Here is a 72,089-nt window from a genome sequence, read left to right as displayed (position 1 = left end):
GGAGCCACAAACAGAAAATGGACCATCCCGCCCGGCCCCCGGCATCACAGAGGTAGCAAATCCCGTTTCGAACATAGCAGTTACACAATAATCAGACAGTCAGAATCCCGTCTAGCCCTCGCTCCCACAGACACCACCCGTCAGAGCCAAAAGAAAACATAGGAAAGTCAGCCCTGGCCCCGACGATCAATTACGCAGACCCCATCAAATACTATCAGGCCGCTGCAAGTCTTCATGCAAGCCCTGACCATTCGAACCGCCATCACAACAAGAGCATCCAAAGACAGAAACGGATCAAAGACACCACAGAAGGAGTGATACCAGGAGAAACACTGACAAAGTTCAAAAGTCAAACCAGGTCCACTGCCCAACAACGATAAGTCAGCACAGCGTTTTTGAGCATTCTCTGAAAGAGGCAAGGTATAAATCCGATAGTCTGTGGAGAAGACAAACTGAAGTATAGAAATAGTCACATCCATTCCTGGCGGCATCGATAGAGGGCCAAACACACAGCCAGTACTTTCGGGCTCGTTCACCGCCATCTTAGGGTCGCGAGAAATTTCCAAGTCCGACAGCCGCCCAGGGTCCTCGGCAGCAATCGAAGCTTGCGCCGCGGGTAAGGCATCCCGGCTCATAACCAACAAAGGATCAGAGTCCGGTCTCCGGCAGATGTGATCGACCGTTACGATCATCCTCTGGAAGGTGGCGGTGACTCGTTTGTGGAGCTCCCCAATGGCGGCCATTACATTGTGCAGCGACGGTGTAATTGCGGCCCGCTCCATCGCCCCTCAGTGAGCGACCGGGCGGGTATCAGAGCCCCGGAGGTCGACTTCTCCGGGGCACAAGGCAGAAGCAATGCAGATGACAACTGTGGGTGCTACCAAGCACGATCGCAGCACCGTCGCCGCCAACGAGGAACCAAGCCCATCAACCCCGGGAGCTCAACGGGGCTTCCGGGCGGCGGATCCCCGGTCCAAGCAGCCGATATGGAAAGCCGCCGTAGTTGCAAAAGAAAGCTGCCACCAGGTCACCATCCGAAGCGAAAAGGAAAGATGTCACTTCAGGAGACCGGAACCACCCACGTCCCGCGACCGATGTTGTTCAACTCCAACCCGGCCGGGTTAGAACTCGAGGCCCCGGCTTCAACTCTGAGTTAGGCCAAGAATGGCACACGACGTATCTTCACAATCCGAGCAGCTAGAGATTCCGGGATTGCACCTGTAGAGTCAGGCGCACTTCAGCTGCACGGGAGTCCGGTGGGAAATCAGGATGGGAGTCAGGATTCATGAGCCTCCGGCGGAGGTCGGCGGAGCCGGGAGCTTATGCGGCCATCTTGGTTGCTAGCGTAGCTCCTCCCCCGTTGCCAGACACTTTAGGGGGAAGTCCTCCACAAACATGCAGAACACAAAGGTCAAATGTTGGCATATCGGTTTAAGATTGGGGGTATCGCCTACACAATTGGGTCCTTGTATAGCCCTAATGACCAGCAGGAACGCTTCTTGCACTCAGTGCTTGTGGACATTACTGCTTTGCAGGATAGGCACATTATCATAGGAGGAGACTTTAATATGGTCTTTGACTCGGCCATGGATAGATCAGCGCAACGCTCCCCGCAGGTCGGGGAGTTCTCAACTGGGTGTAAGGCACAGTTGGCAGAGGTAGACCTACATGACCTCTGGCGCCATATGCATCCCACTGAAAGGGGGTATTCGTATTACTCCCATGCCCACAAGACGTATGCGAGGCTTGACCATCTCCTGGTCACGACTCCGGCATGGGCTTTGGTCTCTGCGTCAGAGCTGGGAGTGCTGTCTCTATCGGACCATGCCCCGGTCTCCGCTACTTTGTCTCTGCCGCCGGTGGTTAATCCTCCCAGAACATGGCGCCTCCGCGACACTCTGCTACACAGGAAAGTAGTGGTTGACCGAATCGAGGGAGCGATCCGGGAGTACCTGTCCCACAACGATAACCCTGACACCACCCTAGCGACGCAATGGGCGGCCTTGAAAGCAGTCCTTAGGGGGGAATTTCTGGCGATTTCCTCTGCTGAAAATAGGGAACGTCAGACCAAGAGGGATGAACTTACCCAATGGGTTGGTGAGCTCGAACAGATACACCGCAGGACAGGAGCCCCCCGAATATGGAGGCAGCTTAAGGAGGCGAGGAAACTCCTGTCGGCCCTAGATTTGGACCGCGCGGAGTACGCTGCGCTGCGCCTACGCCATGCATACTACACCGGGGGGGACCGCTGTGGCAGACTGCTGGCTAATAGGCTTCGGGTGGCGCATCAGAGTCAGCAAGTGAAAGGGATCTCTGACTACTCAGGGACGGTTGTAACGGAAGACGCCCACATAGCGGAAACGTTCCGCAGATTCTACGCGGATCTATATGCAGGAGATCCGCAGGATGACCTGGCAATGACAACATATTTGGACTCTGTCACCCTGCCCTCCCTAGACTCCTCACAGGCGGAGCACCTGGATAGGACAATTAGAATAGAGGAAGTCATCTCCGCCATCGCCAGACTCAAACATGGCAAGGCACCGGGTCCGGACGGGTACACCTCGTTTTTTTATAAAACGTTCTGCACGACATTGGCCCCAATCCTCACCTGCCTTTTTAATTCGTTCGCTGCTCCCGGGGCCATTCCACCTGACCTCCTGCGGGCCTCGGTCACGGTTATCCCCAAACCTGGGAAGGATCGGATGCACTGTGGCTCATACAGGTCGATATCCCTCTTGAATGTGGATCTTAAATTGTACACAGGGATCCTTGCAGCACGTCTAGCCCCCCATCTACCGGGACATATAGATCCGGACCAGGCGGGGTTTGTCCCGGGGAGGCAGACGGTGGACAACACCAAGAGGATCGTTCACCTCTTGGAGAAGGCCTCCCGGATCCCTGGGGAGAGGATGATGCTGGCAGTGGACGCCGAGAAGGCGTTTGCCGAGTGCATTGGCCTTATCTCGAACAGGTACTAATGAAGGCGGGCATAGGTGATAAGTTCCGCTCCATGATCCTTAATTGCTACAGATTACCGACTGCGGTGGTGCGAGTGAATGGTTACAATTCTGGGAGCTTCAACATCGAGAGAGGTACCAGGCAGGGATGCCCGCTCTCGCCACTGCTATTCGCCCTATATATGGAACCATTCGCCCAACGGGTGCGTACCAATCCGGCGGTGACTGGGGTGCGGTACGGGGGCTTTACTCACGCTGTAAGCCTCTACGCGGATGACGTTATACTTTCGCTAGACGAGCCCCGGACGGCCCTTCCGGCATGCATTACGGAGCTGGACTCCTTTGCAGTGGTCGCAGGTTTTAAAATGAATATGGAGAAATCGATGGCTCTAGACATCTCCCTTACCCCAGCCACTAAATCTTATCTGCAGGGCCGATACCCCATGCTCTGGAGGTCGGAGCTGGTGCCTTATCTGGGGATACAACTAGCACCTACCTTACCGGCCATGGTGACGGCTAATTACGCTGCACTGGGCACGAAGATCCGGGAGGAACTAGGGCGATGGAACCGCAGCACTCTGTCTTGGTTAGGCAGAATTGCTGCTGTCAAAATGACGGTCCTACCCCAGGTTTCGTACCTGTTTCGGGCCTTACCGCTCCAGCCACCGGTCGGGTGGATCCCACAGTTACAGGCAGATCTCTCGCGCTTTATTTGGCAAGGCAAGAAGCCCAGGATGCGCAGATCTCTCTCCATGCTAGCCCCGGAGGCGGGTGGATTGGGAATACCGGACCTACGCAAGTACTTCCAAGCAGCACAGCTGCGTTATCTGGTTGAATGGAGCAGGTGGGAATCAGATAAGCACTGGCTCTTCCAGGATCAGGCGGTGGCGGGCCGACCCCTACAGGACGTCCCGTTTCTACGCCGGCCTCACCGGCCCGCAAATTTGTATGCCTCCTTCGTCACCAGAGTGCCCCTTCGGGTCTGGGACGCCACCAACCTTGCCCATAACCTTACTACGTTCCCGGCACCACTCACACCGTTGGTGGATAACCCGGATTTTACTCCAGGGATGGAAAAAGGGGCCTTTACTCACTGGCGAGAGGCCGGATGTCGAGCCCTGTGTCATATGTATAGCCGAGAAGGAATCATCCCCTTCCAGCACTTTCGACAGGAGTTTTCACTCCCTGAATCTGAGAGACTCCGCTATATGCAGGCTCGTCATTGGGCATTACACCCGCAGGTACGGGAATCGTCCGATAGACGACTACTCCCATATGAGAAATGGCTTATGACACGTACATCAGACACGAAATTGATCACAGATCTCTACCAGCTGCTGCAACCACTCTCTTCGCATCTATACAACCCAGGGAGGGAGCGCTGGGAGCGAGAATTAGGCAGGGCACTGAGCCACAAAGAATGGGAGCAGATATCCTACAGGGCGAGACACTCGGCATACCACATGGGCCTCACTGAAATGATGACTAAGGTCTCCACCTACTGGTACTATACGCCGGAGCGGCTCAATGAAATGGACCGTAGCAGGGACGACACCTGTTGGAGGGGGTGCGGACACCGGGGCACACTGACACACATTCTATGGGACTGCCCGCTCCTAGGACCCTACTGGAAGGAAGTGCTAGATGACATTGATTCACACTTTGACACAGAACTACCACGCTTCCCCGCATATACCCTGTTAGGGCTTCCAAATGGGTTGATGTATCCCCTCAGATCACGCAGGGGCAGACAAATAGCCATTGCATTGGGTTCGGCAGTTCAGAACATATTGTCACACTGGCGCACTACCACACTACCCTCTCTCACGGGCTGCCTACATAGATTATGGCATGTACTGGGCATGGAGAAGTTGTCGCTCACAGCAGCGGGGGATACGGAGCAATTTAACGATCTTTGGCAACCGTTCCACTCTTTACTGCTCACTGAATTCAAGGAACTCACCTGTCCTAAATACCTTCGCCTCTTGAGGTTCACGAGTCCTGCAGCACCGACCTCCTGAGCAAATACGGGACTCTCCTTCCTCGCTAAGGGTGAACAAGGTAGACAGCCTGGAGATGACCTGCGCACTGGACGAAAGGAGGTGGGAAAGGGGGGGTAGGGGTGTTGGGGATCCGGGATTTGGGGTTGGGGGGGAGTTTGAGGAGGGGAGGTTCCTTTATCATTGCAACGATGACTATCATTCAGTGCTGAAGCGGACTGGCACATGATCGAACTGTCCTTTGCAGATATACCGCTAGAGGCATGGCCTGGTCTGCACTAACGTGATACCTCCTACATTTTGTATGTTTGTCCCTTTATGTTGCACCGAATAAAAACTAAACCTCGAAGAATGGGTCAACATGATAAATAAATATGACATCCCCATGTTCCAGGAGACCTGGGCAACCAAAGAGTTATATCTCGAAGTATACGAGTGTTTCAATATTATACCTCCTCATCCTAAGTATGGCAGACCCTCAGGTGGCCTATCAATATGAGTTAGTATTGCATCGGGTTGTAGAGTAAAATCAATTCTCACCAAAAACACCAATTTCCAAGCATTGATGTATGCATGGGGGGTTTCTATTTGTTTTATCAATTTTTATAACAATGATTTCTTAACTATACCTAATGTTAATTTTGTTAACCTTTTCAACTTTTTTTCAGATATAGACAATTTGCTGGGAAAGTATAAACCGGTAAGGATATGCTTGGGGGGCGATTTCAATGCGAAGATTGCAGGGGGTAATACTGTGAGCCCCACCGAGCATATCTCAGTCATTCCATGCAAGAGAGGACATGAATTAATAGACCACCTATCAAATAGTAGCCTTTTAAATGTCATGGATATCGCAGCTGTAAATAATGAGGATAATCCAACACCTACTTACAGAGGTTTCGGACGAGCCTCAACTATAGATTATGTTTTTATATCAGCATTATTGGAAGACCACCTAGTTCTGGCAGAGGTTAGGGCATCTACTTTTGGGGACCATAACCCAATCTTAGTCTCTTTTAGGGCAGCTCTGAGGCCCAATATTAGAAAGGAACCAGGGGCTAGTAACATGGAACCCTCCACTGACAACCTAAGAGTTAAATGGAAGGGCATGGACTGCCCAAAGGTGTTTCAAAAGATGGTAAAAACCTACTCATCGCTTTGTGAGACGTGTCTCACATTGGCCCACCCTAACACAGAGACAGTCTCTGCTTTTGTTTTATTATGTGCAGGAATTGGAGAATTAATTTCTAGACCTGTAGTGACACCTAAACCTGACCCCAGGTGGTTTGATAATATTTGTTCTAAGGCAAACAGGGAACTCAAAGCCGCGTTAATAGCTTTTCCCAGAGATCTCAACCTTATTAGAGTGTTAAGGCACACTTATAAGAGTCAAGTAAAGCATAGGAAAGATGTGGTTTTAAAAGAGCATTGGAGTAACCTGGCCTGCGCCGCTAAGCTTAATAATACAAATGGTTTTTGGTTAGCCACTAAGTCACTGAAAGCGTTTGGCAATACATCCACCGTGTTAAGCTGCAATGTAACAAGTGAAGCGTGGGTAGCTCATTTTTCAAAAATGTATGCTTCCATGTCTCAATGCGAAGATATTTTCGGAAATCTTACCCTCGTTCAAATTCAAATATCTCTGTCAGAAGTCGAGGATGCAATAAATCAGAGCCTTGGAAATAAAGCCCCAGGCCCGGATGGGCTACCCATCGACCTTATAAAATCTAGGCCAGAGTTTTGGGCTCCCCTGCTACTGAATGTTTTTAACAATTTAACAATACCTAAAATTCCATATATGTGGTCCACATTCGTAATCATCCCCATTTTTAAAAAAGGAAGATAGATCTAATCCGAGCTGCTACAGACTAATCTCCCTAATTGATAACACTCTTATGATACTGGGGAGGATCCTATTTAACAAAATCAGAACTTGGGCAGAGGATGGAAATATATTAAATAAATGCCAGTTAGGTTTCCAAACCAATCTTGGAATGGTGGAACAGTGTCTGAACCTTAATTTAATTGTAGGGAAATATACCATCGCCCGACACAGTCCTCTCTACCTGCCATTTATGGATCTTACATCTGCTTTTGATTTTGATGATAGATCCAGGCTTTGGCATTGCCTTTTAGATTACGGGTTGGATAAAGACTTGGTGCAGTATCTACATAGGGACCTAAGGGCTCGGGTGAGAATAAGCATGGATGGAGCAGTTTCAGGGGAAATTGTAGTTGGTAGAGGCGTCAGAGAAGGGTGCGTTCTTGCCCCACTTTTATTTATTTTATATGTCAATGAGCTACATAATGTATTGTTCAACTAAACTACAGATGTCCCAATAATTAATGGTAACAAACTACCCGCCCTACTATACGCAGATGATTCTGTTTTAATGGGGCGAACACCCAATGCTCTTCGAATTTTAGTTAGGGGTTTTGTAGCTTTAATAAATAGTCTGAATCTTTGCACAAATTAAAAAAAATCCTTTTTAATGTGTTGCGGCCCTAAAAAATGTCTCATTAACACTATTACTGGCTCAGACTCTGCTCGGCACTCGCACTTTCCCGTATTTGGGTCTACAATTCTCAGATAGTGGGTCCTGGACACCGCATCTGGCTTATGGATGGACCACATTTTTTAAAGCAATTAATTCAGTAATAAGTCTCCCTCAACCAAAAAGAATTGAGGTAGTACTGTCTCTACTTAAAATCTATAGGACACAATGTGTACCAATTATGACTTATGGGACTGAAATTTGGGGTTTCATAAGCCTGAAAAGTGTCCAGGCCGAAGAAAACAGATTCTGCAGGAGAATTTTAGGTCTGCCAATTTCATCTTCTACTTTTATCTGTCATAATGAATTAAGACTACCTTATTTGGAGGATTATATTAGGTCTCGACCCGCCTTGTTCTGGCTAAAGGTATGGCAAAACCCGGCGGCCTCATTAACAAGGGATATCTTGGCTGATTGTCTAAAATGTGACAGGGGTGGCGACATACCGTGGCTTGCGGAAGTACGGGCAAATCTGACAGCCGTTAACCTTGGCCATATCTTTTATAAACCTGATCAATTAGACGGAATTGATAGAAATATCATCCGTAAAGTTTTATATAAACATTATGGGGATATAAGACATGCACAGGAGTCTATTAAAGTATCCGAAGGACAGTATATATTAATGGCAGAAGAAGGTGGACCTCCATCCAGTCTACCTGTTAGTTATCTTTTAAGAGACATTACTCGTTGGGAGCGAAGTCTCCTTCTTCGCCTTAGATCGGGTACAATGAAATATCTGCTGTGGTTCCCCCTGGGTTATCAACCCAATATTGAGGATTTGGCCTGTCCTTGTGGCAATTTAGGATAACAGTCTATGCTGCATTTCCTGTTTTTCTGCACTTTTTATCAAAAATATAGTATGCAGAGATTGATACCGTTTATTAGGACAAAGGGAATAACAGATTTTAGGGTTGCATACAAAATTATTCTCCAGCTTAAGGATGATGATTTAATATATCGAGTTTGTACTTTTTTTAAAATGGTTATCCGCTCGCGTTCCTCTATGAACTCCTGAACGTGGATTAGAATGCACTATATGCACTTTAGGATTCTATATCTTATTAGTGTAACATGAATAATATGCTGGCGTATAGAGCCCTACGATTGGAATCTAATGAGTTTCTGTTGTGTCCCTGGTCTTCACTCGCACTTTGCATATTGGCACTTTTATATGATGCTGCTATTTGTAACTCTAATGTGATTTAATAATCAGTCCATCTTTGCTGCTATTCCCTGTAATATTTGGACTTTGCACTTTAATATTGAAGCTGCTATTTGAATATGTGTGGACATTTTGCAATACCTTCATTGACTAGATCCACAGTTAATTCTGTTTAAAAAAAAACAAAAAAAAACTTTTTAATGAAGATGACTTATGTAAATGATTATGAGAAATGTTTGTACCTTTATGGATAATGCATATCCGAATAAAGACCAATGAAACTGAAACTGAAACAAGCCTTGGTTGCTGCAAGTGCTCCGGTACCCAGTGTATTGGTGCAGGGATTTCCTTGAGGGTCTAGCATCTCAACTCAGTAAAAAGATGGGGCTGACCTCCTGGAACCAAGAAAACCTCTTCCATGCGTGATGCTTCCTTGGTGGGATCGATGGCTAGCCAAACAAGCTAGTGAACAAGTGTGGTCAGTGCCTGCAGATGCAGGGGGATGGCTCCTTCACTCCAAGGGAGGTGCTAAGTTGTTACTGAAGTGCTGGCATTCCTCCAAGTGTTGGGGAAGATGCACAGCTTTTGGACTAATCCGGTCTTTGCAACTGTTGAGGAACCAGCAGCCAGACAAGGTTTTGGGCCAAGTTCATTGTAGGTCCGCAGTTCTCACGGTCTTTGCCCTTCTTCTGTTCCCAGGTAGACAAGATGCTGGTCTGGTGTTGGTGGGGGGGCTAAATACTCTAATTAGGGGTGTTTCGGGTAGTAGCCAATGTGCTACCTATCACTGGGGTGACAACAGCCCCTATATGACCACTTCCTGTGGGGAGGGGGCATAACCCAGACTCAGAATTCTCTATTTTCACCAAAAGCAGCAGGGGTTTCTGAACAAGGGTGTCAGGGTTCCACCCCCTTTTCTTTCACCCCCAGTCTATCATTGCAAAAGAGGTAAAAAACAAAGTATTTAATATCTGTGCATATAAAATGTGCAAACCCTTATCAATAACGGCCCAACAACACTCGATCCACGCAGAACCCGGTGGGAGGGATGGCTGGGCCACCTGGAGGAGGAGGACTGACGTGACGCCCTTATGGCCCCAAAACCATCACAACCTGAGCCAGACTCTGCCTAATCCAACTATACTACCTGCACACCGCCTACCTCACCCCAGAGTGCTTGTATAGGGCGGGTTTACGTCCCTCTCCAGACTGCACGCGCAGCAGACAGGAAGCGGCCGATTTTTATCACATGATCTGGACCTGCCCCAGCTATGTTCCGTACTGGGTAGCAATAGAATCTGAACTCACACACGTCCTGGGCTGGCAGGTTCCCCATGACCCCGTAAGTCCGTAGGCCTAGATAGACCCCGAGCTGACAAACTGTTCCTTGGGACAGCTATTGCGGTAGCCAAGCGTGATATCACTGCTGCTTGGGCACATTCTAAACCCTCAAGTATAAACAAATGGCGCCAGGGCATAGACTGGTGTGCCGCACAGGAAAATCCCTTATTTGAGGCCCGGGTTGCCCAACCAAACATAAGAAGGTTTGGGGCAAATGGACGAAACAGCTAGATTAATTAGAACTAATGTCTACCTGTGTACACAATTGCAATGTTTATGCGCTGTGGTTGAGAATTGATACTTTGATTTGTAAGCAATCTAATCTGAGGAGTCAAGGTTCAGGGTCACCCCTAAATACTAACTTTAGGGGCGTTAATGCAGTGTGCAGGTTGGGACCAACGGGTCCCTTCCATGGGGTGGGTACACCCCCTAGCATGCCACACTCCGATGGGAGGAGGCATGAGCCTCTTCCTACTTGCCCGAGTCCTCTCATCTTCAAGATGGAGGGGACTGAGATGTATGCTTCACCTCGCCTCCCCACCAGAGGGGTGGGGTTGGCAAAGGTGAAGACACCTCTCTTCCTAGCTTGGGTTTCCTGACGATTCTCCCGCCTAAAGTGGAGGCTAGAACCGGTGGGAACCAATTGCTGGGGGTAGCAAAAGGCATAGACAGCATCCAAAGGTGGCAGGCCTTTGAAGATTCTGCTTTCGTGGACCCAGCCCATCCTGGGGGAGGAGACATGACACCTCTGCCCAGGATAGGCTTTGTTTCTGAACCCAGAGAGCCGAGGCGGTCTATCCAGGTGTCCAGAAACCTGTCTGGTGGTGGCAAATGACGGGCTGACATTCAGAAACCTAACCAGGGCTGGTCGATTTTCAGGGGGCATCTCTAAGATGCCCTTGAGTGCTTTCTACATTAAATAACACACTGGCATTAGTGTGAGTTTAATGTGCTGAGACGTTTGTTACCAAACTTCCCAAATTTTATTGAAAGCCATTCTGGAGCTGTGGAGTACGTAATGACCAATATACTCTTTATGGCTTTACTACACTTACAATGTCTAAGAATCAACCTAGACACTGTAGGGGTACAGTGCTCAAAGACCCTGCTAGAGGGGCGACTTTCCTAGGTCTTAGGCAGTGGATTGCAGGCATGGCACACAGGGATGTGTACCATGTCGACTCTTCACTTTTTCTCTGCACCAAAACATGCAGCCTGCAGTGGCAGTGTGTGTGTTTTAAGGTGCAGGGCCTCTAAGGGTGGCACAATAGGTGCTGCACCTCTTAGAAGCCTTCCCTGGTCACATTGCCCTTGGTACCCATTGTACCTTTTACAAGGGGCTTACCTGTAGCCAAGGATGAGCCAGTTGTGGGTACAATAGTTCAGTCTTGGGAAAGAACACATGCCCTGGGAACCTGGTTGGCAGGGGACCAGGGCACATCAAGTCAGGTTGCATCAGATGTCAGGCAACAAGAGTGAGGTAACCATGTAAAAAGGGTCACCTTCCTACATATCTTTCTTGGGGGCAGTTTTTTTTTTGCTGTGATTAGTCTCAGAGAGACTCTCATGATAGTGAAACACTGCCTGCCAGCGAGCAACGTTTCCTAAATCTGCTGATGGTGGGTGGGACCAGAGCCTAATGTATTTGCAAGGCTGATGCGCTCACAGCCCTGAGACTTGTGAGGTCATCAGCTTGGCAAAGACATAGCCTAAAGAACAAGTCTCCACCCCCTGATGACGTGGGGGTAAAATTAGCCACGGACGTTTTAGACTTAAGCCCTGTAGCACTAGAGTTTCGCATCAGTCAAGGAGTGAAGAGGATGGTCAACCCACCCTTTCCCAACTCGTCACATGGGGGTGGGTACCTCCCTGTGCCGAGTGAGGGAAAGGTGGGGTAAAGGCTGTAGGCAGGTGGGCAGCAAGAAATCACATACAACACAGACTCAAGTTGTCTGTTTCCTGTCCTGCTGATAACTGCAGGACCAAGTGGAAGCCATTATTAGAGCGCCAGCTCTGAGTGGTGTCTGTGTTTCCCACTAGGCCTGCAGTGGCTGCCAAGAGCGGAGGAGCAGTGACAGTCCAGATGGTTCCCTAGTGCAGTCCCCAACCCTGTTAGTGGACCACGGCATGGCGGTAAGGAAAACAAAACAAGGAAGTATCCAGGCACTGACAAGCCAAATTCAACTGTAGTGTAAAGAAAGCAAATACACTTCAGAATAAATCACAAGAACTTTGACTCTGTTAAACAAAACTAGAGTGCATACTGAAAGATAGTTGGTACACAAAGTGTTTGTTTTAATCAGCTTCTCAGTAAAAGAAAAGACCGTGGAGCGGAGGGCAGATGAGCTAAATACCCCATGTGGCCTCTCGCAGACCTCACATTCAGGCCTAATTAGGGTGAGGGTGCCTATTTTCTATGTTGTCGACTGAAGTAACTGGCTGCGTTTGGCTCCAGAGCTTGCTGGCTGCTTATCCTCAGAAGAGGCAGCAGTATGCCCAGCACTCCCTGGACAGATGACAAAGTTGGCAGTGTTCTGATGCCCCTTACACTGGCATGCCCTCCAAGATCAAGCTATAGCTGATAGATAGCATGTGATAACACACCTTGGAACAGCCCAAGATGGGTGAGTGGCATGACATGTTGTATACATGCCGGGACAGTCAACAGCATTTACTCATCATGCACCTAGGCACCTAGCTAAGGTTTGATTTGTGCACAAAGTGAAGGGGCGAGAAGGCGGTGCAGCTTTCATTCTCATTAAGAGCCAGGGCAGGAGGGAGGGATTCAATGCTCTTCATCTATGTTTAAAACTTTCTATGCACAACATTTAAAAGGCACCACATTACAGGCGCAGGTCATTTATAAAAAGAGCTGCCCACTTTAGAACTGGGGATCCAGGTTCAAATACCAGAATTTGTGCTGTATCCTGTGGTTCTGGGCAAATCTTTTAACTTTCAAGTGCAGGTAAAAAATTAATAGTACTTGTGCAATCTAATTAGTGCTCCTGTAAAGCATGCTTTACACAGCCTTCTGGTTGAGTCCGAGCCATATAAAATTGTAAAATAAAATGCTGCCAAGCGTCTGACAACATTTTATCGTGCACACGTTCCGTTACTGGTAAGAGACACAGGACTAAGTGGAGTCAGCTTCTGCAGCTGCCCTTTAAGTCACCTCTTATTTGCAGGCCCTGGCACACAGAATAAGTGCTTAAAATATTTCCATGTTCAAAGGACCAAGACAATTGAAGGAGCCTGCCATTTGCATTTCAATAATCAACTACAATTTCCCTGTCCTTCAGACCTACCACCCACATTGTCAAACAGAAACTGCTATCAATAGGGGAGCAGACGTTTCTAACCTCACCTCTGCTGTGAATAGAAGGGCTGCTGGCAAGGAGCAGGCTAAGATCTTCATCAGAAGAGCACATGGGTTGGAGAGTGAGGGGGTTTACTTAAGGGCAATGACCTGTGAGAGGCACACAATAAGAAAACATTTGGATTCACCAGTTGAGTTATCAAAGTCAAAAAGTAAGTTTATTTAGATCGTAATCTTTAAACAAATACATAGCACTTGATTAAGATAAAATGATTTCCATCCACAACCACTCATGCAAATTGGTAATTAAAGTCTTAAAATCTTATTCCGTTGGTTAAAATGAGAAAGATCTTCCCCAAGACATATGACATTTAAAACTGGGTGCACATACAATTAAACCCTCCATTTAGTTTTTATCCTAATAAAATTAATAAAACCGGCTATCTCTAGACAAGTTTCATTTAAAAACGCTAAAATCTATTTCTGACTTATTATAAAACTCTGTACTACCTTTATAAATTTCCCTAGGGCAATTGCAATGTCAATACTTGGTAATTCTGTGATTAACTCGATTGCTTGTCTCCTAGTTTTTATCTCATATTTTATAAATGTTGGGCGCAGCCAAAGTTTACGCTGATCTAAAATATGTATACAATCCAACAAATAGTGCATGGTATCCCCTTTTGTACCCAGCCTGCATTTACAATGTCCATTAGGGTCCAACATTTTGGTTTTAAGTTCTTTGTTTAATAACCATGGGTTAATCCCAATACGTAACCTTAAGATCTCTTGTCTAAACCACGGGTTTGGCAAGAAGTCCAAGTAGGGGAACCAATTTTCCTTTGCCCATGCATTCATCATAAATTCCACAAATATTTTCTTACCAAGATATTCCCTATCCATACTCCTTGTGATAGCTTGACCATTCGATTTTAGCTCATATTTTGAGCACTCTATTATTAGAGAATTACGGCATATATCCACTTTCATGTTTTCGCATGCCTGTATCATTCTCTTCCTACAGATTTTTGCCCATTTTAAGTTACTTTGTTGTATTTCTTTCCGACACCATTGTGCAACTTTTTGTTCATTTTCCAGGCGTTTCCAAAATCTGATTACTGCACTTTGTGTCTGTACCCCCCAAGTTGTTGTCCCTAGTTCTGTTCTTATGGCTTGCACCACTGCTGATGGGGGCAGGGATAAGAGATTTTTCAAGCATTTTCCTTCCTCTAGGTCCCAGACTCCCTTACCGCTCAAATAAAGGATTTCTACTCCATAGAGTACTTGTGGTGGGATCATTGCATTGAAAGCTTTTAACAATGGTCAATGAGACTTATCCCCATAGTCACGGTTGAACATTTTTAGTCCAGCAATTGAAGTTTGTGCCTTTGCTTTTTGGGCTTCTAAGTGTGTTTGCCAATTTAATCTTTTGTCAAACCACATACCTAAGTATCGGTATTCATTTACAGATTCTAATTTAGGATCCCCTAAAAACCAATTAAACTTAATCCCTTTTTTCCCAAAACACAGGATTTTTGTCTTGTCTAAATTTACTGTTCAAAATTTCTTTAAACAATATTCGTTAAAAGTGTTCAACTTCCTTTGGAGGCCTATTTCTGTTTGATCTACTATTACAAGATCGTCCGCATATAACAGACACGGCACCTTTTTGCCATTCATTCTTGGACTGGCACTACCCTTCACTTCAAGACATTCCGGTAGTTCTGATAGAAATATGGAAAATAACTGGGGGGCCAGTACGCAGCCTTGTCTCAAACCGTTTCCGATAGGTATTTTTGGCGTCAGTGACCCCTCAGTATCCCTAATCACTTGAGCCCAATTATCCCGGTGCAATTCTTTTAATACCGTCAGCAAAGTCTCTTGGTATATTTTTCCTAATTAATAATTCCCAGAGACAGTCCCTATCCACTGAGTCAAATGCGGCTCGGAAGTCCACGAAGCAGCAACAGAGTTTTCCATTCTGCTCCGTCGACTTCCTTGCCATTGCCCATAGAGAAAAACAGTGGTCTATTGTTGAGTGTCCCTCTCTGAACCTTCCCTGTTCGATTGGTATTATTGACTTCTCCTCCACCGAGTTATTTAATCTATTTAAGACTAATTTTGAGAAAATTTTTTATTTTCCCCTATATCCAGGAGGTTTATCAGTCTGTAGTTTTGCGGTTCCCCAATAGCCCCTTTTTTGTGGATAGGTCTAATTATTGCACCTTTCCAATTTAATGGCATTTTTCCCTCTGTTAAAATTAGTTGAAATAGGTGGGAAAGAAATCTTGCCCACCATTTTGTTTGGGACTTGAGAATTATCGCTGGGAGATTATCCGGCCCTGCAGCCCTGGTTAGATTCAACTTCTTGATTGTTTCTCCTACGTGGTCTTCTGTAAAGTCTAATTTGAATTCTTCTGAGATTTACTTCCAACCTGGGGGTACTCTAGCTCCTAAAACTAATCTTGCTTCGTACAGTTCTTTATGTATTTATCCCAGGCTGCCTCACTTACGACGCAAATCATATTTCAGGCTGGGGGGGGATGATGCTGATTTTATCAATTTCCAAAATTGTCTGAGGTTCTTATCTTCAATTGATTCTAACAGCTTACCCCAGCATTTCTCTTTATAATCCCTTTTTGCGTCGAGAACCATCTTTTTAAGATCTGCTTTCAGAATAATGATGTGTTTTTTTTCTCTCAAGACTGAATTCTTTCCTTTGCTTTCTAGCTTCTGCCCTTATCTCCCTTTTTTTACTTTGGCAGTCCATTGAAAACCATTTCAAGCGGTTGACACGGTTTATTGTACCTTTCTTTTTGTCTCCTTTTAATTCTATCCTAAGGCATTGTACTAATTGGGCTATTTTCTCCTCATACCATTCCAGGTTTTCCCTCTCGTGATTTACCAGTTCTATTGTTTGTTGGAACGTTTTTAACTTTTCCAAGTGCTCATCAGTTAATCTTGTTGTTGCCCTTTTTGGGTAATCCATTTCTTGTGGGATCACCTTTTCTCTTAGTTCTATCCTTCCTCCTTCTAACCTCACAGAGAGCTGGTTATGGTCACTACCCTCGCTGTGAAGTACCTTAAAATCCTGCACTAAGGGAAAGTTCCAAGCTGGCATAAAGACGTAGTCAATTGGGGAATTTTGTAATCCTTTTTTAAAAGTCTTTTTTGCTGGGCAGTCGGTTTTAAACCTGCCATTTAAGCAGAAAAGGCCCTTTTCCCCTAGATAATTGACCAAATCCCAGTCCAGCTTCGAGGGAACACATGTTGGAAAACTGGCATTGCTTATTCCATAGGTGTCCAATAGTTCTGTATACCAGCGGTCGGCCTTCATTGGATGTAACTTATGGTTAAAATCCCCTACAATTATCAATATATCTGAGGGGTATATTTCACAGATATCATCTATATCCTGTTTAAAATTACCCATCTCAATTACATAGTCACCCACAGTCGAGTTATAGATCCTAACAGGAGGGAGAGTTGGGTGGGGAGGTCCACCATGAGCCAGCCACAGCAGCGAAGAAACTGAAGAATTAGAGGACATGGGACATCTGCAGGCATCATCGAGGACAAGGGCTTTGACGCAGCCACTGTACATTAGGGAGCATGAAGAGAGGACAAGTAGCCTGCGAATGGGAGGGCAATGCGAGTTCTATTGGTATGATATAGATGTTGTATTTTCAGAACCCTCAACCCTATTTGTTCTTGTAGAAGTGGGACCTGATTTGAATTCACTACTTTCCTATCACGGCTGAATGCCTCCTCCAACGTCTGTTTTTATGCAACAGGAGGTATTTCCAGGCAACCTATTACTGCTGATCTGCCGGGACACCTGTACGCTCCTCCTCTCTGGATACACCTGCTGCAGTCACCTGATGTATTACAAAGCCCACTTACCTACTAGTCACAGATGCTGCACCCAGATTCTGGAGTGAAAGGCTGACAGGCTGTCTTGCTTCGTCTTTCAGATAACTACGAATCTCCTCCACAGTGGCTCAAGACACGGCGAAGCAAAATGGAAAAGGGTTTTATTTTACAAAATATAAAGACTCTCTTTTTAGAATAAGGCTTAGGGGTTTTATTTATGCAATGTTCTCTAACAGAAAGGCTTTTCCAGATGCCTAAATGAGCAACATTGAAATACACACACACATATATATATATATATATATATATATATATATATATATATATACATACATACATACATACATATATATATAAATATATAAATATGCAAGCAATAATAACACACTTGGTAAATGCAACAGTTAAATGCATGAATAATACTAATGAATAAACACGCAGCAAATAATATGAGCTAAAACTCAAGCAAATATTATGGGACGTGTAAGAAATGGCGTTACCCAAATCTCCAAGGGGGTAGCATGGAACCAAGCGGGCAGGCCAAACTTCGAGGACATGTGAAGCACTCACGCAGTACCCACAGACGACACACCAGGCACATCACAAAAGAGGCAGGACACCAGTTTGAGTTGGAAAAAGATAAGTAGTTTAGTAGTGTTTCCAACCTGCAAGGCAAAATAAAATGCAAAACAGTAGCGTCACAACAGAGCGCCAATTGGCGCCAGAGCCAAGTGTATAAAGGGGGGATTATTTATGTGGGAAGTAAGGGCTGAGTCTATAAGTCCATGCTAAAAGGAAAAAGGATGGGATCAAAATGACATTAGATCTGGGGCCAATCTGGTGGGGCCAACTCAGACTCTCATCCTTAGGGGAGGGCTGTAATTGCAAAATACCACATTAGCATAGATATACATCATGCACAATAACGCCAACCCAACCCCTGTAAAAGAAAACATCAGGGCATCATAGTAAATCCCAACATACAGGAACACCTGCAATAAATCAGCATAGGGGTATCAAACATTTAGGCGGAAGCATTAATATGCATTGGCATCAGTAACCTCATAACTCCAACACGACCCCTCCGGGGCCTGGTATTACACGTCAGGCCAACCTGTAGACCAACATTAGGTAGAACCCCCAGTACTAACATCAGGTAGGGGCCCAACTTCTGAACCAGGAACACCTGTAAGAAAACAGCAAGGCTTCCTCCACCATAAACTAGGGGAATCAGCCATCAGGCGGAGCAGGCCTAAATCAAGGGAACCTCAGGCAACAGATAAAAATGTACATTACATTGAGCATATCACCTGGCTCTGCGTATCAAGCCTTGGCATGAGCAGGTAACTTTCAGCAGGCACCCATTGGCACCCCTATACTTCTAGGCTCCCTTAGACATTTCCTTCCTCAGGCTTCATTAATAACTGGGGACCTCAGGGCCACCCATACAGTAGGAACTCATATTTGCAATGAGGTGGAATGAGGCTCTCTACCCCAAAATACTCAATAAGGGCAACCGGCTCGCGCCCTTGTTGCCTGGTAGGACAGTTAGGTGCAGGCGATGTAGGGCAGTTCAATACTTCTCGTGCCCAAGTTGCAGGTGCCCTCTGCCAGGCGGGCGGCCTGATAAAGTAACACAGTCTCCGGGGCGGGCACCGACAATGTACCCCGTTGCCCTCTTTATCCCCCACACAGTTAAACGTAGGCCTTACTCACCGGGCTCCCCTCGATGGCTCCTGAGGGGCTCGGTAGGTTCTGCAGGCTGTCCTCTGGGGTCTCCTCTGCCGAGGGGACCAGGCACCGACAATGTGCCTCGAGGCCCCCTCCTTCCCCTCCGGGGGGCTCTGGCTGCAACACTCTGGGTTCTCCCTAACTGCGGCGTCAACCGGGCCCCTCCTCCTCGCGGGGACCCCCGCGGTGTCTCGGCACACGTGGGGGGAAGCCTGCCTGACTTTTCCTCCCACTTCACACGGGGCTGGCACCGACAGTGTGCCCCGGCCCCGACTCTTTAACCGGGCTCTCTCTCTGGGGCACAGACCGGCGGGGTGGGCTCCCGTTCCGGTCGCTCAATCCTCGGGGCCCCCCCTCGTCCACGGGGGCCCCACACCAGCGCTTCACCCGGGTCCCCCTCCTACCTCACGGGGACCCGGGGCTTGGGCTCGGTTTCTTCCGCTGGCTGTCCGGCCGGCAGCCAATCCCTGCGCGGCCTTTCTGGGTCACGGTCGCGCATGCCAATCGGTGCGCGGCGAGGGGGCGGGACGATGACGCGGCCGGGCCCCCGTCATGTGATGGGGGAACCTGACGGCCTCAGGGCCTATCGCGGCCCTCTTTGCACTTCGGCGGCCCTCTCCTGGCACCGGGGGCCGCCGTGACGATATTCACGACGAAGGGAGTCCCTTCAAGGCGGCGCCGGGCCGCGGCGGTGATTTACGGCTGCAATAAGGGGTAGGCTCCCTTGTATTTAATTATTTATTTCACCACAGAAGCACGCCAAAACGCGGGGCAGGCTCCCGGGGCGCTTGGTAATCACCTCAGTTCCCTCAGGCTACACTCCCCAGCTCCTTACTCGGGCCACGCAGCGGGGGCACAACTCCAGCCCTTCTCTAGCGCTTCCAAGTTATAGCGCTTCCTAGGCAGTACAGTTTAGGTCAGTGCTTCTGAGGGGGGAGCACAGCAGGGGCTCAGAATACAGGGCTTGGGCAGCCACAGTCTTGAATTTCACAGCGCTTAGGTAGGCAGTCCAGGGCTTCTAAGTAGGCTCGTCACAGCCCCGTGCATCCAAAGGGGGCCACAGCTTCCCAAGGGGGCGGACAATCCCACAGCCGGTCCCAGGGGCACACTCCTCACCTCCTGGGGGGAAATCCACTCGGCTCCTTCCCTTCCTGCCGCTCTTTCAGCGCAGCGCTGGCGTATTTCCCGGTCCCCCACAGTGTCCGGGACCTGGGTAGGGGCCCTCCCTTGTCAGGGGACCAGGGGACAGTAGAGTAGGGGGTTTTAGGGGTGCAGGGCCCAGCTCACAGGCCCATGTGGCGGTAGCACCTTGTAGCAGGTCCCCTCTCTTTCTTGTCCCAGCGCTGACTGACTCTCTGGTGGCACATCCCCCTTACTTATACCCTCCTCCCAGGCAGTGCCAGAACCTTCTAGAATGTTGGCATAACTAGCCTAAACTGGCTCAAGGGGAGGGGGTGAGCACCCTGGGTGCCAGGCTTTCCCTCCAAATGCTAGGGGTAGCTGGGTAATAATAGCTAGACTGCTGACCTATGGCAGTACAGTGGCAAAACCCATGGCCATGGCATCCATTTTAAACAGTACATTTTAGTCAGGTGCATTTTTAAAATGGGGAACTTTACAAGTGCTCACACCATTACATGACATTACATTTCTAACAAGGTGTCTCACACCACTCATGGCCTATACAGGTTTAATCCCATGGGGGAGACATTTCAAATTGGGGGTGCAAAATCAAAAAATTTTGGGGGAAAAGGCCAGGTCCAACAGGACGTCTTGCAAGAGATATATACACTAGATACATCAAATTATTACTTTAGATGTGCACTCTGCCTCATTTACATATCACAAAGAAAACACCTCAAATGATCAAAGCCACTGGCCACACATCACAATGGCAATAATCAAAACTCAAACACCTCAAATGACAACAGCCACTGTAACCACGCATCACAAGGACAATAATCAAAACTCAACACTTCACCTGGTGCAAACACTGCATCTTAGCCCACTCCTGACCGGGTGGATTAAACAGCCAGTGATCAGAGCCTCAGCAACCAGGGTTCCGCTGTACCGAAGTAGACGCGTCCATCCCCATTCGTATACCAAAATCCCCGTTTTCTAAGTCAACAACCTACAGCTTTATAATCTCAAAACACACACTAGAAGATTCGTGAGATTTCCTCCCCGCACAAGGAAACTTACTCGGACTGGCCAGATTCCAAGCAAGCATTCCATGGCAGGAAGGAGTTCCCACGTTACCTCTACATTCTCGCATGTTCCAGCCTTTATCTTAACGAAGCTCTTGAAAGCCTTCCAGGGTACATTAAACAATCTCTCACAAAACAAACCTTCACCGTGATTAACCCAAACAACTTGCAAGCGTGGCTGTGAGAGCAGATAAAGCTCAAGCCAGGCAGAGTCAGAATTCAGGTTGACATGAGGCCATGTCAAAGCCAATGATAAGAAATTAATAATACTTCCCAGTGCACAACACAGTGCACATTTGTGCACCACTGCTTATAGCATCACATACTTCATCTCTCAATGTACAACACAGTGCACCTTTGTGCACCACTGCTCATAACACCGCACTTCGAGACCGAAAAGCACATTCTACACTTGCTTTCAAATGCCCATCCCACTCGTTCTGTTCTTGGCAAGGCTGTTCTACTCTGTGACGACTCCCACTGAAAGACTACAAGATTACAAGAAAGAAACCTTTAAGAGTAACAAGGCATATGCAGGACATCATACATTCAGGCTAGGGTACAATAACACATCAAAGTCAATTAAAATAATGGGAGTCAAAGGTCATCACAGGGTGTCAGACCACAAGAGTGCCTCTAGCACTTCACAGGCATATTTATTTTGCATTCATCTTCATTTGGCCATGTCAATCTTCTTTGATGTCGCAGTGTGAGCAACTGAGGGTGACTTTGAACTACAGCAAGGCATCAGCAGACTCCGGATAGTTTTGTCATTCAAGTAAGCTATCAGTTTTGCACAGGTGGCAATTCAATTTACAGGATAATATAGAATCATTTGAGCTACTTCCAGGATATTGTTTCTGTACTTTTTCATGTTGCGTATTACTCTTGTACAGTGCGTACTTTGAAATGATTGGCACCACTTGTTTACAAGATTGAGAGCTCTGGAGCTGTGGTTGAAGGCGCTGTGAGTTTCTGACAGGGTCAGTCAGCGGGTCACAAAGGTGATCGGAATACATAGACATCCAATCATTGGCCTCTCTGCAGAATGCACAGGGCAGTGGTCATGTATTTGAGTTGTTATTGTGATTCTGTGCAAATGGGTGTGATGGGATTCCCTCATGGGGTACACAGTTTTCAAAATTATGACAAGGTGATAGTAAAAGAAAAGCCAGTGGTTGCTCGCTCCTTAAACTCATCCCTAACTTTCATGCCCCACCACGTTCAAATGTTCCCAGCCACCACTGACCAAAAGCAAGATGGTGAAACCCTTCTCTGGCTGTCCACTTCAGGTAGCCCACCTTAGGGGTGGGACTAGCCTGTAAGTAAAACACGCCTTCTGAATACCTAATTTCCCGTCTGCTCTGGTACCAAGTGGGCCTAAGGGCAGAGGGTGGTGTTCCCCAGGTCTGGGGAGAAGCCGGGGTTTCAATTCAAAGGCAGTAGAGGCTTTGAAGCCTCTGGCCTTGAGGTCCTAATCTTCTAGCCATCCTGCTGAAGGAGGTGTGATCACCTTCTGCCGGGCAGGCATTGTTTCCGGCCTCTGAGGGCACAAGCTTTCACCTGTAGTGGGCAAGAAACTCACCTGTGGGGTCAGGCTGGACAATACCAGTCAGCCAACAGACTAAGTTACTAGTAAGGATACAGATAGCATCTCTAAGGTGCCCCCTTGTTGCCTTCACAGAAGATGAAAATCTTAGAGAATCTTTGGATTACCTTTTAATAATTGGATTCATCCACTCATCATGGTCTTATCTCCTTTAATGTATGTTCCTGGGAAGGGAAAAGAGCTCAGATCTTGCATTAGCTAAAGGGCACTTAAATATGTCACTGTAAAGAACAGATACCCTTTGCCATTAATTCCATCCTTATTAGACCAAGAAAAGAAGACAAAGATTTAAAGTAAATTACACTTAAGGGGCATATAATTCTGTGGGCATCGAGGAGGGTGATGAGTGGAAGACCGCATTTAGAACTAAGTTTGGTCTTTACAAATACCTTTTCATACCGTTCAAGTCATGCAATGCCCCAGCTGCCTTCCAATACTTCATGTATTGATATTTGTGTAGTGATCTATATTAATGACATATCAATCTACTCAAATCCTGTCACCATATACATAAGTCATGAGAAGAGCATATTACAAAAACTGTGATACATTCATCTGTTTGCCAGATTAGAAACATGTATGTGTCACATTACTAGTGTGGAGTATGTGTAATGTATTGTATTGCAGAATATATATATAGCACTTACTACCCCTATGTGGGGCACTGAAGAACTTGCCTACTTTAGTAGCATGCTGCGCCATGTGAGTGACTAGTTGGAAGGATGATGTTTTTGTTTTGATACTGGTGCATGATAAGCACTGTGGTGTAGTTATCATGTTATGGGACAGGGTACGTAGCAGTGTGATAGATGATAAAGTTTGTGAGACAGATGCACAGTTGTATGGTTTTCAGTATGCTAGTAACTTTGAATAATTCTGCAGGTCCCTTTTTAGTACTTTACATTACATAGTCTGCTTTGCTGGCTATTTTACTTGGTTGACCGGTCTAAGATTGTGTGCTTAGTTGTGGTTCTGAGCTCATATGGTTGGGTGGAGAGAGAAGTGGAGAGGTCTATTAGGATGATAATTGTTATCATCCCATATCTGACTGTTTGTAAGTTGTAAAGAAGTGGTCATATTATATAGCTATTTGGGACCTGCAGTGGTGGACTATATTAAAGTCCTCCAAATTTTCCAGCAATGTGTGACAGATCTCTGTATTTATTCCATTCCTGTTCATTTGGTGATTGCTGTATTGGCGGCTGTACAGGGCTGATGATGGACCATCCCTTTGGAAAGTTGGATATGCTTTCATGGTTACCCCCACTTTTTGCTGGTGTTAGTATGTTTTTTTGACTAGTCTGACTGGGATCCTGCTAATTAGGACCCCAGTCACTGTGCTTCCTCCCTAAATTTGACTTGGCAAGTAATTATGTACCTCCACAATTGGCTACAGGTGCACCCCTGTAAGTCCCTAGCATATGGTACTAAGGTACCCAGGGCTTAGGTACACCAGGGGACTTCCACGGGCTGCAGCATGTATTGTGCCACCTATGAGAGACCACTCAAACTGTGACTACTGGCCGGCTATTGCAGCCTGTGTAACCTTGTTTTCTTATATTTGAGGTCACTACACTTAAAACCTGTAAGTCAGCCCTAAGGCCGGCTTTTCAATCCTGAAGGCAGGGCTCTGGGTTATAAGTGTGAGGGTGTCTCTGCATGAGCAGGACACAACCTACAAACCCCGGAGTCGATTCTTAAGATTTTGGAAGTGCAATTGGCCATTTTGATACATATAGTGGCCATGCGTCACTACACGATGGTTAACTATATAGTGGCTGTGCCGAACCTGGGCATATTAGGTAACACAAATATTGGAATCATACCCCAACAACATTACTAGTGTTCGAGTCATGATTCCATGTAATGGGGAGCTCCTCCAAGAAGCCCCCAGTACTCCCGGTAACAGCCTTCCAGGGTCTGCAGCAAGCTAGTACTGCTGCCGATGCCAGACACGATTCTGCCTCCTGCTGCTGAGTTGAGCTTGAGCAGGGAAAGGTAGAACAATAGGTGTCTTGTCACAGGGAGGTGGGACCACCTGCCAGACAAGAATCAGGGTATTGGGTTGGGGTTAGGGTGCTTGCCAGTGCCACCAGACTGCTTTGAAGGGCACATTTGTTGTCCTCCTTCCATACTCCAGTTGGAACCAGTTCTGGGAGCCCTTGGCTCCCACTTTGTCACAAAACTGTACAAAGGACAAGGGAGTATTCTCCCCGCTGTCCAGCCCCTCCTCTGGAGGGACCTCTGAGGCGTCCTAACTTCTTTCTTAGGATATAAAAGGGCTTACCTGTGGGTAAGTCGTCAGATTCATTGTGGGTCAAGCCTCAAGCCTGAAACCATGTCAATCTTCAACTGTCTGGACACTTGGACTTCGTTGGAATTCATCTCGATCCTAGACAGCATCAAGGAAGACTCCTGATTCTCCTGGACACGAGGTTCTGCAAGTTTTCTTCGTCATCTGTATCTGTGCTTGTTCCAGGATCTTCAACAGACCTGTGGGCATCAAAGACACTTTAAGTAATCTACCTTGGAGTGAAGAAGTCACTCCTGTGCATCTGCAGGCACTGCAATGAAGCTGACTGGTTTGCTGCCACATGATGTCCCAAGGATTTCGAAAGGCTTAGCAATGCAGGTAGTGGTTCTGCAACTCCCTTGAGGCCTGACCTGTCCTCTCTGCTCTGCAATTTGGAGACCATTATCCCTTGCCGGAACCGCTGGGACCAAATCCCTATGTATCAAATAGACTTGCTGTTGCCAAGGCTAGTTGGCTCTGCACTCCAGAGATCTTCGGGTTACAAGGAGCTCCAGCCTCCAGTATTTCTTCCTGCCAAGATCAGCGTCCTCACCACATCCTCTGCACCAAAGGCCTTCATCTTTGGTGAGCTGCTCAAGGCCCTCTTGCAACTCCTGTGCCTTTGGTCTGTGGGTCCTCCTGAGGGTCTCCTCCTGCTTCAGTGGGCCCCCCTGCTTGCTTGGGGCTCCCCTGCTTGCTTGGGGCTTGTTCTGGCTCTCCTGCATTTGGTTAGTTCCTTGCACCTTGCTGGTCCCAACGTTGCTCCTTCACCGTTTTCCATGTATGTTGCTGCTGCCAAGGCTTGTTGGTGCTCCCGTCAGACATCGACACCCTGGTTCTCGACTTCCGACATGGGACAGCTCATGAAGGTCTTCCTCAGCATCGCCTGGTCCTCACAACTGCAGATACAAGGTCACCGTCATCACTTCTGCAACTTCCATCATCAGTGGGCATTGCTCTTCTGTGTCTCCTGGTCACCTACGAGTGTCAAACACTCTGTACTTTCTGCTTGGAGGTTTTTCTCTTCAATAATCCATCCTTCCATTCCACCGTACTCTTGCAAGTCTTCGCCAGCAGCTTCGTCACTGAAATCCTCGATTGTGATCTACAGCGGTTTCCGATGTCACTTCGCACCTATACACCCGCCTTCCCTGGTGTAGGTATCCTGGTTCCTGGGGTATCCACGGGTGGGGTGACTCTCCAACATTTCGTATTCCACTGGGTTTTTTCAGGGTCCACTGGGAAGGGTCTAAACAAGGAAGGAAAGCAGCCAGGGAATTCAAAGCAGAACCGCCTAATGTAGTCACAACAATAGATCGAAACCGGACAATGGTCACCTCAATGGTCAGCTGCACATTCCACGGGAAGGGTCCTTCATCTTCAAAACTGCAGCCACAACTTTCCTGTTGACTTCTATTGAGTACAAGGCTGCGTTTCCACTCTGCACACAGCCTCCCTCAGGTTCCTATGTACTTACCTTTGGTGGTTCCTTGTATCCCCAGCTCTTCTTTGTCTCCTGATCCAAGTCCTGACTTCGGTCATAGTTCACATTCCACTTTCTAAGTGTATGGTTTGGTCTTCCCCTGGAGACTACTGTGTATTGTGCTTACTTACCTCTTGCAATTGAAGTATTCTTGTGTATTTGTGTTAATATCTCAAGGTAGGAGATATACCAATGTGTTAGTGAGTGTTGTGTAATAAATAGACATTTTTATAACCACACTGTGCATTTTTGTTTCATTTAAACTATACTACATGATTAGATCTGGTAAAACAAGCTGCTTAACACTCCTTCTGGACTATGTCCGGTGGTTGCTCTCCACAGCCACCACTTAGAGAGCTTTCTAAGGTTGTTTAAGATCACTAAAACCACCATAAGGGTAATCTGGATTAGTGCAAGGTGCTTCACTTAAATAAATGTGCACCATATACTAGGCCAGCTTCCTACACACCCAGATAGCAGATTTCTCTTATTTGAATTTAAGATATATGAGTTACAACTTCTTGCTAGCCTCTGTGTATTATAGCTTAAGTATCATTGTGGGCCATAACTGTTATATATGGAAGTACATAACTATAATGCCACAGTGAACCATAAATTAGCCCTTCTTGGCTTGCCTGCTTATCGAAAACAGTTTGCTGGTGGAGTGTTTTCCACTTTTTTGGGTTGTAAGCTAAGGATTGTGCTTGAGGGTGTAACTGTTACCTGGGCTCCCTTGCCTGGGTGTAGCTGGTACAGGTATCTAGAAAATAGCCATGTTTTCAACTGTCTTTGAAGTGTGTATGCTCATGGAGCTTCTAATGCTGGCTGGTAGTGAGTTCCAGAGCTTCTCAGTTTGTACTGAGAATGCAGTGTCTCTTACAGATTGCTTATGGGAAGGTGGTGTGATGACAAGTGGTGCAAGCCTGGAGTGCAGTGTACGGTTTGATTGATATTGCCTGAATGTAACTTGGTGGTATAGCAGTCCTTTTCCTTGGGAGGCTCCATGGACAATAAAGAGTACCTTGAATATTGTCCTTCTAGCTATAAATATGTAGAGGTGCGACTGCAGGACTGAAGTCATTCGTTCTCTTTGGTGAAGAAGCCTTTTGGCAGCATTTTTGGGGAGTTGTATTCTGCGTATAATGAGTCTGAGTGCACCAAAGTAGGGGCTCTTGGCATAGTCAGGCTTGGAGATTGCGAGCGTGAGGATGGCTTGCAGGTATGGGAAGGTGTGACATTGTGGTTTAATTGCGTAGAAGGTAATCAGCGAGAGGTTAGCATGCGGCATCAGGGGTAGGTCTTAATCCATTGTAACTCTTAGATTTCTAACTTCTCTTGATGTTGTTAGAGGAGCTTCAAGTTCCTTATGCCATATGGCAGGAGGCTGATAGTTTTGCCAATGTCCTCATGTCTTAATCTCGGTCTTGGTGGTATTAAGCTTTGAATGATTATTCATCAACCATGTGTTTATAGCCCAAACGCAGTCACTGAGTTGTGAATTGTAAATGTCTTTGTACGTATGTGTTCATGAGAGGAGGGCACATCATATATTCCCTGGATGTTGGCTTGAGGCCAAATGGAAGTGAAGTGAACTGGTACGGTTGTCCGTCTACCATGAAGAAATATTTTATGCTTTCAAGGGATCAGCAGATGCAAATATGCATTCTCTAGAAAATGGGTCTCCAACATTTCCTATAATAAAAGCTACTCCTGATCAATGATAATGGTCCAGAGCTACTAATACAGTAGTAATTCAGTAGTAATCTAATCAGGCACAACCATAATAGGGGGCATGCATTGCCGAATTATAGTTTGAAATATATTGAGATAAATAGATGAGGAGTTAAGAATGTAATTAAAATTATACTTAACTATCTATACTTACCTTAATGACGTTGTGGTTGCCAACATACTAGGTATAATATTTTGACACAAGGATGTTTAAAAATTTAAATTGTTCTAGAACACTGATCACCCCAATGCTTAAGATGGGGCTGCCAATATCAATGTTGCATAGCTGCCAAGGTTTCAGATTGACATTTTAAAAATTTGAGTGAAATTATGAGTGACATTTCAACGACTATGAGTGACACTTTCTTGCGAGCAAAAATCATGCAATGAAGACGAGGGAAACTTCTAAATATCAGAAATTACAGCCATTTGAGCAACAAGAAACTCCAAGAACTTCTTGAAACTACTGCAGAGCACCATATATGGAAGGTCACTAACCCTATTGCTCCCTCCTGTAACCGAACTGTACTGTAAATGAATGCATAACCATGATATTACACAAGTTTTTCAGCAGCAGTACTTTATTAAAGTTCTGCGTACATATGCTGACACATGCACAGTTCAATACAAAAATACTTACTAGATGCAACAGATTGCATTGGCATAAAATAAATAATATTCTTTTAAAGTCCATAAGTACATAATATCTAGACCAAGCACAACACCTGCCCAACTTGACAAACCTAAACAAGGGAAAACACTAAGACCAGCACAAACAGTCCAGTCAGATAATTCACAGTGTCAAGTATTAGAGGCTGACAGTAACCTGTTACTCTCACTAACCTGTATCACCAGGGTTATGGGGACTTATATCTGAAACCAATATAACACACAGGTTGATATTTTACCATGAGCGTCCATGCAATTTGTTGTACTCCCATGTCACAGTTTTTGCCTTCTTTTTCAAGTTTTCAGATGGAGAATATTTGTAACATATTTCACCTTGAGGCCTGTTCATTTGAAACATTAATATAGAAGACAATGTTCTATCAAGGGATATTCTTGGTTACCCTTGAGAACACCCTTTCTTCATCAGCATTGCTGTGGGGCAACGTAAAGATAAGTTGGGCTACTTTAGATAGAAGAGAAAACATGCTTCTCTGAGTGCCAACAATAGTCAATTCTGTGACAAGGGAATGCCAAATGATATCCATCCTGTAAGCTACAACCTCACCAGTACCACAGTTTACTTTAATAGCAGCCATTTCTTTTCCATTTGTTGATAGGTCCTGAAAGTCAGTGACCTGGTATTTTGCAAATCCTTGCTCTAAGCAAACTAGGTCCTGCTCTGCAAACGAGGTAGGTTGCAAACCATTCTACTAAGAACAGCACACTATATTTCTCGATAAAGTTAAAGACCTGTGCATGCTTAAGCACCTTGTCATTAACTGGAAGGACTTTTAAAGCATACTTTACACTTTTCTGATGAAAGCTGCGTACTGCTTCATAGAAAGCTTTTTGGGTTCCTGGCTCAATGTCCCCACTTTCCAGCATGTTTCTCAACTTTCCCCGCACAATGATGCCAACATACCGACTTGTATCTGGGATCTGGCATTCTTCGGATGCGAAATCAGGCAAACTGGCATCTGGGCTCCCCTTGAATGACTGAATGACATCTACATTAAACACTCTACTAAAGAGCACAACAATTAATTTGATCATGGCATCATACAGGAGGTGAATGACTGGTCTTCCCTTTGAAGCAAAAGGTTGACATGAACAAAAGAAGGTAACACAGCCTGAAGAAATAGACAGTAGACCTCAGTAATAGGGTTCTCAAAACTGTGCACAAGTCTCCTTAGCCTGACTTTGCTATTTCTGTCACTGTCTGGTGTTGATAGGAAGTACAAACGCAGAGCAGCAAACTGAAGAATCAGTCTATCCAAACATGTGGACATTCCTAACCACCTCACAGAAATAAATGTCACCATCCGGCGGTAATCAGAAACAACAAATTGGCAGAATTCAGCATGCGCATTCTTACGTTTGAAGAATAGTCAAACCAGAAGTAGACATCTACAAGCAATTCCTCTATATTAAAATGTTTCAAGCTAGAACAGAAGGCAGAAGCAGCATGGGATGCAGCATTGTGAGACATGTGGCACAGTCAGGCCATGAAATACACATTAGGATTCAAAGAGAGTACTCTAGTTTTAACAGAGTTATGCCTTCCTACATTCACTGAGGCACTATCTACACCAAAGCCAATACAATTTTCTCAAGGAATGGAATGCTTCGTCATAATATTAGATACTGCAGTAAATATACCTTTCGCTGTACTTTCCTTGCTTAAACACATGTCAAGAAATTTGCAGCATACCAAGCCCTGCTTCGTATAAAAAATGTGTACAGTTACAGGGTTAATTTTTTCAATGCCTTGATCATTGCTACCATCACCACAGAGACCAAAAGCTGAGGATGTCATATCAGCCACTAAGTCAGTCAACAACTCTGATGCAATGGCATAATTTAATACACAGGTTGCTTTTGTTCTTGCACAAGCCTAACCCTGCTCAATTTTAGAGTCTGGGAAACATGTCCTTATGAGATGGTCCAAATGATCAGCAGCAGCAAAAGGTACATTATCCTCTGCCAAAAATCCTGTGAATTGTATTTCCGCCTCTTTGGCAACAAGGTCTTCGCTGGAACTCTTCATTGACATGTAGCCAGAGATGGGCTTAATTTTAATCTTTGTGCCTTGAAGAGATGAATGAACTTTACCGCTAATATGACATTTCAGACCAAACTCTCCTTGATGCTCACAGGAGACCATCTTCTCCCAAATCAAGCAGCGGAAGGAATACGGATCGGTCTTAACAGGAACAATGATTCCTGCAGTTAAAAAGAATTTCCAAAATTACGATTGTACCCTACAAGTTTTAACCTATGATAATTTTAAAATCAATAACAAACACAGAATGCCTACACCCACCTTTTTTATAAAAAGAAACAACTTATTTAGAGCGAAAGGGCAAACAAAAATTCTTTTATGTTTGACCTGGTATTTTAGTTATACCTATCTACTTCAGTTTATTTCAATTATTTTTTATATGATTTAAACAGAAAAGGAAAGAACAAATAAATTCAATATAATTCAATTGGACCTGTTCAAAACTATTTACAAGACAAAAATATATACATTTGAAATAGAAAATTATCATACATTCTACACATAATACCCAATACAAACAAAGAAAATTAGAAAAAGCATTTTCCAATGTAACTCATCTATATCCATGAAAAAAGGAAAAGGGACAAAGTCAAAAAGAAAGAGCAAGACTTTAGTTGAAAAACAACTTAACAACTGGCCACAGCCAGTTTGAACGCTTGGTGTTATAAATTGCTCCTTCGGATGACGCGGTTCTAGTCCAAGGAAACCAGTTCCTGGACTTTCATCAGGGCTTTGTCACTTGTCTGTCAATATCTGGTATCCTGGCCTCTTTCGATGTCTTCGGGCTCAGGCAAGGCTATTCTGTACACTGTTGTGCTATTTGTTAGAATAGAGGACAATACCACCTCTCTTGGGAAAGATTCAATCTCAGTCACGGCTGTGTATCCACTTATGGTCCCTTTTATTAAGCAGAATCTTATTCTAGAAAATGCACGACGAATCTCATTCCCAATCGCTCAATGCTGAGCCCCCTCACCGAGCGCTTGAAGCGCAGACCGTACAGTGTTTTCTGTGTCTTCTCGTGACTTTTAACACACGCGTGTCCTCAAAGGTTGCACCTGTTTACAGCAACTCCACCGTAACAAATTCACTTTGCTTCTGGTTTATAATAAGGGTCCAGCCTCCCCCGCCCCCTATATGGGCCTAACTCCTTAGCTTTTCAAAATTTTAAAATTAAAGCACTAGTGCATATAGTGGCTAGGCTGCTGCTCACAAGAACCTTCTGACCATGCATTACGCTGGCTGCTGCAGTGCAACACAAAAAGTCTATGCTATGCATTATGACATTTGTTGAGGGCTGACTAGACACGGTTTAGAAAAGGACACCATGCAATGAATTGAGCATACCAGGACCTCCATTCCACTGACCTAAAATGAGAAGTCCAGTTCGTCAGGGTGTAGCACCCATGAATGAAATGTAATCTGTGCAGAAAGAGAAACTTAAATTGCCGGGAACACACGTGTGAGAGCCTTTACTAAAATGTTAGTCTCTCAATACTTGATGCACATAGTAGAAAATATACACTATTCATATAATGAAAGGGAAACAAACATATCAAAACAGTTATGTTATGTTATAAACTGTTTTGTAATGCGCTCAATTACTACCGGAGTATCCTGGCGCGGAATACCGCTGGGGAACCTGTCCTGGCTTTCCCTGTGGGATGGTCCCTACTGGGAGTCCCCAAGGTGAAGCCAGGCATCCCCGGCATTGATGGGGCCGTTGTAGAGATTAGGCAAGCTAATGCCCAGAGTTGCCGAGTGGGACCCCTGGTTAGAGTAGGCACAGAGGCGAGAATTATCGAGTACGCTGACCCTGGTCCACGACCCTGCCGCGTCGGGAATTGAACCCTGGTCCCGGGCCGACTCCTGCTTCCGGGTCTGCCGCCTCTAACCAGTGAGCCATACATCTTGAAGTCTTCTCAAAACGGATAACACAAAACCTAGGTTGCAGCATGGTGTAGCAAAAATAACATACAAGGAAATAGATATGCCATTGTCCACACACTTTAAAGTATATAACCTTATTGGACTACCTTTGTATTACTCTGCTTGCATCCGAGACAGGTCGAATTTAGTTAGATAGTACTGTGCCCCAGATTTCTTCTTGCTAGATTTCCTTTAGCTAGAAGCAACCTTTCCCTTTTTGGAAGTCATAGCTGAAGTGCAGGGCTCGCTGTCATATGTATCAGACATTATTCTGCCAAGACAGGGAAAGGAAAGAAACTCAAATATGCCCAACATGATTATGACCAATGGGATAAAGCATGGTTTTGCCTATCCAAAATGCGGTCACAGTGAAGCTGCAGTCCAGCAGGTGCTGCCTCCCAAATGAATCTATGATGCCCCTGAGCTCCCTGTTTTTAACCACATAAGGACACCGTTTTGACTGTTCACAACTATCTGGCATAATTAAAAATCTCTTTTTTCATACAAGTCAGCCAGCCACTGATATGTTCGGACCTTCTGAAATACTAAATGATGCCCTTTCGCCAATACTGTGTCTATACCTGAGGAACACAGCCAAAGACCAAATTTAAGAGTTTAGGGGCATATTATCAAGCAGGGCGTTAAAAATGATCTCCGTTTTAGAGGCAGAAAACTGCAGTTAAAGCGGCGATAATGGGCTTGATAATATGGCCTTGTGAATTCCAATAGAAACCCATGTTCTGGTGTGAACATGGGCTTCTATTGGAATTCTCCAGGGTATATTATCAAGCCCATTATAGCCGCTTTAGCAGTAGTTTTCTGCCTCTAAAACAGCGATAATTTTAACGCCCTGCTTGATAATATGCCCCTTGGTACTCACAGTCCGCTGATGTGTCACTGACTGTTCTGCTGTGCAGTGGCTGATCCTGTCCAGTGTAGTCGGTCCTACAAAGATTTCTTGGGTCACTCAAGCACTGACACTGCAAAGATGGTTGACTTTGAATATCTATAAAAAGTACGCAAACAAAAAAAACAAATTGAATTTACTGGTCCAGATTTATAATGAAGTACTCAATGCAGTATTATAACCCAGAATGCACTATAGCAATACAAACCAACATTTCAATATGTTGGAAACACTGGGTTGAAGTCTGAGCTATATTAAGCCTGTGCATTGTTCCCAGCTACTGCTCCTCCAATTCTCAGCTCCCACTGTACCACAGCTCAAAGGCAACGAGAGAAAAACACCAGTTAATATGACCACACATCAAATAACACCACAATACCAAGTCAGCTAGCCAGAGAGTATCAACGTTAATTTGCACAGACACAATATGCTTTAAAGAAAACTCACCACAGGATTGCTGTGTTATTAAAGTGCTGAGCATCACTGTGATGGCAGGCTTAGTACTCGGCTTGTTTTATTTAGCCAACACACTGCATTATTGGGACTTCTGGTTTTTGTTTACCATATAGAAACAGGCAATATTAAACTTTACCAAAACCAGCCATGCTTATGGGGTAGACAAGCAGGTACACTCGAACTATTGAAAAATCTGCGTCAAAATAAGAGTACAATGTACTTCTGCAAGCCCTCTCTTCTCACAATGAAGCATTTATAGAAAATCCTTCTGTACCTTATCAAAGAAGATGTTATACACAAGTATCAGCATAAAAACTTTGTCTCTGCAGAACTTTAACAAGAGCAAGTATAGGTTGCAATGGCAGGGTAGCCTGTAACATGATTAACCACAGCCTTAGGACACAGTTGATGGACCAGATAGTTGCTTCTTTTTACACGTTTGCAGGATAGCAGGCCTTAGGACACTTATAGAAACCATGCGACCTCCACTTCTTTAGCTCAGGTGCCATGCACAGAAATTCCACAAGTAAGGAAAGGATTATTCAGTGTGAAATGCAGTAAGTCACAGCTAACCTCAAAATACACAGTTCTGATAAAATAAAAACATGTTGTTCATGATCTTTTGTGAAAACGATCAGTAGACAAAACACTCATATTGATGCATGACTGCCTTATTCAACAGTTATCTTACATTTGTTCTTGCATGAAAAATCCTAGGTACACAAATTCAGCCCCAACAATAACATTATTTTAACAATGCGTCGTCAAGGGGAGCGCCAAGTGCAACCAGGACAAAAGTTCCAAATAACAAGTAAACAAAACAGGCCTCATGATCTGGTTGTGAAAAGCAGTAACACAGCTAAACTCAAAATACACAGTTCTGGTAAAACATGTGGTTCATAATCTTTTGTGAAAACTGTCACTAGACAAAACACTCATCTTGCTGCAGCATTATTCACCAGTCAGTTATCGTGATATTTGGTATTGCATGAAAACTCCTGGGTATACAAATTCAGCCTACACATCTTTTAAACACAGCAGCACCCTCAAGGTGAGCGCCAGGACAGAACTTTCAAACACAAGTAAACAAAACAGGTTTCATGATCTGGTTGTGAAACGCAATAACACAGCTAACCTCATAATACACAGCTCTGAGAAAACATGCGGTTTATAATCTTTTGTGAAAACTAACACAAGACAAACCAGGGGCCAGGGGCCATAACCCTTGGTCCTCCTACGGCCCTGGGGAAGTACTACAACTCGGACTTCCTTCATACTCTAAGACCCCCTGCAAGAGCAAGCTGAGCCGCCCATATTATCCCCTGGATTTACCCACTATTTGCCCACACTGCAAGGCAAGACTCATCGCCACTCAGAGGGGAGCCGACCGACAGACTTTTACAATGTTTCTTTTAAACTGTAGGTCTTTACCGAAGCATAGCACGGAAATCTCACTACTGTTGGACGAACTCGTCCCCGATGCTATCTTTTTAACCGAAACATGGTTAACCTCTGACTCCAAACCTGACCTAGTGAAAGCACTTCCATCTGGTTATCAAATTGCTCGCAGGGACCGCGCCCAGGGGAAAGGCGGGGGGCTCGCAATCATTTATAAAACACAATACTCGTGCCATTACACCCCGGACAATATTCCTGACTGTGAAAGTCTGTCCTTCTCTATCAAATTTTCCTCCAACGACTGCTTCTCAGGGATCCTTACCTATCGCCCCCCAGGTCCATTGAACCAATTTCATACTGCACTACCTCCCTTTGTAGCAGAATTAGCTACGTCTCCCTCCAATTTTACGTTGCTGGGGGACCTCAATATCCATTTTGATAATGGTTCAGATAATATGGTCAAAGAGCTGACTGCAAGTTTGGCAGCAGTTCAGCTGGAGCAATTAGTGCTAGCTCCAACGCACATTAAAGGGCATCTACTGGACCCTGTATTTAGCAATTGTGTAGAATTTAAGACTGGTCCCATTACCCATCTTCCTTGGACGGACCACTTCTTAATCCCTCTTATCTGGTCAATACATAGACCCATTTCCTGCACTCCTAATCCGCGAAAGATGAGAAACTGGTCTAGGCTCCCATTAGAACAGTGGACTAGCTCCCTGGCAGCCTCCAGACTCTCATTTTCCCAGAATCCCCTAATAGATAACAGGGAATTCGACAATTGGATCCGGAAGTCACTTGACTCCATACTCCCCTCTAGAAAAATTAGCTTAAAAAGGCCACGAGCCTACTCTGAGGAGGAGCTAAGAGAAAAAAAGCGACATTGTAGGAAGCTTGAAAGAAAGTGCCGCTTAGGATATGCCACCATAGACAAAGCCAAGTATAGAGAGGCTATTAGAGCCTACAAAGTAGCAATAAAATCGATACAGTCCACCTATTACAGTGATAAAATCATGAAGGCCAGATCAAAACCGAGAGAGATCTTCCAAATTGTTAAAAGTCTCACCAAACTTCCCCCACCCATGCTTCCCAATGACAACCCACTCTCCCGCTGCAATGATCTAGCGGAATTTTTCTATCAGAAAATAAATAAAATGTACTCTTCATTTGCAGTTACAGTCCTGGAGCCCCCCATCAATGGACCCTCACTCCCTATGGAAGCTGATCACTCCCCCCGAACAACCCTAGACCATTTTCCCCTGCTAGACTTGGAAACGCTAGGATCACTGATACAACAAGTAAAGTCAGGCTCCCCATGCGACCCCGCCCCTCCATGCACTATGGTTGCAGCCAGTCAAGTTATTCTTCCCACTCTGATGGAGCTTCTTAACATCTCTCTAACCACAGGTAGTGTTCCACCTACTTGGAAACAAGCTATGGTGAGAGCACTTTTGAAAAAGCCTAACCTTGATCCAACTAATTTTAACAACTACCGCCCCATCTCCCTGTTACCCTGGGCGAGCAAAATCCTGGAGAAATACATTAATTTCCATCTAACAATGTTTCTCGAGAACAACCACCTACTCGATATCTCGCAGACAGGATTTCGCCCCAAACATGGGACGGAAACGGCCCTGTTAGCCGTGACAGAGGAAACTAGGCGGATCTTGGATCGAGGAGGATCAGTGGCAGTCATTCTCCTCGATCTAAGTGCGGCGTTCGACACGGTATGCCATAAAACTCTGCTGTGTCGACTCCTTAATCTTGGAGTATCAAGGAACACTTTGGCTTGGTTTCAGTCCTTTTTGAGCGGAAGGACTTTCCAAGTCTTTGACGGTGACTCTTTCTCCTCAAGCAAACCTCTGGATTGTGGGGTACCGCAGGGATCGTCATTGAGCCCTGCGCTATTCAACGTGTACATGAGACCGCTGGCTGAGATTGTCCACCCATATGGTATTAAGATCATCACATATGCGGATGACACTCAGCTGGTGGTCTCCCTTGCACAAAAGAACTGTGAAATGGCTCAGATCAATTTGACTACCTGCATGGAAGAGGTTAAAAACTGGATGACTACATCGTCCAGTAAGATTAACGGTGACAAAACCGAGCTTATGCTGCTCGGCCCGCCAGCTCTGTCTACCATCGACCTCTTATGGCCTACCAGCCTGGGTGCACCACCCATCCCGAAAGACAACATTAAAAGCCTCGGGGTCTGGCTGGATAAATCTTTAACCCTTAAAACCCAAGCAACCAAGACATCTGCAACCTGCTTCGGAATTATTAGGATGCTGAAGAAAATCCTTCTGCTCCTACCCTTTGAAGCCAAGCAAGTCGTGGTACAGGGCCTGATTCAATCCCGACTGGATTTTAGCAATGCCCTGTACCTAGAGGCACCGGAGTACGTCTTGCAAAAACTCCAGCGGACTCATAATTGTGCGGCACGTACGCTGCTTCAGCTCCCACGAAGAGCGTCTGTAGAATACGGGATGAGGACCCTGCAATGGCTCCCTGTTAGGGAGAGAATCAAATTTAAAGCCATGTGCATCTCCCACCAAGCTTTTTGGAAATCTGGACCTAAGATTAATCATCCTCTGCTTTCCCCTTACCACCCCAGCAAACAACTTCGCTCTGCCAATGCATTTTTGGCCGTAGCCCCTCAGATTAAGAGATCCAGAGTTGGAGGTAGGTCCTTTACCTATAACGCCGCCAAACTATGGAACTCGCTCCCTTTACATTTAAGATCCAATCCCAATCTGTCATCCTTCCGCAAGCAGCTTAAAACCTTCCTCTTCACTAAACAGGGTGCTCCGAATCCCTTTGACTGTTTAAGATGGCTCCCGTGGGCCGTGAGCTGACGAGCTCTGTGAGCACCTGCGCGTTGAGAGTGGCACTAACCCTGAGGAAACAGCGGCAGCACGTCCAGCGACCTATGGACATTTTCCCCACTGATGAAAGAGGAATCTAGAAACACGTGTCTGGGGATACACTTGAAAAGAATACTGGTACTGGCACTGGCCAACAAACTGTGAGAACTGTGTGTGAAGCGAGCAACCTTGAACCACATCGACCATGATGCATGAGGTAATTCAGCTGTGACCTGTCAGCAGGGTGCTCCAAATCCCTTTGACTGTTTAAGATGGCTCCCGTGGGCCGTGAGCTGACGAGCTCTGTGAGCACCTGCGCGTTGAGAGTGGCACTAACCCTGAGGAAACAGCGGCAGCACGTCCAGCGACCTATGGACATTTTCCCCACTGATGAAAGAGGAATCTAGAAACACGTGTCTGGGGATACACTTGAAAAGAATACTGGTACTGGCACTGGCCAACAAACTGTGAGAACTGTGTGTGAAGCGAGCAACCTTGAACCACATCGACCATGATGCATGAGGTAATTCAGCTGTGACCTGTCAGCAGGGTGCTCCAAATCCATTTGACTCTTCACTAAACAAAACTAACCCCTAAGCTGCTGCACCACGAGGCACTGTTCTTCTTTCTTAGCGCTTGGACGCCCTAGGGCAACAGTCGCGCTCTATAAAACCTCTTTTCATTTCATTTCATTTCATATTGCTGCAGCATTATTCACCCGTTATGTTGTCATTTTTGTTGTAGCATGAAAACTTCTAGGTACACAAAGACTTCAGATCCCCCAACAGCTAAAGAAAGTACCCTCAAGTTCAGCACCAGGAGCAGCCAGGACAGAAGTTCCACAAGTAAACAAAACAGGTCTCATGATCTGGTTGCGAAAAGTAGCAACTCACAGCTAACATCAAAATACACAGTACTGCTAAAACATGTGGTTCAGGTTTGCAGCAGGGATTTAACCTCAGTGTCGCCTGCGTAAAACTGCTACTAAACAAAACACCAATCTTGCAAGGAACATTCATGTTCAAACTGAATTACCTTGACATTACCTCAACGAACTTGCTGAGTGAAGCAGGTAACCCACCCTGTGACAGAAGTTAGTTGCATCAATAACTTACAAGCACAAAAGAAGGGTTGTGAGAATTAAAGCTATCCAGCCCTCCTCAAACAGTTTTGGGAATATGCACCAGTACATGTGATCTTAACAAAACTGGCTTTCTGCACTTAAAACCTGCAGAGAGCAAACTTCCAGTAGCTGACATTTAATTCACAGTTACTGTTAATAAAGAGACTTACGGGGGAGGAGCCAAGCTCGCGACCGTGATGGCCGCGTTGTAGCTCGGCTCCGTCAGCCTTCCTGCTTGAACTATCTATCCTGCGCCTTCTCCTGCCCCGAGAAGTCTTATTTGATGGAATATGGAATTATGACGTTTTGCTGGCACTTACCGTCTGCTCCGGATGATCCTAGGTGCCGCGGATCTTGAGCTGTGCCCTTGTTCGCTTCGGAGCCTCCGGGGCGGGCGGGCCTGGGACTCGTCTGCGGCGCCCGGGCGGGGCGGAGCGCCGGGGCCACCCCTTGGTGGAGGAGTGGGGTCGGCCGGAGCGGCCACTGTGCGGTTGGACCGGTGGCGACTGACCGGGCCTGGTCTGGCTCTCCGGGGACCTGGTGGTGGAGCGCTGCCTTCCGCGGACGGGGGTTGACCGCATGGGCGACTCGTCTCCCCTTTGTTCTCCTGTCCGGCCATCTTGAAACCCTCCGCCCGGTCTTGGCGGGCGGCGCCTGTGGGTCGGTGGCGCCGGCTGCCTCAATATTCTGGTGGCCCGCCTTTCTGCCCTGGAGGTTCCATTGCTTGTCGCCGGCTGGATTTCATCGAGCCCCGCCGGTGGCCGGATTGGGGTCGGAGATTGCCGAGGCCTCGCCGGGCTAAAAAGATGGCGGCCTGCGCCCTGTATCTACGCCCAGTTGGAGATTTCGACATCGGCTGGCCGCACGGCACGTTTGCTGAATACCGTAAAGGTGAGCCTACAGTTGGCGACGTCTTCGCCGCCTTGTGTTCCTGGCGTGCGTCCATGACTGTACCTGTCACTGGGCCGGATGGTGGCCTTGGTACCGGGCTCGTTGGGCCGTCCCCTGCGTGTGCGGTTCCACCGCTTCAGTGTGCTGCGGGGTCCTTCCTGGAAATTGAAGACACCGGGGCCACCGCTTGTTTGGACGTACAGATGCCTACTGCCTTGTATCGTCAGGAGTTCTTCCCTGTGGTGGATGTACTGGAGGGCCTCCAGCCGAGATCTGTCTGGGTCTGTCTCGCCGGGTCTCCCGGTGTTTTTTTTGCCTCGCCCTGCCGAACGGAGATCCTGTAACTGTCTCAACGGGGCGATTTTTTCCCCTTGGTCGGCGGAGCTATGCTTGAGTTGCTTGCTGCTGTTGCTGTCCTTTCTTGTTCATCCGGTCGGAAGCCGTTATGACTTGTGTGGTGTATCGACGATTGGAATCCCTGCTTTTCACCTCTGGCCCCTCATGTTCTGGTTCTTTGTGCACTCTGTGCCCACGGCACTGGACAGACGAGGACAGGGATGAGTTACACTTGTACCGTCGGACTATTACTTCGTGGCATGGCCGATGACCACCTTGCAGCTGTACGTGTATGATCGATTCCTCTTCATATTCCTGGTGCCTGTTTTTTGAAATGACTTTTAGCTTCTCGTGGGATCTAAAATGTGTTCGAACGGGGGGTTGGGAGCTGATAGTTTTGATTATGTGTCTCCTCTCCCACTGGAGATTTTTTTTTCTTCCCTTCCTTTCCCCTTCCACTCTTTTGTGGTTTCCTCCTTACTTTTTGACTCTTCTATATTTCGGGTTTCCTGTTAGGGCGACAGGCACGCTGCTGGGGGGTAGGCCGTAGCCTTCTGCAGGGGTGCAGGGTGGGGTGGGTGGGGGGGGGGGGTCTGTCTTTTTGTTTTTTCTTTGTTCTTGGTTCTATGGCTCTTGTGTATCCTATTTTCTGGACGCTGCGTCTACATGTGGGCCTCTTGGGGTGTTTTTGCCAGCGTGGGCCTCATGACCTCCCTGCCACCGATGTTCATTGTGCATCCACTACTCCTATTTCCTTCGGTTCCATTGGCTGACCTTTCTTTTGTATGCTTTGCTTGCCAGGGGGCGCATGATGTGGTGCCGCGTTCTCTTTTCCCTGTTTTTTCTACCCTTTTTCTTGACGTCCTTTCCCCTTTTTTTTTTTTCCCTTCTTTCTCCCTTTCTTTGGGTTGATGTAGCGGATGGCTCTTTGTATTGCAATCCTGACTTCCTTTTTATGTATTGCTGCGTATTTTCGTAGTAACGGGTGGGCGTTGGGCAGTGGTTGGACTTGCTTGCAGATGTGGGACTTACGTTTTGCTTTTGCTATAATATAGCTGTTCTTGTTGAAATTCGCTGTGTATTGTTTTACTGCTTGCTGACAGCCCGCCACGGACTTTTGGACCCTAATAACTGCACTATTCCTGCTATTCACCCTATTGTATTATAAAATTAACCTTCACTTTTCCTTCTCATGGTGGTTTCCTTGTGGCTTTCTGCCTCGCCTTATTGCATCTGTTATATCGGAGACCCGCTGGAGCTTCTTTCCTGGCCTACGTGCTAATACAGTGTGGTGGCCGGCCCGATGGGTTGTAGGCCCGTATTTGTAAGCTATATCTGCACAATAAAGGTTTTAAAAAAAAAATAAAAAATATAAAAAAAAATAAAGAGACTTACCACTGTCTCTCAGTCACAATGCTAAATGCTGCACCTAGGGAATTTAGGTAACCATATAAAAATAAGGCAGCTGCTGATGCACTTGCCTGATGAGAGTATTTACTAACTTGTCTGCTAGTCACATCATGCTCTGTCACTTACTGGCTCAGATGGCTGCACTTTCAGCTGCTGCTGCTGCTGCTGCTGTAGTGGCAATGCAGTTGACGATGACAAGACTCCTGAGGCTGGTGAGTACAGAGGAGCTGATGCTGGTACTGTGTTGCAGAAGTGACTCTGGTGGCACTGTGATGGAGCACACAGGCAAAAGCATCACCTGTTCAACTCTCTCAGAGCACATGCTCTTAGAGACACGTGTTCATAGGAAGTTCTGTTGCCCTGACGACAGCAACAATTCTGTGGAGGGGGTAGGCCAGGCAGGGGCACCATGAGGCAGGAAAAAACAGGATGTGAGAAAGGCCAGGCAGGCTGAATCGAAAGCAAAACTGGGCTGGACATCTGTGTGTGCTGGTGGTGGGGGCAGGTGGGGCCTCTCCTCCTCCATTCTAGTTGCTGCAGTTGGAGCGAGCATCATCATGGGGCCTCTCTCTATCACGTGGATCATGTGAGGCGCAGCCTAAATCGAAAGCAACCCGGCTGGCCACCTATTGTTGTTGTGCTGGTGGGGGCTGCAGGTGACGTCACTGGGGTTCGGCTGCCTCTCCTCCCCTTGCCTTGTAAAATGATCATGAGGCAGCTGGGCCACTGCTTAGTAACAAGATAGACCCCTGGCCTGAGCCTCGAGTCTGAGTCATGTGGCAGGTCTCCAAGAGACCGTCCAGGCCCCAATAGGATGTGTGAGCGGGGGAGCCACTGTACTCAACAACACAGTCAGTGTGTTGCCGGGCAGGCCGAAAAAAATCAGAAAAAAAACACTGATGTGAAGAACACTGCAGAGAGTGTTAATGGTCACGCACTGACCTGACTTGATGTTAATACCCAACTACTAACAGTGGTGCCCTAGATGAGACTCAGCCAGAGCAGCTGCTACTGCGATAAATCGCGTGACTGCAGAGGTAAAACTAAACCAGGGCTCAGGCTTGCTGACTCCAGAAGGATGATCAGACAGAGCAGCCCTGCAGATCGATGTTTTTTATAATGTGAAATTATTTTTTTGCAGACCATGGCTCATGTAGTTAGTAATAGCTCACGGTGCTACGGGCAAGTGGATGTGAATACCTGATGCAGTGCTTTGTAGGACTAAGGGGAAAAATGTACTACAGAAAGAGGGGGGGTCCCAGAACGGCAGAACAAATAGAACAAACAAATCCAACAAAAGATTTTTTAAACTTTAGAGCACAGTGTTATTTAATCACAAAGTGCTCAAACACGTCTTAATGTACATTACATTCGCATATCAATTCACAAATAATTTGTGCCCAATAATAGGGAAAGGTGTGGGGAAAACCAGTGAAGTGATAGAGAGTGGTGTAAGGTAAGGAACGTGATGCAGGTCAAACATACTCATTAAAATGCAGAAATTTAGCAACTGGCTTCAAAAGGGAGCCGGACATAAGTACACCAAATGTTCAAAATATTTTCCGTGGGGGCGTGTCCAAGATGGCGACCTGATCGGATGCAGGTCTCCACAGCTCTCTGCCCTGTTCCCTCCTAAAGCCCCTAAAAGTGACGCCTAATCTCCCCAGAGCACCAAGCACATCAGATATCGGGAGCGGAGATCGGCTGTGGCCCCCGGAGAACTGTAGCTGAATCTGCGCGGCCCCAGCGAAGCTCTGAAAAGAAAGGGCAGCTCTGCCGCGACTCCTGAAATGGCGGCCGCCCTGGAGCAGTGACCTGTTCGTGCACTCCCTGCCCAGGCCCTCGATCAGCGGAAGGGCCAGCTGGCTGCCTGCAGAACCTACCGGGAAGACCCACTACCTCCGGCCCTAGGTGCGGGACACCCGCACAGCGCTGAGTGCAACCATCGCGACCCGGCTGGTGGTGAGGGAGGGACTGGCCGGGAGTCGCGAAAATTGAGGCCCTGGCTTTGGGCCTACTGGATGGAGTAACTGCGGAATCCAACACGGCCTTACCGGAGTGTCCTGTCGAGCGGGGCGGCTTCCGAGGCTCGTTAAGCACACCACGTTGCCCCGCGTTGGACTGGTCGGGTGTCCTGAGGCGGGAAGCCCCAGCTTTGGGCCTGCACGGCTGCCGGATTGGGAGGGGACGGCGGTGCTGCTACTCATCAGCGAGGCCCGGAATCGGCCTGACGGAGCAGCGGATGGGGCCGGGAGGCCGGAGCTGCGACAGAGGGAGGCCTGGGCACACCGGAGGCCGACGGGCTGAACCAGACCAGTGGGCAGAGGTGAGGAGAGCTGCGGTGAGCGCTACGGAGGAGGCTCGGGGGGCATAATCGAGCTCCCGGTGTTGGGACCGGCTGGGCCTGACGGCCGCGCTGCAAGGGGCGTGTAGGTGGTAGGACGGCACACTTCCCATTAACACTGTCGGACATTTGGGCCCCATCTATTTCTCGCTGTCCATACATGTAGCCACCTGGTGGTCTCGGGGGCCGGCGGTGAGAGACGCATGGGCTCCCGGAGGAAGCTACCCGTTGTCTGGTTGTCCCTTGGTGCCACGAGGTACACTGCCACACTGTTGAACCCTGGGCCCCGGCCGCTCCACAAAGGACTGGCTTTGACCAAGCGGTGAGGGGCGAAGTGCACGCCGTTATCTGCGCGGCGGCTGGCCGCCTCGTTCTCCGTCAATGACCCCTGACATAACAGTGAGAGCGCCAATTCCCTTACAGCACAGATCGCATTTACCCTCGGGATTGCCGGACCTCTGCGCTTGCCTCTGGCCCCCTGTGGACCACCGGACGGGATCGTTCAGGTGGCCGGACGCGACATGGCGGGCCTTAGGGGGAAAAAAGCGACCCAGACACTCCCGGAGATGTTGGCAAAATTCCAACATAAGGCCGGTAAGGACCCGCCCTCCCCTGAGACCACAAGAACACCACCGGAGCCGGCGACCAAGTGCCCATCACCAGGTCCTTTCTGGAGACATTGTTTAATTCCCTCAGGGATGACTTCAAGTCCCTGAAACAGGAGGTGGCGGGTGAGGTCCGGGAACTCCGACGGAACGTGGAGGGTCTTGGGGAGCAAGTGGTCCCCATCGAGGAGGCCGACCAGACTAGAAGCGACGAAATCAAACAGCTCCAACAGGAAGTCCTGAGACTTACGGACCAAAAACTGGACCTCCGGGCCCACGCGGATTACCTTGATAACCGCTCCCGTCGCAACAACATACGGGTCCGGGGGGTCCCTCAGAAAGCAGAAGGCACGGATGTCACTAGCTACCTACAGGACCTTTTCTGAACCATCTTGGGGGAACCTGCTGACTTCATCGTCCGCATCGATCGGGCACACAGACTTGGGCTTCCTAGACGCGCTTCCGCCCCCCCACCGGACATCTTAGCCTTTCTCCCTGACTTCCCGCTAAAAGAGCGGATTCTTCGGGAAGCCCGACGGGCACAGCCTCTTCAATTTCAAGGTCACCCCGTCGCCCTATACCAGGACCTCTTGGCCATTACACTACAAAAACGGAAAGAGTTTAAAGTAGCGATGGACTTTCTGCGACGACAAGAAATTCCATACTCATGGGGCCACCCGTTCAGGTCGATATTTAAATGGAATGGAGCCCTCCACCAACTGCGCTTGCTCAAAGACACTTGCGCTCTTCTGGGACTTGATTTGGAAGAAGATGCGCCAAAGGTGAAAGCGTCGCAGGGGTCCTCCAGAGGAGGTTGGCAAACAGTGGGCCGAAGACGATCCGCGCCACAACACTTGAAACCCGACGCCTCCATCATAACGCAGGAGAGGGAGACGGCAGTAGCGGACGTAGCCAGAGAGACATCACCCTCTAAATGATCCTTACACTAGATGGGGAGATTGATCTTAGCATGTACCTTGCTCATGGGTTGGCGGTCCCTGGTGGGGGGCCGCGATGGCCGCCATCGGACATGACCCTTGTAAGTAACTTCACCACGGCCCTGTGTGGACTGACAGGACTGGGACTATAAATTTTTCTGGTTTGGGGGTTGGGGAAGTGGGCATTGGGTGGGGGGGGGAGATGAACGTTCTGGTCTGAGAATTTGGGTCTTGGTTTGGGGAAGCTGGTTTGGGAGTTGGGACGTTGGGGGGGCGAAGGGAGGAGTGGGTTTGGGGGGGCGATGTTGGGACGGGGGGTGGGGAGCGGGATTGCGGGAGGGACCCAGTGTGCCAGGGGGTTCTGTGAGACTGGAATGCTCATCGAGCCGTTATCGGCTCCACCATTGGGATTGCATTTACATAGCCCATGAATCGTTTGATCTCCTATGATGGAGTCTAGTTTGAAGGTATTAGCCCTTAATGTGAAGGGCTTGAATAACCCGATTAAACGGAGGGCTGTGATCTCGTACCTGGAGAACTCCGGGGCCGACATATGTTTATTACAGGAAATCCATCTCCTGCCTAAAGACTGGCATAGGATGCGCTCCTGCGCCTTTCCCCAGCAGTTTTTCTCCTCTCTCCCCACAAAAAAGGCGGGGTGGCTATTTTGGTATCCAAGCGCTTCTGCGGCAGCGTGGGTGACAGGATGGGGGAGATCAAAGGCAGGCTGTTAGCATACACCTTTTTACTGGAGGGTCAACGCTTCACGATTGTCTCCCTCTACGTCCCGAATTCAGGACAGGAAGCCGTTTTAAAGGGCGCCATTTCCGAGTCACTTCAATCCCCTACCTCTCTATTGCTTATTGGGGGGGGACCTCAATCTAGTGATGGACACAAATATAGACAGGTCGGGACATCGTTATGGGGACACCGGCGCCATTACAGCCGGCGGTAAAGACTGGCTACACGAGAGAGACCTAGTGGATCTATGGAGGGCTACACATCCTACCACATCGCACTTTACATTTTATTCCCATGTACACCGCACGTATGCCAGGCTAGACCACTATTTGGGTTCTTCTGAACTACTTATCACTCTCAGAGACATAAGCATTGTCCCTGCGGCACTGTCTGATCACGATGCGGTGGAGTTGACAATCCAGGTTCCCAAATCCACACGCCCCCCCTGGAGTGTGGTGACTGCGGGAAACCCTCTTACAATGGCCGGAGGTCACCAAGCAGCTTCACACGTACCTCGCTGAGTATCTGGCTCTTAATGACACCCCCGAAACTTCGGTATCTGCCCTCTAAAGGGCCTTGAAAGCGGTGGCTCGCGGCGAGCTTATTGCAATTACAGCGGCAGAGGCTAAGGTCCGCAAAGCAAAAAGGGATGACCTCACTGCTCAGGTCTCTGAACTGGAGAGGGTCTACAGTCGTAACGGCGCCCCGCGGGTCTGGAGACAATTGAAGGCCGCCAGAGCCCAATTAGCCAGCCTAGATACAGATCGGGAGGAATTCGCCGCTCTACGCCTCCGTCACTCCTATTACATTGGGGGGAACAAAACGGGCCGCCTACTTGCTAGCGCCCTGAAGGCGAAAACCCAACATTCCAAAATTACCAGCCTCACTGATGACTCTGGTCTGGATATCACTGGCGAGACCCAGGACGCGGAAGCGTTTAGGACATTCTATGCCACTCTATATAAAGCAGACTCTGTCGTCGGAGGATGTCCATACCTACCTTAAATTGGCAAGGGTCACGGAGTTGTCTCAAGCCAACGCGGATGCCCTGGATGCCCCTATCCGCCTGGATGAAGTCCTCGCTGCTATCTCCCGCCTTCACCCTCTCAAATCGCCAGGGCCTGATGGCTTTTCCGCCGGGTTTTACAAAACCTTCAGCCAGCTTCTGGCTCTTGTTCTCACCCGGCTTTTCAATTCCTTTGAGGGCCCGAGTTCCATCCCCCCCAGATATGCTTGCAGCCGAGATAGTAGTACTGCCTAAACCGGGTAAGACACCCCCAAGTTGCTCCGCATTCCGACCTATATCCCTACTTAACCTGGACCTGAAACTCTTTACGGGGGTCCTAGCGGCGCGTCTTGGCCCATGTCTGCCCGGGATCTTGGAACCCGACCAATCGGGCTTTGTTCCGAATCGCCAATGCAGCGATAACACTAAACGAATACTTCATTTGATTGACAAGGCTCACTTCCAAAACTCGGATTCTGTACTGCTGGCTGTCGAAGCGGAGAAAGCGTTCGACCGGGTTGACTGGACCTACCTTCAACAAGTCCTGCAGCAATTTCGGATAGGAGACCGCTTTCAGGCTTGGATCGCGAGCTGCTACCACCGTCCTCGGGCTCGAGTTCGCATAAGCGGCCTACGTTCGGATCCTTTTGAGATCCAGCGTGGCATGAGGCAGGGGTGCCCCCTCTCGCCTCTCCTGTTTGCCCTGTACGTAGAGCCCCTTGCGCAAAAGATTCGCGACAACCCTGCCATCCTAGGGATGACCTTTGGCCGGGAACCTCATGTGATCGACCTTTACGCCGACAATATCATAGCTGCTCTGGATCGCCCAGACCGCTCTGTCCCCGCCTTCCTGGCAGAGTTAGAATCCTTCGGAGCTGTCTCTAGCTTCAAAATCAATAGGGGGAAATCCCTCATACTGCCTCTGGGCAAAAATGCCCAAACACGGGCTAATCTACCTGCTTATGGGGGAGGATTATTGCCGACCGCACAACTCCCATACTTAGGTGTCACTCTTACTTCATCCACGGAGTCTACGGTGACTCTCAACTACGAGGCCCTCTATTCCCAAATTCGGTCCGATCTCGCGCGCTGGTCCAAGCAACCCCTCTCCCTGCTAGGACGTGTTGCGGCAGTGAAGATGTCAGCTCTACCCAAAATTCTGTACATTTTCCAGACCCTCCCGGTGCTCCCCCCAGCTGGCACGATCGCGAACCTACAGGCTGCCTTCCATCATTTTATCTGGGGAGGCAAGCGGGCACGCCTACATAAACGACTAGCATACAGGAATGCGGATGAAGGGGGTCTTGGTATCCCCAACCTTTTACAATACTTCCAAGCCACACAACTTCGGTATCTGGTGGAATGGTTCAGACCGGAATCCGAGAAATGTTGGTTATTCCAGGACAGGGCAATGGCCCAGACATCCCTCTGGAAAATTCCATTCCTTCCTCGGCAGCATCGGCCACGCTACCTCCTGCGATCCCCTATTACTCGTACCGTCATGCAGGTCTGGAACGCAGTTGCGGTCAAGAAAGGGCTTACTACCTTCCCCTCTCCACTTAGCCCTATCTTAGATAACCCGGACTTCCCGCCGGGCAATGCTCCTCACGCCTTTCCGCAATGGCGCGGCGTCAGTTGCCTCTCCGCCGGCCACCTCTTCGACCTACAGGGCTTTCTCACCCTCGCGGACATAATCCAGGGCTATGACGTTGTCTCCCCCCACTTATTTCAGTACTTCCAACTTAGGCACTGGCTCACACGTCCAGACATAGCCCCCCTAGTTGGTAGACCCATAGCAACGTTTGAGAAATGGCTGGTGACAAAGGACTCGGACAGACATCTTATCACAGACCTCGACAAAATGCTCACACCCCCCGCTAGCTCGGGCAAGACCATATATCACATGAAAAAATGCCACCCCACCTTACTTTTGAACTCTTACTGATAAGCAACACCTAAATCTTAGTTAGACATGTGCGGTATATTTATTTACCTCTTTTTTAAATGTTTTTGGAAGACAATCTTTAGTCATATGTCAGAGTAAAAAACACAACATATATAATATATATACACAACAATTCGACAATTAAACAAAAGAAAAGAAACCACTACTACATAAACAGTGCAAGTTACTATATACAATCACTATACACAACAACACATATAATTCTGTTACCACTCGTTCCAAGGGGCAAGTGACAATCCATTGCCTAAATAGCCCTAAATGAAATAGAATTGAATGGAACAATAGTGGAGAAACACAGTTAGAAGGAGATATCAAGCCTCATTATTTCTGGGATTCAATAATTATTAATAAAGGATTTTTAAACTCCTTCTTTGCCGACGCGTTTCGAACTCCATACAGCTGTTATGGGTTCTCTTCAGGGCCTTGTCACTTCTATCTTCACTGTAGCCAGTTGAGATGTTCCTATCTCTGGGGTTGGGTTTTGCGAGCTGCAATCTTCAATACGCAAAACCCAACCCCAGAGATAGGAACATCTCAACTGGCTACAGTGAAGATAGAAGTGACAAGGCCCTGAAGAGAACCCATAACAGCTGTATGGAGTTCGAAACGCGTCGGCAAAGAAGGAGTTTAAAAATCCTTTATTAATAATTATTGAATCCCAGAAATAATGAGGCTTGATATCTCCTTCTAACTGTGTTTCTCCACTATTGTTCCATTCAATTCTATTTCATTTAGGGCTATTTAGGCAATGGATTGTCACTTGCCCCTTGGAACGAGTGGTAACAGAATTATATGTGTTGTTGTGTATAGTGATTGTATATAGTAACTTGCACTGTTTATGTAGTAGTGGTTTCTTTTCTTTTGTTTAATTGTCGAATTGTTGTGTATATATATTATATATGTTGTGTTTTTTACTCTGACATATGACTAAAGATTGTCTTCCAAAAACATTTAAAAAAGTGGTAAATAAATATACCGCACATGTCTAACTAAGATTTAGGTGTTGCTTATCAGTAAGAGTTCAAAAGTAAGGTGGGGTGGCATTTTTTCATGTGATATATGATTTATATGGTCCAGCCAGCCCCACAGTTCTATGGGCCTAACTCCTTTACATTTAAAAGCTCGGGCAAGACAGCAGGCCAGAAGCGATGGGAGGCAGAACTGGGGAGGGCCCTGTCACCCAAGGAATGGAGTTCTGTGTATTATAGAGCCTCTCACACCACTCACAACACCGCAGGTAGGGAAGCGGCGACGAAGTTGGCCATGTACTGGCACCTCACCCCCGTCCGGCTCAATAAAGGTAACCCAACACATAGCGCGCTGTGCTGGAGAGGCTGCAGGGAAAAGGGCACCTTGACTCATCTTCTCTGGGAGTGCCGTGAGATCCGGGACTATTGGAAGGCGGTTCTGGACGACATTGATTCTACCTTTGATACTGAAATCCCTAGATTCCCAGCTTACACCATTTTAGGCCTCCCTAATGCGATCACTTTTCCCCTAAAATCTCCCAGAGGTCGCCAGATGGGGATCGCCATGCAAGCCGCAACACAACACGTTCTGTCCCTCTGGGGCTCCAATACCAGACCCACTCACACGGGATGGTTGCACAAAATCTGGTTCACCTTGGGAATGGAACGCATCCACGCCACGCTCACACACTCCACGGCTGCATATCGGAAGGTGTGGCTCCCGTTGCTTTACCTCCTGTCCAAAGAATTTAACGAGATCACGTGCCCCAAGTACCTTCGCTTGCTACGACTCACAGAGACCACACATGACCCCTTGTAATCCTCCGGGTGACTGCAATGTTTACTACACGAATGTATCCATGTTTGTTTTACATGTTCAGCACACTGGGTGGAGTGGAAGAGGGGAAGGGGGGTGGGGGATTGGGTGGGATTTTTGGTTCTGGTTTTTGCTACTAAAATTTCGTCTCCTCACTACATGTGACATTTGCTGCCGAGGCACTATACCTTTGCTATGTCAACTACAACTGGCCAACTATCTGATTGATAGAAAACATGCGCCTATCTGTCTTGATTGCCTTTCATGCCTGATGCATATCCTTCGTAACGTAGTGTCTATTGTTGCTCTTAAAATCAATAAAATAAATTTTAAATTAAAATATTTTCCGTAACCAGTCTTCTGTAAAAAGCAGTATAATTCACACTAGGGGTAGAAGCTGGTGTGGGGGTAGTAGTCTACGTTTCGACCCAGGAAGGCGTAGGGTCAGTAATCCCTTACAAAACAGGTCTTCATCAAAACGGGGAGGGGTGTTGGGAAAGCTTCCTAAAAGAGGGGGGCATATAAGCACAAAGTTAGATTGGTCCAAAAGGGATCCCATACAAACAGTGGAAAAAGGTTAAGGATTAATCAAACATGGACTGAGCGCCAAGTTCACAGTCCAACAATTGCCTGAGCGAGTGGTAAGGAAAAACACTGAAAACACTTTATGGTGAATCAATAAAGAAAACAAATAGGCAGCATCTATTTGAACAGCACTATTCTGAGAACATACTTCCCATAACCAACGACCCCGCCACCACCAGAGCCAACCTACACGAAGGGTTGACAGACGTTGCCAAGTGGATGATGAACAGCCGCCTGAAACTGAACTCGGACAAGACGGAAGTCCTCATCCTGGGATCTTCACCCTCCGCCTGGGACGACTCCTGGTGGCCCCCCGCCCTGGGCAACGCACCCAAACCCACAGACCACGCACGCAACCTGGGCTTCATCCTGGACTCCTCCCTCTCCATGACCAGACAAGTCAACGCCGTCTCCTCGTCGTGCTTCAACATCCTGCGCATGCTACGCAAGATCTTCCGATGGATCCCCACCGAGACCAGGAAGACGGTCACCCAGGCCCTCGTTACCAGCCGTCTGGACTACGGCAACTCCCTCTACGCCGGAACCACCGCCAAACTCCAGAAGAGACTCCAGCGGATCCAGAACACCTCACCACGACTCATCCTGGACATCCCCCGCCGCAGCCACATCTCCGGACACCTGAGAGACCTGCACTGGCTCCCGGTCAACAAGAGAATCACCTTCCGGCTCCTCACCCACGCACACAAAGCCCTACACAACCAAGGCCCAGGATACCTCAACAGCCGCCTCAACTTCTACGCTCCCAACCGCCAGCTTCGATCGACCAGCCACGCCCTCGCCGCCGTCCCCCGCATCTGAAGAGCCACCACAGGAGGAAGAGCCTTCTCCTACCTGGCCGCCAAGACTTGGAACTCCCTTCCGCCCCACCTCCGCCTGACCCAAGACCACCTCGCCTTCAGGAAGCAGCTCAAGACCTGGCTGTTCAGTAGCGGACCCCCTCCCCCCAGCGCCTTGAGACCCTCCGGGTGAGTAGTGCGCTATACAAATGCTTTGATTGACTGATTGATTGATAACTAAAACAGGAATTAGGGGAAAGAAACTTACATAAAAATGAATCAGGTGCGTGTTATGGAGCACTTGGGCTGATTCGGAAGGCACAGGTTGCCACGGGGCGGTCGGATGTACCGCGATCCTCTGGGGGTGATAGAGGGCTTCGTGTTAGCAGCATACCGGGATAATACATAATTAAAGAAAAACTCAAGAAAAAGGCACAATACCTGAAAAACTTTAACGTGGGAGAGCGGAGCATGACTAAACATACAGAATCTCGGGAAACGGTCTCACGTACCGCGATTGCCTGAAAGGGATTAGTGAAGGCAGGGACCCAGGTTAGCAACCGGACTTTCTGTAATCGACTAAGGAGTTACAAAAATATCCACAAGGGTTGCAAAGTCGCATTTGTGTACCTGGAATGGGGAATGAATCCTCCATCCGGCATCCAGATCTATCGGCAACCAAGCTGCAGACTGGTAGATCGGGCAATTATGTAAAAATTACATCGGAGGCGTAGCACGTAGGTGCGCCGTGCGTGGTAATGGAAATGGTAAAAATACTAGCAGCCAAAGCTGCGGTCACCATGGTAACTTGAGGATAACAGTCCTCTTGAGTAAAGAGGAAAAAGTACGAGGCATTATAAAACTCCAACCAATGTCATTATTCTACTCCTCAAAATTGCCATGATGAGGAATTTCTTCGTCTTCCAGAATTGTTTTTACCTACAGACTATGGGAGTAGCCATGGGGGCTGCATTTGCCCCGGATTTGGCTTTTATCTTCATGGCAGCCTTCGAGAGCAACTTCATCTTAAATGATTTTAACCCTTTTCAGCCCAACATAGGGCTCTGGATGCGTTATATTGACGACATCATCATGATTTGGACTGGCAATCAAACACAGTTGACAGCTTTTCATGCACGGCTCAATATGAGATCTCGAGACATTCAATTCACGATACAATCCGACACCAACACGATCAACTTTCTCGACCTATCCGTCTATGCAGACAGTGACATTCTGCGCACCACGCTATACAGGAAACCGGCTGAACGAAATTCACTCCTGCAGTACTCCAGCCACCACCCCAGAGGACTGAGGGATAATCTGCCGTTTGGGCAGTTTCTTAGCATTCAGAGAAACTGTTCCAAAAGACTTGCAAAAAGAGCTAGAAAACTGGCGTGGTTTAGCCCCCATGAATCATTACTGCAATCCAGAGACCGCGAGGATAACGAAGAACGACTGATCTGTGTGACCACTTTTTCGACCAAGAGCAATGAAATAAAGAAAACCATCAATAAACATTGGAATCTGATATCTGACGACCTTGGCCTGGACACACTCCCCATGCATTCCTTTAAAAAGGCTAAAAATATCAGGGATCTGAGTTTTTCAAACATTTGAGTATTTTAATACCATTAGGATGCAATGGATTTTAGACTGGTTATACAGACAATTGGATGAATTCAGACACTATGCAAGGGATTTGAATAACAGATCTCGGTTTGTTTATCTCCTTTGTCATAGAGCGGTGCTTTCCCTTTTCCTGAGCAGTGGCCAGGTGGGGTGAGGTTTTGTCCTCTTACGAGTACGGTAAGATGACTTTTTTGTACAAGATTGGTATTTTTTTTTTAAATCAGAACCAATATTTAGATACACGCACTAATACAATGCTGGTGATACGTAATATGGTCACTTGACTTTAACAAGAAGTTACACTTTTAAATTATGAACTGAACTTTGCACGCTATGCACTCTCCTTTTTGGTTTCATGTGTTTTTTCCTTGCAGTAATTTCATACGACTTGGAAGAGTGAAAAGAAACGACGTGGACCCCTAGTCAATTCAGGTGATGTCCGTATCAGTTCTGATTTTGAGCACTGATTTTGGTTTCTTTAATTATTATTTGCAGTAGCCATTACTAGACACGGTCCTGAAGAAAGCAATGACAACTATGTCAAGTATTGCTGAAACATGTTGACCATATAAACCATCCAGACAGTCCTTATTATAGTGACTGGCAGTAACTACTTTTTAATAGTGGAGGCTTGGGTGGCACCAGAATAAAGTTATTAGTACCCTCTCATCCATTTTTAATCACAGTTTTCTTATTTTTCTCACACATATTTTTGAGCACTGCAACATCAGTCCCACATATCACATGTGTGCTACGATTTTCTCAATTGAGTAAACAAGACCACAATACGACCTACTTGACCGGTTAAGGGTACCTTTATGTACATCTGGACCCTCCATCGCGATAGTATAGTGGCACTCCTGTTTTTGGTCTTGTTCGGAATCCCAAATGATGAAGGGCGGTTCCGTATGGTGACTGATGGGCATCCTTGGTTGACCACTACAGGTATGACCTTAGTTTGTCAACACACATGCTTGAATGAACACTTGGAGTAGAAAGCGTGCACTGTTTTAGTTCTTTTTCTAGACCCTCTGACATATTTGTTGTTGAATAAAAATATCAGGGACCATGTTGTTCGATCATTTCTTGACCCTCCGGCAGCAATAACGATAATGTCACTTTGGAATATACCACCTGTCCTTGGCCACCATAGATGTGGTAATTGCAAAGCCTGCGCCAACAGCATTCAAACAAAGGAGTTTTGTTTCAAACAACACAAAATTCCTCTAACAACCTACTCGAATTGCAACACTTCGGATGTCATTTACTGCATCACCTGTCCATGTGATTTGATCTATGTTTGACAAACCCAACAAAAAATAAAAATGAGGATTCTGCAACACTGCAGCCGCATCAGATGTGAAGTAACTGGTGCACCGCTTGTTGAACATTTCAAGTTGACAGGGCATTCCCCTGACAGTTTCAAATGTACTGTCCTAGAACGAGTGTCCCTTGGTCCTAGAGGTGGTAACATCGGCCCAATACTGAATACTCGTGAGCTAAAGTGGATAACATTTTTTGATTCTGTACACAGTGGGCTAAATAAATTGGATAGCAGTTTTGCCCAACTTGCATTACTGTAATAAACATTCCAAAATTCATTACAGACTCAGGCACTGTTAGGCATCTGCACGTCTTTATCATCATACTCTGTTTGGTACACCTGGCTGTGCCCGGCTCTTTCACCGTTCTCTCTATCTTTTAATCTATCTCTTTTCCTGTTTGACAATTTCAGATTATTGGAGCGTTTTTTACCACCCTGTGCGGCAGGTAAACGCCCTAGACACTGTCAGTTCATGGTGTAAAGTATATCCAATTTAATAATCCATTTCATCCTAATGGCATTTATGATCATATGTAATCCGCCGGCGCTTTTACCACCCTGCGCGGTAGGCACACGTTTTTTTCCTGATTACCATATATGACGCAAGTAGTACAAGCTATGACCTTGTGTAAATGCCCAATCAACTCTGTTCATATGCACCTCTACAACCGAACACTATATATTCACCATACATGACACTTGTAGTATAAGCTAGGACTCTGCGCAAACCCCCCTTTCAACTCGGTTCATATGCACTTCTACAACGGATAATTGCCCGGAGAATGTAGCCCCCCCCCACATATATTTTCTAATGCCTCGTACTTTTTCCTCTTTACTCAATGGGACTGTTGTCCTCAAGTTACCATGGTGACCGCAGCTTCGGCTGCTCGTATTTTTACCATTTCCATTGCCACGCACGGCGCACCTACGTGCTACGCCTCCGATGTAATTTTTACTTACATTGCCCGATCTACCAGTCTGCAGCTTGGTTGCCGACAGATCTGGACGTCGGACGGAGGATTCATTACCCATTCCAGGTACACAAATGCGACTTTGCAACCCTTGTGGATATTTATGTAACTCCTTCTTAGTCGATTACAGAAAGTCCGGTTGCTAACCCGAGTCCCTGCCTTCACTAATCCCTTTCAGGCAATCGCGGTACGTGAGACCGTTTCCCGAGATTCTGTATGTTTAGTCAAGCTCCGCTCTCCCATTTTGAAGTTTTTCTTTAATTATGTATTACCCCGGTATGCTGCTAACACGAGGCCCTCTCTCACCCCCAGAGGATTGCGGTACATCCGACCGCCCCGTGGCAACCTGTGCCTTCCGAATCAGTCCGAGTGCTCCATAACACACACCTAATTCATTTTTATGTAAGTTTCTTTCCCCTAATTCCTGTTTTAGTTCTGGGAAGTATGTTCTCAGAATAGTGCTGTTCAAATAGATGCTGCCTATTTGTTTTCATTATTGATTCACCCTAAAGTGTTTTCAGTGTTTTCCCTTACCACTCGCTCAGGCAATTGTTGGACTGTGAATTTGGCGCTCAGCCCATGTTTGATTAATCCTTAACCTTTTTTCACCGTTTGTATGGGATCCCTTTTGGACCAATCTAACTTTGTGCTTATATGCCCCCCCCTTTTTAGGAAGCTTGCCCAACATCCCTCCCCGTCCTGATGAAGACCCGTTTTGTAAGGGATTACTCACCCTACGCCTCCCTGGGTCGAAACGTAGACTACTACCCCCACACCAGCTTCTACCCCTAGTGTGAATTATACATCTGTTTACAGAAGACTGGTTACGGAAAATATTTTGAACATTTGTTGTACTTATGTCCGGCTCCCTTTTGAAGCCAGTTGCAAAATTTCTGCATTTTAATGAGTATGTTTGACCTGCATCACGTTCCTTACCTTACACCACTCCCTATCACTTCACTGGTTTTCCCCGCCCCTTTCCCTATTATTGGGCACAAATTATCTGTGAATTGATATGCGAATGTAATGTACATTAAGACGTGTTTGAGCACTTTCTGATTAAATAACACTGTGCCCTAAAGTTTAAAAAAATCTTTTGTTGGATTTGTTTGTACTCTTTGTTCTCCCGTTCTGGGACCCCTCTTTCTGTAGTACTGCATACCCAGGTCCCAGTGACTTCTCTTTGGGTTGACCCTACCTTTTGTAACGTAAGGGGAAGGATGGGCTGTAATAATGCAGAAGGGTTCCTCAGTTCTTGCATCTCTGCGTAGGTGCTGTTTCACATTCTGGCTGGCCTATCGGTAACCTTATTTATTCTTTTTTTCTCAGAACTACTGTTCCTACATTCACAGCTTTTCTGACTTTTTTTTTAATAAACTAATGTCTCGGGAGGCAAGTGGCTACAAAAGTTAACAGCTCTGAGTTCTTGCTGAGTGATCATATGACTGACAACTTGCCGATGTGATGTGAGCACAGTCAGCCTTAGCCAGTCCGAGTTTCCAGGCAACAACTGCATTGCTGGCAGTTTCAAAACCCACAATGGAAATATCCAAGAAGGCCGAGAATGGAAAGTGATGTTGCTTAGACATCTTACTCTAGTCTTTAATACAACATCAGTTGCTTCCGGTTTCAAAGACAACGTGCTGTTTTAGAGTGAGGTTTTATTTTGTACCATCTGTACACAGTGACAGCCTGTTGCTCATAGCTAAATATAGATTTTGCTACCAGGCTCACCAGCATCTGAATCAGTGCTACCTCATTAACCACAGGGTTACTTTTGTTTCCACATTTAGTTGCCACTTACTTTTATCTTGCTACCTGTACCAATTTTGCATGCATGCCCGTGCTATACTATAGTGACTGACACCGTTGACTAAATCATAATCACGTACTTGTTACGAGTTCAGAGACTGACGACCCCGTGACTGCACTGCTGCCCAGCCTGCATCGATGGTGCACTCTGCAGCCTGTTCTTCATCCAGGCTTCTGGCCACAGTCGTCCTGGCCCCCTGGCGCAGCCGCTCGCTGGCCAGCTGACTGAGCCGGCTCAGCTGCCTACAGTGTTTTGCGCGGCGCCGCCGGCCGCAATGCGATCGATCATGCCTTCTTGCGCGGAGAGGGGTCATGAGAGAGAGACTCAAGTCTCGTGCACTGACTCAGATGAGTCCCCCGCCGCTTCTGCCTACTTCCTATTCCTCCGGACATGACGAGTCTACCAGCACATCTGGATTATTAATCCCGGCCCCCATGGTGTGACACAGTGACTGACAGCAGTATCAACTGCTGAGAGGGCAGTCCATACCCCCCCTAATTGGAAGCAGTGTGAGTGTGAGTCACTGTGTAAGCCGCGCGCCACGCCGGTGCTGCCGCCAGAATAATGCCACATTGTTGCCAGGCGACACAGCAAGCAGCTGGGCAGAGTGAGATTTGATACATTGTAGCGCTCTCAGCCACTCCACAGAGCTGAGAGGAGATGGTTTAACTATTTAGGAACTCAGCCCAGCATGCAGCACGTCTCTCGGAGCAGCAGAGAGCTGGTGCACAGGCGCCGCTGGTGGCGAACGCTGGCAGGTGGCAACATGCGTGACAATGCATTTCAGTGTGGTGATGCGAAACACCGCACTGAAATGCGTGAGCGTCACACCTGAGGCGTGATACGTGGCAGGACTGCTGTTGTGAAAAGCTTCATTAGCCTAAAATGCCTTCACATGAGTAATGGAATAACAGTACAGCAACCAGTGTCCACTGGCTCAAAGGAAATACTACCAACTATAAAACTCCAAACACCATGAATTCTCACTCAGAGAACAGCTTAGAATTTGTTTTGAATTTTTAATAAAAAAAATGTCCAAACATCAGCAGACACTTTCTCAGATACACATTTTTCTTTCAAGTATGCCCTTTTCACTTTGAGTAATAGCACTTCAAGAACATCTTGGGGCTTATTTACACGCCCATTGTGCCGCCAGTGCATCACTTTGTTTTGACGCCCCGGTGGCGCAGTGTGCCTGCCCATATTTACAAGGCCATGTAAAGCCATCCTGTGAGGCTTTTCGTGGGCCTTGTAAATATGGCTCCCTTTCACGCATCACTCTGCTTGAAAGGGGTGTTCCATGTGTGTTGATGTGGGTGGTCCAACGCAACATCTATGGAATCTGACGCATTCCCAGATTTACAAGGTTTTGTAAACCCTGGAATGCGTCAGATTCTTACCCTTTCCCAAGGGCGGCGTAGTGTGGAAAAGTAAATTTTGCCATGTTCTGTGTCCCTACGTGTCCTCCATCTTATGTTATGTGTGCATGATTAATATGCATATGTATTCCCCATGTTCGATTAAAGACGCAATTACAGTTGCGTCCATCTCTAGTATGCCAGTTTCCAGTTCTCGTGAAAGCTACGAGTATTAGGCCTATGTAAAGTTACGTTGCCACGTTTCTCAGTGTGCACGTTATTTCATTGAAAAGTCCCCGTTTCTAGGCCTCAAAAGGGCCTGGACACCAGCAGCTCCTGTCTCCTGTACCCTCGCTGAGGAGCGATACAGCCCCCACCTGTATCCTCGACCCTTCACTTACTTCCTGCCTCACAGTGCCCGGCTCAGCCTGGCTCTGCCTACGAGTCTGCCAAGAGTATGTTATGATTCTAGTTATCAGTCCAGCCCTCCTTCTCTGCATTCCTAAGCTACTGAATCGCATCAATAGTTTCCGTCATTGTCTAGCCTTTACGTCTCCATGTAAGAGAAATACTGCATTTAATGGTCATTTCATATTCTTCATCACGCACTACATGTAGAATAATGCATGCTCCAGTCTTAGAGTCCGTTAGCCTCTCCCCTCCTGACTCTTAGTTTATATCAACATGTTCTCTAAACATCAGATACTAGATAGGGTTTAGGTACATGTCGCCCTGACTCTCCAGACTTCAGTCTCTGCTCCTAGCACAGAGTTCATAGCCCCCAGCTTCTCCTAGTAACACGTCATTGTCAGTTTGCGCGCACCATTAGGTTAGAGGTCCCGGCTCCTTAGGTAGCCCCCTCCATGTTTCCGCCCCATTTATGACATATTCTGTTACGTTTACATCACATGTCTATGTATACGCCTCTTGTTACACCTACTTTCACCCTTATCTTTCGCGACTGCTATTGACCACACCCACTGCTCCGCCTACTGTATTCATTGTAATGCAACTGTTTTGATATATATGCTTGTGTACTGTTATTAAATGTTACGCCGATCCTGATCTTGCCCCCGGCAGCGCTGCCATCCCATTCCTGTGCAGGTTGTCCTGTTCCTGTCCTTTATGCTGTATTAAACCTGCAAACTCCTACTACCTCGAATCTTGACTCTTATTTATTGAGCTATCTGTTATTACTATGTCCAGTAAAACCTAGATCCGGTATTATTTATTTATATACCACATAATGGCGCCCGAAGAGGGACTTGCCCTTTCCCCACGCGCCGGTGAAGCCACGCCGGCCCCCTGACCCTCTGCAGCCGTGACGGAACCATACCGTGCACGTGCAGATATTTCTGCTTCAAGTATCCCTCAGGCCCACGGAGGAGACGGAGGTGGCGGTCCAGCATCCAGACGAGGCGGTGGAGGAACGCGGCGAGTCCCGACCAGAGCCCAAGCCGAGAGTCCAAGGTCCGAGGTATCCGGAGGCCCACCCGTAACAGAAGTCCGAAGTTCGTCCGTCCGGCGTCAAAGCAGTCCAGTCCAGTCTGAGGTTTTCCGTTCTTGCTGCCCGGTGAGTACCATTGCTGGGGTAGTATCTAGACAGGGTCAATCTAAATTGACTCTGGTCCGTGGGTTGGTGGTACACAGACCCAAAAACGAAGTGTCCACTTCGGTGGATGCGGGTCCTGACGTGTCTCTTTATGAGACCGGTAAGTTTCGTACTGTTTTAGCAGTACATCTAGTTTCTGTTCTAGTCAGTTCTGTTCTCGAGAAATTCATGTATTCTGTTTTCAGTATTCCAGGTAGTATTCTGTTCGAACTGATATTTTAAATGTTCTTCATGTATTTTAATGTCGTGGTATGAATGTGGAGTAATTATCGTGTTCATTGTGTATTGTATTGTGTCTAGATTAACAGTTCAGTCATGCCGTTATTTTCCAGACTACGTCAGTTAAGAACTAGAAAAGGTCTGTTAGAAGAAGCAGTTCCTGTCCCGCCTAGGGACAGTCCAGGTCATTTTATGTATCAGAAGCATGGCATAAGTGCCATATTATATCTAGATTTATGGGTAGAGTATACCAAACAGTTAGAAGAAAAGTATAGATGGCCCGTATCGGGTACATGGGATGCCGAGTGCATCATGCGAGTAGAAGAAGCATTATGGAAAAAGAAAGCCAGACAGTCACAGAAAGATGCCATCGAGTTATGGCGCAAAGAATCTCATAAAAGAACCGAAAAAGAAATCAGAAAGTCAGAATTAAGTAGAGAATCTTTAGAACGAGCCCAAGAAAGGGAACTAATCGAGATAGGTGAACGAGTCAAAACTGAACAGTCAGATAGACAGAGACATGCCCTCATTAAGGGTATGTATCCTCTTCTTGCCGAGGGCTTGCCAAAAGCGACCCCGGAGGCATCCAGTAATTTTCCGCCACCATTAGTTCAGACTAAGCTACGTCACAAACCGACTGCAGCTGATATTTTCATCTCGTCCTACTTGGACGACACAGTTCCAGAATATGCAAATCCTGTTCCGCCAGTCCCTGTAAATAATGTAAATCCTGCTCCTCCAGACACCGGAGTACCTGCCACGGTACCCCCGGTTCAGCCCACATTACAATTTCCCACTCTGCCAGCACGAAGAGTATCAGTCGACGATTCCAGCATAGGGGCCGCAGGAGGAGGTCCTCCTGGTACCCCGCCACCACACCAACGTAGAACGTTGGCCGAGTTACATGAATGTGCGTTACAACGTACGCCCAAATTTAAGTCCGTTGCAGATATCCGACGAGCTCTTACTGAATGCCGCTATGATCCGGTTGCAGGTGATGATAGTACAGTAATATATTCCATCCGTGTAAGACGGGTGACCGGGTATTTAGACACCCTACCAGATATGAAAGGAGATCTAGACAGAATATATCGTTTCATCCGTACAGGGGATGATCCAGAAAGTATTGGTGAAGCCATGTCTCAAAGGAAAGCTGAGATCCAGCTCATGATATTAAAGTTTCTGATTAATTGTCTAATAAGAGAACAAGACTACCCGACCAAAGATCCGGCCGAAATGAGAATCCTGACAAGGTGGAGTGATAATATAGCCGAGGGTAAGCACAAGACTATCAGTAGTATAGAGAGTATGTACAAGAGAATTCGTAAAGAAATAATAAAGTTACATGAACAACGTAAAGCAGCACAAGTAAGCGAGAAAGAGAATGACTCTTCTACTGAAGAGGTAGAGGACGAGAATCCCGTCAGAATAGCGTATGTAGGAAAATCTAGATTTCCAGACCGACATTCACGTCTAGACTACAAGAAAACTGTTCATCATCCAGCACCAGAACAAGGTTCTCTAGAACAAGTATTTCAAGCTACCGATCATATTCTGAAATCACGAATCGGTTATAGTGAGTTAAGTACTATGCATGAACAAGAACTAGTCCGATCAGCAGTCCGATGGATTACTGATTCTACCACTTTTCCAGATGAAATAGTGGCACAAATGTTTCTGAAATTGCCCCCAGCCGAGCAGCGACTGGTGGGTATGTATATGATCCAACACCTCATTACTCTGTATGAGGGTCAACATTCTGATCCAGGTCCGTTACATGATGTCCTGAACGAGTTACTCCAGTATAGATGGAAAGGTTTAGGTACCGATTTAATTAGTGTCATTCTAGAACAGCGCCACAAATATAGAACGTTTCTGAACCCGCATTTTGTTCATGTCTCACCCCCAGAAAGTAAACCCTTTTACATAGATAGACAGAATCCGTTACGAGAAGTACACCCAGTTAGGACAACAGATGGTGAAATGCAACGAGTGTTTGTTTACACTCCGATTACCAAGATGGAACTCTTAGAGATGAAGAAATTAATTCCCTGTCATGACAAAGATCCAGCAGGGTTCCACCGAGAATTAAAAGACATGCTCCGTATGGGAGAATACACATATCCAGATATTATTAAAATGCTAAAAGTCCTGTTGCCCGCAGGGGTATATGAAAAACTCAAGGAAAAAGATTGGGAGGTGGGAGAGAAAAAGATCGATTGGGCAGTTCTAGAAGCTGAAGATAAGATACGAGTACCAGGTACCGGTCTTGGAGAGAAATGTAAAGAATTACCAGAATTGTTAATACAAGTTTTGCCAAGATTATTAGCCACTAAAAAGGAAGACTGGGATGCAATCTCAGCATGTAAACAGAAACAAGACGAAGACACTAGTGATTTTTATTCTAGATTTGAGAAATGTTTTATCATAAACAGTGGCCTCAAGACGAGTAGCGAGTCATACCCTCATCTTTTTGTTACTAAATTAGTCGAGAATTCAAGTCCACAAGTTAAGAATCGAGTTTTGAAAGTCGAAAGTACATGGCAAGCTAATACCCCGTCCCAGATGTTACAGATGCTTCAGTACCACCAGAATAGAATCAGAGAAGAGCAAGATCATGAAAGAAAACGTATGAAAGACACGAAAATGAAAGTACTAGTTGCACAATCTGTTCCACAAGACAGTCAGAAGAGGGGTCCGAATCAAGCCAGTCATCCTACAGCTCCCGTTAAAGGGACATGCAATTATTGTAAACAGCCAGGTCATTTCATAAACGAGTGTGCAGTTCTGAAACACAATATAGCTACTGGTAAGACTAAAGAAAGACCACGTCCGCCTAGACAAGAACAAGTTTCACAGACTTCTCAGCCACAGAATGCACAACAGACAGTTCCAGCACCGCAGCCTATTGCTGCAACACAGCATGTTACACAGCAGATGTACCAGTATGCACAATCCGAGTATCCAGAGTATCAGCCATATTCATGAAACAGCCTAGAGAGGGAGGTAGGCTTGCCTCTCATCGAGATACCTGTAGATCAAGAGGGTCCCTATGTTCATAGTCAAGTACTAGGGAAAGACAGAAAGTTTCTGATTGATACAGGGGCAAGTAGGACCACCATCAGTCACGCCGAAGTTCCAGGGGCTCCGCTCTCAGGCTCTAGAAATGTTTCCCTTGGATTTTCAGGAAAGCCTATTGTAAACGAGATATCTAAGCCAGTTACTCTAGAAGTAGGTCCATTGTCCCGCACTACTGATCTATTACTTACTAAGTCATGTCCAGAAAATCTGTTAGGTATTAAAACACTGAAAGACTTAGGTGCAGTTATTTGCTGCTCCCCAGAGGGAATACGCCTGTTTCTACGTGACTTCAAGGGTCACTATGTATTACGAGATTTTGATCCGAGATTGTCTAATGTTCCGCAGCATCTATGGGCGCAAGGTCCAACTGATGTAGGTTATATGCAAATCACACCCCATCGTGTGACTCTCAAGCCAGGTGTAGTGTTACCACGAATCAGACAGTACAGACTGCCACCTGAGGCTGTAGCAGCCTTATCCAAAATTATTGACGAGCTCATGGCTCAAGGAGTAGTTGTAGAAACTGACTCCAATGTATGTAATTCTCCGATCATTCTAGTCATGAAACGTACCGATCCAAATGCACCCCCAGTATATCGATTAGTGATTGACCTACGAGAACTTAATAAATGTATTATTCCCCAGTACCCAGTTGTCCCAGATATTTCTTCCCTATTGACAGCCATTGATTCCGAAGCCTCATTTTTTACAGTCATAGACCTCAAGAACGCGTTTTTCAGTGTCCCCATTCATGCAGACAGCCAGTTTCTTTTCGGATTTTGTTTAAATGGAAGGAGCTATATGTTCACACGAGCTCCTCAAGGTTTCACAGAAAGTCCTAGTATTTACAGTCAAGCACTTAAGAGACAACTAGACAACATTCACATGCCAACTGACACTGCCCTGCTCCAGTATGTCGATGATCTACTGATCACAGCCCGTTCTGAACGTACTTGCGAGCGAGCATCACTTACAGTCTTGTATTTCCTTGCCGAGATGGGGCACAAGGTGTCCCCTTCGAAGCTTCAATTCTGTGTCCAGCAAGTGATCTATTTAGGCCACTTACTGTCCAAGAGGGGTAGGCAGTTGACACCAGAACGTATCCAGTTAATAGAGAGTCTTCCTCAGCCCAAGACCCAGAAGGAGGTACGTGCTTTTATCGGCCTTACTTCTTATTGTAGACAATGGATTCCTCAGTATGCATTTCTAGCTAAGCCACTGATACAGTTAACGACACAGGAGGCAGCCGTATCGACTGTCCTCCCTTGGACATCTGAACATACACTTAGTTTCAATGAGTTAAAGAAAGCTTTATGCCAAGCTCCTGTTCTAGCTACACCGAACTACAGTAAGCCTTTTACACTTTTCGTCACTGAACGTGAAGGTACAGCATTATCTGTTCTCACACAAGATCAAGCAGGACAATACAAGCCCTGTGCTTATTTTTCGAGCACACTAGATCCTGTAGCCCAGGCTCTGCCTGCGTGCCTCAAGTCAGTTGCAGCCACAGCACTAGCTATCAGACAAAGTGATTCCATAGTATTAGGACATTCCTTGACAGTACAAGTTCCACACTCCGTGGAAGTTCTTTTAAACCGAACACAGACTCAGCACTTGACAATTGCACGTTTAACAGGTTATGAATTGACACTGTTCCAGCCACACATAGAAATCAGACGCTGCAACGTTCTAAATCCTGCTACACTGTTACCATCAGTTAATTCGAATCCTGCCACACACGACTGTGTGGAAGTAGTTAACATTATGACAAAGCCAAGACAAGATCTGACAGATATTCCATTACCAGATCCAGACCTGACACTTTATGTGGATGGTTCATGTATGAGAACAAGTACAGGAGAACTAGTAGCCGCGTATGCAGTGACTACTGACACTGAAGTTATAGAAACACACCGTATTGACACCCTGTCTGCTCAAGCAGCAGAGCTAGTTGCTCTGACACAAGCCTGCATACACGCTAAGAACCTGAAAGTTAATGTTTACACAGATTCACGCTACGCATTCGGAGTTGTACACGACTTCGGAGTGCTCTGGCAGGAGAGAGGTTTCATGACTTCTCATGGAACCAAGATTCAGCATGGTCTCCTTATTCAGGCTCTGTTAGATGCCATACACTTACCGACATCTATTGCTATCATGAAGTGCAAGGCACATACGAAAGTTACTGACATTATTTCTCAAGGTAATGATCTAGCAGATCGCACAGCCAAGCTTACAGCACAGACTCCAGACATTCCAGTTAATCCGACACAGACACATACTCCAGATCCGACTACCTGTATGACAGTTAAGGACCCTACTCAAGATGTCATAGATATCCAGTTACATGCTACTCCCGATGAAATCAAGAAATGGTCCGAACAAGGAGGGGTCCAGACAGATCAGGGATGGGTAACGAAGGGAAAAGCCACATGGTTTCTCCCCGACTCCATGGTTCAAGTCATTATCAATACCGCACATAGTCCAGCACATTTAGGAGAAAAAGCTATGTTAGACAGTATCCAGAACATTTGGTTCAACAAGCATTTACGAGCTGCAGCCAAGCAGAAAGTCCGTACCTGTATGATATGTTGCCAGTTTAATCCAGGTAAAAGTGTCCCGGTGGAACAAGGTGGATTCCAGCCCCCTGACCACCCTTTTGAAGTCCTCCAGATGGATTATATTCAGATGGAGCGATGTCGAGGTTTCAAGTATGTCCTTGTAGTTGTATGCGCTTTGTCCAGGTGGACAGAAGCATATCCAGTTCCAGATTACACAGCCGCGACCACTGCCAAGCAGTTGGTTCGTGAATTCTTCCCCCGCTACGGACTCCCTAGAGTCGTATATTCTGACAACGGCCAGCCATTCTCATCTGAGTTGATGAAACATGTTTCCCTTTTGTTAGGGTACCAGTGGAAGTTCCATTGTGTACGCCATCCTGAAGCAGCTGGTCTAGTAGAGAGACATAATCAGACCCTGAAAATCCGTATTGCCAAGATTTGTAAGGAGAAAGGTGTGGACTGGCTAGTAGCTCTGCCAGTCGCTTTATTTTATATGCGCATGGTCGCACACTCCAGATCAGGTCTGTCCCCGTATGAGGTCGTATTCGGCCGCCCCCCTAACATGTGGGGTACACCTAGACCTCGAAGTATTACCGATGTTTCAAGTAATATGCTGACAGATTACCTAGCTTCCTTGATGTCTGCCCTCAACTCTTGTCGTTCACAGGTTGCTGCCGCATTTCCAGACAATACCGAGGTGGCACCGCATGACATCGTTCCCGGATGCATGGTTCTTGTCCGGAATTTTGATCGTTCAAGTCCGCTGGAGCCCCGCTGGAAGGAACCCCGACAGGTCCTCCTGGCCACCCGTACTGCCGTCAAGCTGGAAGGCAGGAAGGGCTGGGTCCACCTGTCACATGTGAAAAGATTTTTGGGATTGAAGCCTGTTTCAAAGAACATTTCCGTGGATCTTAATGACTGCCAAAGTACTATTCTTAAGGACTGTCCCGCAAAAGACAATGATATTGAACCCTCCCCGTTAGAGAAAACTCCGCAACAGGAGTATAAGCTCAAATTAAGGTCTAGTAAAATAAGTCAGCCAGTTTGATTGTCTAAGTCCTCCCCTAGGTGAAACGGTTAGACCGGTTTCTGACATGTATAAAATAGACCCCCATAGTGAGAGAGTTAGTCAAAACTCAATCCGATGTATCGTTTTTCTAAGTTTCATATTGTTTTTCAGCCTTATGACTACCTGCACAGGTTATGCATTTTATTTGTATTTTCCAGTTTCTCATGTAAATAAGTCTGCTAATGCTACAGTAGAACACACGTTTAGTGATCTGCCTCCTCATGAACTCTCTTATCGTCTCGCTATGCGAAATAATTCTTTTATCCGCATGTTACATTATTCACACCAGACCAACAATGCCACTAATTGTTGGGTGTGTGGTCGACTCCCCCCTTTCCAGACACCGAAGGGAGTTCTGCCACTCTTTCCTTATCCATTTTCACATAATGGTTCGTTTGGAGCATGGTCCACGTTAACGTCATCCTCAACAGATATGTCCTTTCTTAACAGTACATGTTTTCCAGACAAGCAAGGTCTTCCCCACAGAACAGGGTTAGATCTAGAAAATGAAGTTTATAATTTAGGTAATTATTCTTCGAATTTTATGGTCCTGAATGTTCAGTCTGATACTACTCCAGACTTACCTGCTAGATCAGTATTACCAGTTAAAGGCGAATTATGTGTCCGAAAGAATGGTTCCGTACATGTAGGCCATAGTGATTGTACTACTATCGTCAAGTATAGTGACAGTAGGAAATCTATTTTCAAAGCTTCACGTCATTCTTATTTTGTTTGTGGTCAGACCGCATATGTTCGTCTGCCCCTCGATTGGGAGGGAACCTGTTACATTGCCTTCCTACTGCCACCAGTTTTTCTAGCCCCACCTGACTATCATAGGAATTCCCACCTAGTACATACGAGACACAAAAGAGACCTCCCGATTGTCGATTATACTGAAACTGCTCTAGAACAATACATAGATATCAATAAAGGTGTCTTCCCTTATTTAGGTACTGTCGTGAATAGTAAACTGATACGTAGATTAACGAGAACCCTTGAAGCAGTAGTGATTGAGACTACTTCTGCTCTAGGTAACTTAACCGAGGAGCAATCCTTTATGAGAATTGTCGTGCTCCAGAATCGTCTCGTCCTTGACGTCATACTGGCCGATAGGGGCGGGGCCTGTAGAGTCATCGGATCTAGTTGCTCCATTTTCATTCCTAATAACGCGCCGTCTGTTTATTCAGCTATAACCAGACTCCATAAAATTGCCCATATGTTACACCAAGATCCAGGCACCTGGACATGGTCCGGTTGGTTCTGGAATATAATTTCCGCCTGGGGATGGAAAGTATTGTCATTTCTGGGTATTGCAGTAGCAATCATATTCAGTTGCTGCCTCTGTATACAATGTGGCCCTGCGATTTGTGGCATTTGTGCTACCTCTTGTATTCCTAGTCCTAAGTCCCGTTCTAAATCCCGTTCCAAGAAAATTCGAAACGAGCAAATGATACTGTATGAAATGATAGATGGTATCATGAATATTGATGTTTCCTGATGGAAACGTAGTGACAAGGAGGGAATGTGGAAAAGTAAATTTTGCCATGTTCTGTGTCCCTACGTGTCCTCCATCTTATGTTATGTGTGCATGATTAATATGCATATGTATTCCCCATGTTCGATTAAAGACGCAATTACAGTTGCGTCCATCTCTAGTATGCCAGTTTCCAGTTCTCGTGAAAGCTACGAGTATTAGGCCTATGTAAAGTTACGTTGCCACGTTTCTCAGTGTGCACGTTATTTCATTGAAAAGTCCCCGTTTCTAGGCCTCAAAAGGGCCTGGACACCAGCAGCTCCTGTCTCCTGTACCCTCGCTGAGGAGCGATACAGCCCCCACCTGTATCCTCGACCCTTCACTTACTTCCTGCCTCACAGTGCCCGGCTCAGCCTGGCTCTGCCTACGAGTCTGCCAAGAGTATGTTATGATTCTAGTTATCAGTCCAGCCCTCCTTCTCTGCATTCCTAAGCTACTGAATCGCATCAATAGTTTCCGTCATTGTCTAGCCTTTACGTCTCCATGTAAGAGAAATACTGCATTTAATGGTCATTTCATATTCTTCATCACGCACTACATGTAGAATAATGCATGCTCCAGTCTTAGAGTCCGTTAGCCTCTCCCCTCCTGACTCTTAGTTTATATCAACATGTTCTCTAAACATCAGATACTAGATAGGGTTTAGGTACATGTCGCCCTGACTCTCCAGACTTCAGTCTCTGCTCCTAGCACAGAGTTCATAGCCCCCAGCTTCTCCTAGTAACACGTCATTGTCAGTTTGCGCGCACCATTAGGTTAGAGGTCCCGGCTCCTTAGGTAGCCCCCTCCATGTTTCCGCCCCATTTATGACATATTCTGTTACGTTTACATCACATGTCTATGTATACGCCTCTTGTTACACCTACTTTCACCCTTATCTTTCGCGACTGCTATTGACCACACCCACTGCTCCGCCTACTGTATTCATTGTAATGCAACTGTTTTGATATATATGCTTGTGTACTGTTATTAAATGTTACGCCGATCCTGATCTTGCCCCCGGCAGCGCTGCCATCCCATTCCTGTGCAGGTTGTCCTGTTCCTGTCCTTTATGCTGTATTAAACCTGCAAACTCCTACTACCTCGAATCTTGACTCTTATTTATTGAGCTATCTGTTATTACTATGTCCAGTAAAACCTAGATCCGGTATTATTTATTTATATACCACAGTAGTGAGGAGAAATACGTTTACTTCTCCTCATTTTTCTACGTGTTCTGCAGAGATAAACACCCATTGTGATTATTTTCTGCAGGAAGGTGTCCCTTCATGCACAAAAACAATCACCCCTAGAACTCAGACACCCTTGCACCATGGCGCAAGGGTGCCTGCATGGATGTATGATCATAGAAAACCACAGAGGCAACCCACCAACCTGAACCAGGGGCAGTCAATTAGTATTCCAAACAACAGTTCAGGAGACAAATAACAAATCACAATTTAAGAATAATCAATTGCAATCAAATTTCACTTTGCAGAAGGAAAATAAGAAAAATGAAAAGGGTCAAAGAAAGGGAGACACAAATCAAAATTGTCAACAAAAGATTAAAAAGTTATCACAAATGTATTATAAATAGTGCGCTCAAAAAGATAATTGCTGGTTTGTACAACAATACATAACATACAGAGGAAAACCAAACATGTGGCAAACAATAATTATGTTACAAAAAGAAGGGTACAACATATACAAAACTTATGTGTCCACTAAAATTTATGAGCCACAGATACGTCGGCCATCAATTGTGCACCAACGCAGGGGAAAAGGACAACAATGCGTCATATATTGTAGATACGGTACATTCTTCCCTTTTTCCTTTGATGCACAGCAGGAAGGCTT

General features: G+C 46.7%; 1 pseudogene; it reads right to left on the bottom strand.

Moving 5' to 3' along the window:
• Positions 1 to 28,960: 28,960 nt before the first annotated feature.
• LOC144762317 (uncharacterized) lies at positions 28,961 to 53,881 on the bottom strand (annotated as a pseudogene).
• Positions 53,882 to 72,089: the final 18,208 nt, after the last annotated feature.

This window comes from Lissotriton helveticus, chromosome 6, assembly GCF_964261635.1.
Source record: "Lissotriton helveticus chromosome 6, aLisHel1.1, whole genome shotgun sequence".
Taxonomy (NCBI): Eukaryota; Metazoa; Chordata; class Amphibia; order Caudata; family Salamandridae; genus Lissotriton; species Lissotriton helveticus.
Note: the sequence above shows the minus strand (reverse complement) of the source record. Positions and strands in the feature narration are given on the sequence as shown.